Source organism: Sarcophilus harrisii, chromosome 4, assembly GCF_902635505.1.
Source record: "Sarcophilus harrisii chromosome 4, mSarHar1.11, whole genome shotgun sequence".
In the NCBI taxonomy this organism is placed as follows: Eukaryota; Metazoa; Chordata; class Mammalia; order Dasyuromorphia; family Dasyuridae; genus Sarcophilus; species Sarcophilus harrisii.
This window is the reverse complement of record NC_045429.1, coordinates 328429060-328501148: the sequence shown is the minus strand read 5'-3', so window position 1 is coordinate 328501148 and position 72089 is coordinate 328429060. Positions and strand designations below refer to the sequence as shown.

Below are 72089 nucleotides of genomic sequence, written 5' to 3'. Positions count from 1 at the left end.
GAAGGTGGCTGCTCAAAACCCGAAGTAGTGACCTCAATGACAAGAGCTCATCAAGGAGCAAGTTTAGTGGACTTACTCATCTACCAGAAGTAGATATTTTATATATATATATATGTATGTATACAGCATTATATTGCATATATATATATATATATGCACACACACACACATACATACACAACTTGGGAAACAGGTTGGGGAAAAAATGGACTTTAATCTGAAAGGCAATGAACAGTATCTAAGGACACCAATTAAATGTAAAGTGGGACAGGAGACTTGATAGCCAAAAAAAAAAAAAAATCTCTCTGAGGATGAGATCCATGATTTCAGCAGAGGTAAGTAATGAAATGAAGGGCATATGTAGCAAATGAAATTCCTAAAACAGATTAATTCAGACAAAATATTCGCTTTATTTTGCATCATTAAACATATGCTTTGCACAAAAAAATCACCTGGTCAGATTCAGAATCAAGATAGCTTTTCTGATTTCTGAGTCCTGGAGGCTTCTCAGTAAATTGGGTTTACACTGCAGGATGATTGTGCTGAGATCTGAGAATCAATGTGCTTGTTCTCATATCACCGTACCTTATATTCCTAGTGGAGGCAAGGGTGTCAGCAAAACAAAGAAAATAGTAATTACTTTGGGTAACCAATGATATTCTTAAACTCTATTTCATGGCATTAATTGGTTAGATAACTTGAACCTGAGTTAGAGTGAGCAGGAACAGAGAAAAAAGAAGCAAAATGAATGTTTAACTATTCTATAAGGCTACAGTCTTTACCCATGTAATGAAGTAAAGGATTAAGCAATGTAAGTCCCTAGTCCTTATAAGCATGTAGCCAAATTGTACACTATTTCAAAGTCCGACTATTTTTATACAGCAAAATAACTGTTTGGACATGTGTACATATATTGTATTTAACTTCTACTTTAACATATTTAACATGTATTGGTCAACCTGACATCTGGGGGAAGGAGAGTGGGGAAGGAGGGAAAAAGTTGGAACAAAAGGATTTGCAACTGTCAAAGCTGAAAAATTACCTATGCATATATCTTGTAAATAAAAAGCTATAAAAAGAGAAAGAAAAATAAATAATGTCTTGTGTGTGTGTATATAAAAAGAAAATTGTAATTCAATAAAAATGAATGTAAAAATTAAAAAAAAAATAAGCATGTAGCCAACCCAGACATAGTTCCTTTGTTGACTTGAGCATGACTATGTTTCCAGTCAGATTACCACTAGCTGGGAAAAAAGGAAGCTTTTGATTGGCCACAGACCCAGACCTTAGCATTAATATAAAAGATTTTAAATGACCAGAGTGATTAACCCTCTCTATGCTCTCCCATTCTCAAAATATGGTATGTACTCTAGCTTCCAGACCTTTGGTGGCTGGCTCTCTGACTTTTTGAAGTTCATAAGGTCATATATAGTCTAGTCTTTATTCTATCTAAGAACAGAATGGAATAGATACAATAAAGACAGGAATATGTGCTCTTCCTCGAAATGGCAGCTGCACAGGTAAGGAAATATGAGCTCAAGTCCTCTCCACATGAAGGCTAGCAGAATTCCTTAGTTAATCATAGCCAATAGGGAAAGATTAATTGCCTTGGCCAGTTAGCACCTTGTAAATGTAAATGGCCAGTTCCAATGATCTTGTGATGAAGAGAGTCATCTGCACCCAGAGAGAAGACTGTGGGAACTGAGTGTGGATCACAACATAGCATTTTCATTCTTTTTGTTGTTGTTTGCTTGCATTTTATTTTCTTTCTCTTTTTTTATTTGGTTTTTCTTATGCAGCAAGATGATTATGTATGCATATATTAGATTTAACATATATTTTTATCATGTTTAACATATATTGGATTACTTGCCATCTAGGGGAAGTGGGGGAGAAGGGGAAAATTGAAACATAAGGTTTTGCAAGGATTAATGTTGAAAAATTATCCATGCATATGTTTTGAAAAGCTTTTTAATTTTCAAAACATATGCATGGATAATTTTAAATTAAATTAAAGCTTTTTAATAAAAAAAATAAATGTGTGCCTGGTTCAACAGCCATTTAAAAACCTCCTCTTCTTCATGTGAAAAGATGGCTGGAAATAATATCTGTACATGCTCCAGGTCACATAAAGACTGGGTCAGAAAGATCACAATATTCATGTTCATAAGAACTAGACTTGCATCATCCAGTCACAGTCACTCCCATGAAACTCATTTTAGGGGAGCAATTATGCATTTTGTACTATCACAGCCTGGGAATGGATTCTGGAACCTATTACTGATAGAGTAGTTTTGGTGAGTCAGTTTAGTGCTATGTAACCAAAAAGTTCTTGGGACACAGTAACGGCTGCCACAGTGAAGATTCTAAAGAGTGACATTTGTTTCTACAATGGTGCATCAGTTTGGTAATTTTGTTTCCCTAAGATAAAACTGCTAAGAAGTCGAACTATCTGAAGGGAAGCATTGGTTAGATTTTTATAGGTTTAATTTTTTGGCAGTCTGGAGGTGCTCCAGGTTTTTATGGTCTGCATTTACCACTTTGGGATTACCTTTATAGTGACTCTGAACCTAAATTGAGTGTGATTTCTATAGCAAATAGCTTCTTCTCTAAAATTACATAGCCCCATTAGGCCAAGGAAAATTTGTGGGTGAGATATGTACAAAGCCAAAGAATGTTGAGAACTGTCTTGGTTTCCAAGAGAATCACTTCTACTACTGTGTTTGTTGCATTGTTCTCAACCACAAAAGGCTTGTGGTGGTGTGGGTACATGACCATTGCTGCTTAAGTTCACCAAAAATCATCTCTTCCATAGGCTTCTGGAGAACTATAAGAGCTAACAAGCAAGGGATAAATAGTAGCAGTACCTGTAAACATTTTAGAACCTTTTGACATCTTTGAATAAAGTCCCTCATTGAAGTATTCTGTGTGACTCTAACTGCACTCTCTTCTAAACAGATTTGTGAATCTTCCTGCCCAAACTGGCATTTTTCCCAAGATGACAAAGAGGTAGTGCTGGTACAAGTGCTAAAGCACAGTCTGGACGTAGCTTATGTATTGCTGGGGTCTTGGAGGAAATAGGATTAGCAACCAAATAAAATACCACTCCACAGTCCAGTGAAACCTGGGAAATGATGCTCATGGGACTGTTACATAATCAATTAATTAGCATCATTAAGCACCTACTATGTGTTGGGCTGGGTGAGAAGGATAAAAGAAAAATTTTAAAAGTCCTTCCTTTCAAGTAGCTTCCCATTCTACCATAACACAAATGACACAACCTAGTAATTAAACTGCCAATAGCATGTTTGGAGAATCATCTACTTATTACTGTCTTAGACATATATTATGTTGTAAGACCCCCTTGCATGGTAAAAATCACTTTTTTGATCTAACAGACCCGGGATTACTGGCAAGGGATCCCAGTCTTGAATAGTCACATCATTGAGTTCTTAGAAACCCCATTTTTTGGCCCACAAGTTCTCTTGAACTTCATTCCCATAATACCAACTGCCTTCTGAGCCTAGAAGTCCCATGGGTATGTCAAACTTGGCATGTGAAAAACAGAAGTCATTATATTTGCCCCCAAACTCATCCCTCTTCCAGATTTCCCTATCTCAGTTGATGGCAAATCCATCTTTCCAGTCACCCATGTACAACCTTGGAGTCATTTTTGACTCTTCCTCAATTGCTTACCAATATCAAATTACTGCCAGCTTTTGTCTATTTTACCTCTAACATATCTCTCACATAGATCTCCTTTCTACCCATACATTTTCTATTCCAGTTTTGACTCCTATCAGCTTTGACCTGAACCTTTACAATTGCTTCTCCCCTTCCAATCCATTTTCCAGGTTAATAGCCAAGTCGATATTCTTAAAACATAGTTATGACTCTTATGCAAATATTTTTAGTGGTTAACTGATGTTTCTAAGATTAAATACAAAATCCTCAACTTGGTCTTTAAGCCCTCAACATTATGACTCTCATTTACCTCATGCTGTTCATGCTGGTCTCTAGTTAAACTAACATGCTGGCTCTGTTCTATACACAGCATCCATCTCCCATTTCTTTGCCTTAGTGACCAAGTGGTCACTCATGTTGAATCCATTCCCTTTTCATCTCCATCTTATAGAATCCCTGGCTTCCTTCAAGTTGCTCCTTTCAAAGTGACTTTCCCTTTAGTTGTTAAACTTTCTCTTGAAATTACTTTGTATAGTGTTTGTATTTTTTTTTTTTTTTTTTTTTTTTGTGGATAGGTTGTATCTCCTCAGTAAGCATCTTGAGGGCAGGGAATATTTTTTTTTGATCATGTATCCCCATACCCAGATATCAAGCCTAGCATATAGGGTCCTTAAATGTTTGTTGATTTCAATCAAATTTGAAATATGATTTTTAAAACAACAAAGAACTCTATAAGATTTATTGTTTCACATGTGATCTTAGCTTGGAGGAATGTTAATATTTGTTAAGTTAGTAATCATAAAAAAGGAAAATAAAATTGAATGTTGCTTTGCCAAATACTCAACATATATAAACTATATAGAACCAAAAAATCCCCTTAAAATAAAGAGATCTAGATGAGGAGATTAAAATCATGAGGGAACAGGAGAAGGCATACAGTATCCCTGTTATACTGTCTGCCACTAGAACTATCTGAGGATGTTTCTAGTAAGCCAGCAAAGAATGAATTTACCTCCCAATAATTTTAACTAACTGCAAAGAATAATTATTTAATCCACTTATGTAATAATCTATAGAACATCAGTATAAAATGAAAATAACAACATGGTATCTTGTTCTTAGATCATTTCTATTTGAGTTCTGTTGAAAAAGATGAGGTAATAACATTATAGAGTACATTCAGATTCTCTACTATTTTCTGAAAGTAATTGGAATACTTTCTGTCTTCATTTTTGCCCTCTGGCTTTCCTCGCTTCTTTCAAGTCCCAGTAAAAATGTATTTTCCTGGGAAGTTTTTTCTAATTCCCCTTAATTCAAGTACTGATGAGGTCTAGATATGGGGTACCTAAATGAAATTAGGGTTTAATTGAGGTCTAGTGGCAGGTTCAGGGTGCAGGGAGTCAAATAGAGCTCCCCTGCAACTTCTTTGGATTCAGTGCAAGGATACAGAGTTAAATGAGGTCTAGTAGTGGCACAAGAGTCCCTTGTAAAGGAATTTACAGACCCGAAAACCTAGATTGATAAAAGAAGTTTATTATGGGGTTTGGAAGTAAGGTTAAAGTATAGTTAAGGAAATAAGTGAGGATAAAGAGAGGAGGGCACTGGAAATAGGGTTCTAGTGGACAGAGATCCCTGGTATGCCAGGCGTAAGGCTGGCATGTTTGGAACTTCTGCAAAGAGAGGACTCCAGCTTGGCTCTTTTATAATGATAAATTTAGCTAAAGGGGCCTGTGGGTGGAGTCCCAAGTTGGCTCCTCACTGGGTTTCAGTGAGGCTAGAGTTTGCTTGATGGGGATTGGGAAACCTGAGCAGATCATTAGAATGGGGGCTAGGACAGCCCAAGTTGTCTCAGATCCTGGTGGGGGCTGGGGCAGGCCCGGATCTTTTATTGGATTTGAAAGAAATGCTTTTGACCAGGATTTTTGTATCAAAGGTCCTAGCTTCCTGAATTGATAAATCAATCTAAAGGACTAGTTTCTTAAAGGGACCACAACCCTCATCATTACCTTCCCTTGTTGCTTATTTCCTATTTATCCTGTACATAGATTGTTTGGACATAGCTATTTTCATGTAGTCTCTTTCATTAGGTTGTGAACTCTTTAGAGCAAGGACTTTTACCTTTCTTTGTATCCTCTCTGCTTAGTACAATGCATATATTAGATGCTTAATAAGTGTTTATTGACTAATTCACTGAGTATCTTCTTGTTGGGTTGGTGAGACAGAAGTATTAATTGGGGCAGTGAAACAGCCTGGATTTCTCTCCTAAGATGCAGAAGATACATTATCTTCTAAGGAATAATGGGACTTTCCAACTACTTTGTAGTTGAAACTTCCTATATATTTGTCTTCCTCATTAGAATATGAACCCCTTGAGAACAGGATTTGTCCTGGGTCCTGTTCGTGGGAGCTAGATGGCACAGTGAATGAAGTTCCAGCCCTGAAGGCAGAAGAACCTCAGTTCAAATCTGACCTCAAACATTTAACACTTCCTAACTGTGTGTCCCTGGGCAAGTCACTTAACCCCAATTGCCTCAGGGGGAAAAAAAGAGTAAAAAAGAGAACAGAGTCTGTCTTTCTTTTGTATTTGTGTCTGACAGCATACAATAAGTACTTAAAATGCTTTTTCATTCTGTAAGATATGGGGTGGGTGGGAGCTATTTTGTTTTTGCTTATGTGGATATCATATATCTCATGGCTCAGGTTCAAGGGCAAGTCTAAAAATATGTAGTCTCCTCCCCACCTTTCTTGTCTAAGGAAAACTGATTCTTGTCAACTGGAAAAACAAGAGGTTGGAGTCAAAAGTTGGACACTGCTCTCTTCAGAAAGAGGGAGTACTAGGCTACAGTTATGTCTATTTGCTGTCTTAATATTGTTAGTCATGGGAAAGTAAGTTTTAGATTCAAGATGTATTCCTGATCACATTTCTTTTACAAAAAAGGAGGGCCCTAAATTATATATCCATAGCTTGTTTTTCTTCCCATCAAATTCCAGTTCCAAAATGAATACATACTGCAAATAGCAAATGAACCCATAAATCCGAATTAATAGCAAAATAGAAATCAGAAAAAGTAGATTGATATTGTTTAATTAACTCAGTCATGTCTGACTCTTTGTGACCCCATTTGAATTTTCTTGGCAGAAATACTGGAGTAATTTGCCATTTCCTTCTCCAGTTCACTTTATAGATGAGAAAACTAAGGCAAACAGGGTTAAATGACTTGCTTAGGGTCACACATATAGTAAGTGTCTGAGACCCAATTTGAACTCAGGAAGAGGAGTCTTCCTGCCTCCACGCCTGGCACTCTATTCAGTATCACCTTGCTGCCCAAAGAACAGATACTATACTTGATCTTAGTTCATTCCCTTAGTTGATGCAATAGACTGGTTGTATTTGATTCTCTCCTCACTGGTAGAGATGGATTATTTAATGCCTTTGCCTGGGGCAAACAGAGTCAGTGTGAGTTGAAGGGAGAGTGAGAAGCAGAAAAACATTCAGAGACAGAGAGAAAGAAGGAGGGAAAGAGAAATCTTTCAAAAATCAACAAGGGAAAGTATACATAGAAGAATATATTAGACAATACATACTGAAGGAGCTCTCTCATTAGGAGTGAGATAATTCAATTCAATCAAAAGAAAGAGTTTCAGAACACCCTCAATAGGAAATTCTCCTAAATCTAGTGTAGCAAATTGAGGATAGGGACATGATTGAGATTACCAACTCCTCTATGTTTCTTCCCAGAGTCTTTTTCTTACTTCAGAGATCTGAATAGAGGCTAGAATGATGCATCTTTTCTCTCAAAGCTGTAAACCAGAAAAGCCTGGCTTTTCCTCCCTTTCTCTTTCCCTCTTTCTTTCTCTCTGTCTCTGTCTAAAAAATAGAAAAATTGCTCAATGTATTCAAGTTACAAAAGCAAATGGACAAAGTAGTGTAGTGTTCAATGGTTTGGTCAACAGTCATTCTTCATTGGTTTGTGTTTTCCTCTTTATTATTTTTGTTATTGCCTTTTGTTTCCCCAATATTGAACTAATACCTATTCTAGGTATAAACTCTACCTGGTCAGCATTTATAATCTTTTAAATATGTTGTTGTATTCTCTTTGCTAGTATTTTATGCATTATTTTTTTTGCAATAATATTCATTAGATATTGTGTTCTATGCTTTTCTTTTTCTGCTTTGTCTTTTTCTGATTTAAGTATCAGGACCTTTATTTGCCTCATAGAAGGGTTTTATAGGAATCTTGCCTTTCTCTATTTTTCCAAAGAATTTATGTAATAATTGAATTAATTGTACTTTGAATGTTTGATAGAATTTACTTTGCTGGTTTGAGAAGTTTTCCCTTTTTGGGAAGCAATATGACATAGGATTGCTCAGTTTCTTTTTATAATATTGAGTTATTTAAACTTTCTTCTCATTCTATTAATGTATTTTAATGTTTATGTAAGTAGGTGTCTGTTTCATGTAAGTTATCAGGGTTTTGGGAAGAGATTGTTATATACTTGGAAAACCAATCAACAAACATTTATTTAGTGCTAAGTGATGTGAATTCAATGAAAATACATATGAAAGAGATTCATTATAAAAAAATAACATATATAAATCATAAAATACAAAATCAACATAGTTTTAGTGATTTCATTTATTTCCCCTTAATTTATTAATTTTTAAAATATTCATATTTTTATATTGGCAATTTGGTTTTCCTCTCTCTTTTTTAAACTAGATAAAATAAAATATTTATTTTGTTCATTCCTTCTACTTTCTCACCCCCATCAAAAAATACAAGAACAAAAAACAGCTCCTTGTTTTGTTTGTTAATTCAATGTTTATTTAAATTTTCATTTTTATCTTTGATTTTTCAAAAATTTTCTTTTTGTATTTAGTTTTTAAAACTTTGTTGCTTTTCTATATATTTTAGTTGCATATCTAGTTCCTGGATCTGTTATTTTCCTCTTTTGTTCTTAGAATTATGAATTTTACCCTAAGAAACTGCTTTGGCTGGTTACCAAAAGTTTTGCTATGATATCTCATTTTTGTAATTTTCTTCTGTGGTGTTAACTATTGTTTCTATGGTTTCTTTTTTGGCCCAGAAATTCTTTAGGATTAAATAATTTAGCTTCCATTTAAGTTTGAATTCTTTAACCAAATATCTTTATTGATTCTAATTTTATTGCATTGTAATTCAATCATTAATTATATATTTAACATTTTTGGTTTTTTGCATTTATTGATGTTTGTATGCCCTAGCATATGACACATTTTTGCATAGGTGCTATGAAAAGCTGAAAAATATGGATATACCTTTTTGTTCTCATTCTGGAATTGCTAAAGGTCTATATTATATAACTTTTAAAAATTTTTATTCAGGTATTTAATATCTTCCTTGTTTACCTTTCTGTTAAATATTTTTATAATTAAAAAATTTCAATTGTCAAACATGTACCTCTCACATTCTTTCCCATCCACAAATTGAGCAAAAAAGAAAAAACAGAGCCCATTTTACATACATGTATAGTTAAATCAAACAAATTCTTACATGGACCATATTTTTAAAATATTCTCTTCATTCTGAGATCTTCATCTCTTTAAGAGAAGGTGAGAATATCTTCATCATGAATCCTCTGAAATCATCATTATGCTGACCAGAGTTTCTAAGTCTTTCAAAATTGTTTGCCTTCATAATGCTGTCATCATTTAAATTGTTCTACTGATTTTGCTTATTTCACTTTACACTAATTCATACAAGTCTTTCAAGGTCCTTTTGTGAATAATTTTTACAAAACAGGGAAGAAGAAAGAGAAGGGAATAATATATACAGCCAGGCAATGTGCTAAGCACTTTTTTACAAATATTTTCTCATTTGATATTCACAACCCTGAGAGGTAGATGCTGTTATTAACTCCATGTTACAGTTGAGAAAACTGAAGCAAGCAGAGGTAAAATAGTTTTCCTAAGGTCACATATGTGAGTAAATAAATGAGGCCAAAAAGAATAGTATTTTACAACACAACAGCAGTTTATCATACACACACATATACATACAGAAATACACATTCATATATATTCACACCCCATAATTTGTTTAGCAATTCTCCAATTGAAGGGCACCCCTCAGTTTCCAATTCTTTACTAGTGCAAAAAGAATAGCTGTAATGTTTTTATACAGTCTTAATTAGATTTCATTTTCTTAGGACCAATCCCTCTCTTATTCTTCCTTCTATCTTCTTCCTTTTTCTCCCCTTTCTTCGTCAGTTGAATTTTGATTCCCAATTATGTGTGTAAAATCTTCATTTCATTTGACTAGTTCAGCTATCAGTGAGATTTGGGTATTATCTATTCCCCTCTACACTTTCCTCCTCATTATATATCCCTCTTCTTGTACACCCTGATTATATATTTTTGCTATCCTCTTCATATTAGTGCTAATGAGCTTCATTTTGTTAAATTTTTTATAGTCTATGAATGTCTCATCTGGTTCTAATCCTACCCCACTTAATTGATCCAGGTCTTGCCTAGAACAATATGATGTGGAAAAAGGATTCTGAGGAACATTGGAAAGAAATGAAATGAATTGAATTGAAGTCATCTAATCAATTATGATTCTTATTATGCTCTTAAGAGCTATTTTAGACCTTCTGTGGTTCCATTAAATCTGCTCCACTGATGGGGGGAAAAAACTCCTGCTAAAGGTTAAAATCTGCAAAAATCTCATTTGCTTCTTTATTTTTTTTTAGCCTAAGTAGAACAACAAGAAGGAAAGTCTGCTTAAAGTTTTGGTAGCCCTAGAGTGAGGAGATTTGGGTTCTTATTTCTTCTTATGCTCTGCTCTGGACCTCAATTTACACAGATGATAAATACAAAATTAAGTAGAAAAGAAACTAATATCTTAGCTTATCAAGAAAACTTTTTGGAAGAAGTAGCTTGAAGCAAGCTGATTCTTGAAGTAAGCTAAGGATTATAAGAAGCAAATGTGAAAAGGAAGTGCATTATAGACCTGGGGAAGAGCGTGTGCAAAGATACAGAGCTGGGAAATGAAATGCTGAGTTTGGAGAGTAGCAAATAGGCCAGTTTGACTCACTGTAAAGTGAGTGGAGGGGAACATAGTGAAATAAATCTAGAATAGTAAGCTGGAAGCAAATTTTGAAGGCCTTTAAAAGCCAAGTTCAGGAATTTATATTATATCTTAAGGTCAATAGGAAATCATTGAAAGATAACTTTGATAGGTATGTGAAAGATGGGTTAAAAGCAGGGAGAACAATTGCAATGGTCCAGGTGAGATGTCAGGAGGGCCTAGCCAAGGATGTCAGTGATGTTAGTGGGGAAAAAAGGGGCACGATGTGAGGGATGTTACAGAGGTAGATTGGAGAAGACTTAGCAACTAACTGGAAGTGAGGGAGGAAGGAGAGGAAAGAATGAATGAATTTGCAGAGCAACATGTTCTCCACTAACCTCCTTTTAACCAAAAACTCAGTCATTCTTACCATCAGGGGTCTCCCAGCAAGACCACTTGAATCAAAGCTAAAGAAATAAAAGCACAGCTAGAAAGAACAAAGAAGAAAGGGGCAAGGAACACATCTGCATATTTCTAGAAATAGGACTCTAAACTGGTACCAACCTGTTAGGGAAGGGTGTAGTTTTAGAGCTGAAAAACATAACGCAGCCAAGTATAGCTGTTATCAATTAAGATTCTGGAAACCTCAGCAATACTTGGGAAGCCCATAAAAGGACAAGAACATAAAGATTCATTGTGACAACAAGGCCATGGTTATACATCAAGGCCAATGGAGGAAAACAAGGATGAGGAGGGATCTGACATCTGTTCCATGGGGATGGAAAAACTGTCATAACAATTTCCACATACATCTGGCAAGACAATGTGCAGAGAAAGCCAACTGAATGAAGGCAGGCAAAGTTAAACCCAGAAGTGGGAGTCGCAATACAAGAGTACAACAAAGCCAACCAAATACTATCAGGCTCACCTTCAACTTAATGTTAAAACTTTTAGGGAAGTTTATTTGAGATGAAATAAATTGTTGTGTTTCTCTCACTATTTTCTTCCCCTGTAGCTAGTGATTCGTCAAGGAGTCCTAGAAAAAAGGAAGGACCAAGGAACTAATATTGTCTACCTTTCTGAAGCCTCAAATAAAATAGTCAAATGCTGTTTTGAAATGTCATTCACAAAAAATAAAATAAAATGCCATTCAGACTACAATCCAATCTTTATGTTATGTCATGGAAATGGTGAATGAAGACTTAAAACTATTAAGTGAAGAACTGGAAATTAAAGGCAAAGTTTGGGAATGCTGGGTGGGAACAAAGTTGGGATCCACAGATTACAGGGAAATATAAATCAAGACAGAATAATGGGTCAAAAGTCAATAGTCAGAATAGCAAAAACAGACACAATATTTGAGAGCAAGAGAACCTTGGAAAAGAAAAACCGCCTGAGAGACAAAACTTTTCTTATTATTTCTCTTCCAATAGAAAGCAATAACTGGCTTTCCAGAGCAAAACAAAGTCTTACAATTTAAAGGCTACTGGAGTTAATGAAACAACTCTTTCAAAACCCTGAGAGGTCCTGATAAAGATTTTAAATTCTCCAGTCAAGTTATTTAATATGAGGGTTTTTCATCACAACTAATGAATTGAAAAACATGGGGATGCCCATCTATTGGGGAATGGATGAACAAGTTGTAGTATATGATTATGATGGAATATTATGACATCATTTAAAAAATAAAATGGATGATTTCAGAAAAACTTGGGAAGAATTATATGAGCTGATGCAAAGTGAAGTGAGAAGAATTAGGGGAACATTCTACACATTAACAGGAATATTGTATCAATTGTGAAAGATTTAGCTACTCTGATAAATACAATGATCCATGACAATTTCAAAGGACTCAAAATTAAAAATACTGTCCTAACTCCAGAGGCAGATGAACTGATGAACTTGAAGCATGTTTTCTTTCATTTTCTGTATTTTTCTTGCTTTTTTCTTTTACAACATGGCTAATGTGGAAACATGTTTTATATAACTTCATATATGCAATGGATATCATAAATTAAAATTAAATTAAAAAAAGAATAAATGGAAAGTGACATTATATATACTATAAAGTGACATTATATATACACATATAATAGTACTTATTATATGATTAATAATGTAAATGGAAGCTATTGATGTCAATGTAATCTGAATAATATAGTTCTTATATCCAGAGATGTTACCATGGAGACTGGGATAGCAAAATGATTAGAGAAAGAATGTCTACAACATTGGTGAGTACTGCAATAGCCACATCTCAGATTGCTTGTGAACCTGGATAGAGACTTAATAATTAAATAAGTTAAGCAGTAGAGAGGTTGGTGTGTTTTGTTCAAATAATTACACATCTTACACATACAATTCCCATCCATCCTCCATCCCATAGCTAAAGGAGTATAAATTTTATTATTATTTTAGATCAGACCAATTATTTCATTACTACAGAGAACTTTTGATGAGAAAAGTGCTTCTGTCAACAGGTAAATCAACACCTACTCTGTAATTTATACTCAAAGAACTGCCTAAGGCACTGAGAAGTTATTGACTTATAGAGTCACATTATCAGTAAATCAGATGCAGGACTTGAACCCAGGTCTTCCTGACTCTTTAAGGTCAGCTCTCTACTAGACCATGTCACCTCTCTTTGTAATAATTATGAAGGAGGTGGAAGAGGAGGAGAAAAAGGAAAAGGAGGAGGAAGAGGATGAGAAGGAGGAAAAGGAAGAGGAGGAAGAAAAGGAGGAGAAGAAGGAAGAAGAAGAGGAAGAGGAGAAGGAAGAGGAAGAAGAGAAATAGGAGGAGGAATAAGAGGAGGAGGAGGAAGATGATGAGAAGGAGGAAGAAGAGGAAAAGAAAGAGGAGGAGGAAAAAGAGGAGAAGAAGGAGGAAGAAGAGGAAGAGGAGAAGGATAAGAGAAGAAGGAGGAAGAGGAAGAAAAGAAGGAGGAATAGAAAGAGAAGGAGGAGGAGGAGGAGAAAGAGAAAGAGAAGAAGGAAAAGGAGGAAGAAAAGGAGGAGGAGGAGGAAGAAGGAGGAGCGGGAAGAAGAGGAGGAGGAGGAGAAGAAAGAGGAGGAAGAGGAAAAAGAGAAGAAGGACAAGAAGGAAGAGGAGGAAGAATAAGAGAAGGAGGAGGAAGAGAAAGAGGAAGAGGAGGAAGAGAGAGAGGAGGAAGAGGAGAAGGAGGAGGAGGAAGAGAAAAAGGAGGAGGAGGGGGGAAGAGGAAGAGGAAGAGAAACTTTTATTTATGAGAACTTTAAGGTTTACCAAGTACTCTGCAAGCATTGTACACAGTAACAAGGTTATGCAATGGTCAACTATGAAAGATTTGGTTCTTCTCAGGGATTTGGTGATCAAAAGCAATCCCAATAAACTTTGGATAGAAAATGCCATCAGCCTCCAGAGAGAGAAGTATGGAGACTGAATGTAAATCAAAAACATGTTATGTTCACTTTATTTTCTTCTGGTTTTTTTTTTTATTTCTTGGTTTTTCCCTTTTGTTCTGATTTTTTCTCTCCCAACATGATTCATAAAGAAATTTGTTTTTTTTTTTTAAAAATGAATGTACATGTATAACCAGAAAAAAAATAAAACAATTAAAAAAACAATAACAACCTCCCCCCCAAGTACTCTGGATATATTATCCAAAGACAGTGGAATAAGAAAAAATTGAATAGGATTGTTCCAATTTCCATTGCTTCTAGATAGAGCAAGGGAATAGCTCTTTCTTGTGATTGGGTTAGGGAAAGGGGCATACCTATTTTAGAGAACTTGGGAAATAGTTATACCAATATCTAGTCAATAAATCCACTTAGAAAACATTTAGGAAAGAATATCAATCCTAAATTGATTATCAATCAACTAAATATCAATCAACAAGATTTTATTAGATGCCTGTTTTCAAATGGTGCTTTTCTAGATCCTCTGGCTGCTTTGAATATGTAGGAAACAGAAATCCAACTCTGGAAGGCAGAGGCATAAAGAAATTTTCATTTTTACCATGAAAGGCCCAGATAAGTTCATTTGAAGGTCAGAATCACCTTATTTTTTAAAATTAATTTTAATGATACCTTTTTATATCATCTATGTTTCTTAATGCATCTCTCCCCATTCCCCATCCAGGAGAATAATCCTTACATCAAAGAATAGACAATGAAGAAAACAGCAATTCACTAAACATAATCAACATAACAGAAAAGTTAACATTCTATCCCTTGTTCCACACCCACGATCTACCACCTCTTGTACTTTTCATGTCCCTTCTTTGACAGCAAGATTGAAAATTCTTTTTCTTATTTCTTTTAAAAATTTTAATATTTTATTTTTCCAAGTACATGAAAAGATAGTTTTCAACAAACACAACCTTTGCAAAAACTTATGTTCCTTTTTCTCCTTTTCTCCCTCCTATCCCTCTCCCCCCTATCCCCTTGCTACAGATAGCAAGCAATCCAGTATAGGTTAAATATGTGCAATTCTTCTAAACATATTTCCATATTCATCATGCTGCATAAGAAAAATCATATCAAAAGGTGAAAGAAAAAACACAAGGAAAAAAAGAGCAAACAACAACAAAAATAAGGTGAAAATACTATGCTTTGATCCATATTCAGTCTCCATAGTTCTCTCTCTGGATACAGATGGCTCTTTCCATCACAAGTCTATTGGAATTGCCTAAATCACATCATTGTTAAAAAGAGCCAAGTCTATTACAATTGATCATCACACAATCTTGTTGTTGATGTGTACAATATTCTCTTGGTTCTCTCACCTCACTTGACATCAATTCATGTAACTATCTCCAGGCTTTCAAAAGAGCTGCTATAAATATTTTTGTTACTATGATTTCTTTTATTATGATTATTATGATTTCTTTCTATTATGACTCTTTGGGATACTCAGTACAGATACTGCTGGATCAAAGAATATGCATAGTTTGATAGCCCTTTGGACATCGTTCCAAATTGCTCTCCAGAATGATTGGATCAATACACAATTCCACTAGCAATGCATTAGTGTTTCCAGTTTTTCCACATCCCTCCACCATTTATCATTTTTTTCTGTCATCTTAGCCAATCTAAGAGGTGTGATGTGGTACTTAAGAGTTGTCTTAATTTTCATTTCTCTAATCAATAGTGATTTAGAGCATTTTTTCAAATGATGAGAAATGACTTTAATTTCTTCATCTGAAAACTGTCTATTCATATCCTTTGGCCATTTATCAATTGGGGAATGGCTTGTATTCTTATGAAGTTGAGTCAGTTCTCTATATATTTTAGAAATGAGGTCTTTATCAGAAACACTGGATGTAAAAATTTTTTCCAGCTTTCTGCTTCTCTTCTAATCACTGATTTTAATTTACAAAAACTTTTTGATTTAATGTAATCAAAATTATCCATTTTTCATTTCATACTGTTCACTAGTTCTTCTTTGGCTATAAATCCTTCCTTCTCCACAGATCTGAGAAATAGACTATCCTTTGTTCTCCTAATTTATTTATAATATAACCCTTTATATCTAAATCATGAATTAATTTTGACCTTATCTTGGCATAGGGTGTTAGATGTTGACCAAAGCCTAGTTTGTTTCATAAAATTTTCTAGGGTTTTTTTGGTCAAAGAGTGAGTTCTTATCCCAGAAGCTGAAATCTTTGAGGCTATCAAACACTAAATTTCTATAGTCATTGACTATTGTGTCTTGTGAACTAAGCTTATTCTACTGATCCACTATTCTATTTCTTAGCCAGTACCATATGGTTTTGATAATTGCTGCTTTATAATATAGTTTTAGGTGTGGTACAGCTAGGTCACCATTATTTGATTTTTTTCCCACTAATTCCCTTGAAATTCTTGACCTTTTGTTCTTTCAGATGAATTTTGTTATTATTTTTTCTAGCCCTATAAAATATTTCTTGGTATTAAGGTATGGCATTGAGTAAGTAGATTAATTTAGATAGAATTTTAATTTTTATTATATTAGTTTGGCCTACGCATGAACTTCTTTGATATTCTTCCAATAGTCTAGATCTAGCTTTATTTGTTTGAAAAATGTTTTGTAATTGTGTTCACATAATTCCTGGCTGTTTCTTGACAGGTAGACTCCCAGATATTTTATATTATCTACAGTAATTTTAAACGGAACTTCTCTTTTTATCTTTTCCTTTTGGACTTTGTTGGTAACATATAGAAATGCTAATGATTTATGTGGGTTTATTTTATATCCTGCAACTTTGCTAAAGTGGTTAATTATTTTTAGTAGTTTTTTAGTTGATTCTTTAGGATTCTCTAAGTATACCATCATATCATCTGCAAAGAGTGATAATTTTGTTTCCTCATTATCATATCTATCTATCTATTGCTTCATTTTCTTTTTCTTCTCATTGCTAGAGCTAACATTTCTAGTATATGATTGCATAGTAGTGGTGATCAGAATCACTTTAAACATCAAATCAGCTTTCTCTATTATCATTTCCACCCATGAAATAAGCAAGATCTGTAAGAAAAAAATATTTTTAAAAATAATAAAAGAATGTTCATTTGCTTGTTTTTTCTTTTCAGGAGTCTGGATTAGGGGAGACATGGTGTATAAAATTATAAAATTTTGCAGCATTCCCCTGGAAGAGATGTTATTAAAACTATCTTTGAAAAAAGCTAACTAAAACAGTGAGATCTTTTTTCCAGATGGAAACAGATTACTCAGCAAGTGTCAAAGCACAAATCCTGTAGAACCCAATTCAGTGCTAAAGTGCAATTTAAAAATTCCTTGGAGCATATTTAAAAAAAAAATTCTAGACAGCCAAGAAAACACTAATTTGAAGATTCAGAAGGAGAGATGGAGTTTGCCAATGGCATTAATAAGGAACATTCATTCTGTAAGACTTCCAACAGATTCTTAAAATTTGGGACTCTAAATAACCCTCGTTAATTTCAGTTTACAATTAAACAAATTTAGTTCTTCGAAGTTGGAGAAGTACATGAAGAATGTAGATTTGGGCTGAAAATTGTTTCCAGGATATTTAAATGGACCACAAGCCCATTAGCAAGCTAGAAAAAGAATTAACTTTATGAAGTTTTCCCCCCCAAAAATTCTTTTTTGAAATGATTTAATTACATAATGCCTTGGACTGACATGATTACCTAGAGGATTTATTTAAATGCCTTTTAGAAGTTCATTCTCAATCTTCCATAAATGAGATGACATTTAGATTATATCCACAAGCACACATGAATTTTCAAAATTGTTTTATTTGATCTCAAAAAGTTTTACTTGGGAGGGTTTTCATATCCTACATAGACTTTCTCTTTTCAAAACATTTCCATTGGCCAGAGTAAGAAATATTTTTAAATGGGACCATCATTTATTTTTTGTTTTAGAAGAAACTATTTGTTTTGGACATTCGCAAATATATAAAATGAGTCTTATTAAAAGATCTGGAGGACACTGTATTACTCAATATCATCTAATATTTCATAAAAGAGTTGATTTTGTAGTATGTTTGGGGAAAGTAACTCTGTATTCTATACTTAATTTCTAGAATGAAGTAGTATAAAGTTCTTTAGTTATAAAGTGAGTAATATCCCTAGAGGTATGAACAAGAGATTCTTGGTTTCCTACCTTGTAGGCTCTTTAGATATTTGTTTTTGACAAATTCAGATTAGCATGTATCCCATCTACATTAAAACAATTCAATTTGCCCCTGTGATCATCATTGTCAAGATAGTTGATGGTTATAAATAATAAAAGTCAATTAATTTGATTAATATACAGGGTTTTTCCCCTATTGGACCTATGCTGGGACCATATTTAGTATTCATAAAGATGGCTATCTCTTTCAATCCCCAATTCAAATTAAAAATTATATTCTATTTTTCTCTTCTTAATTTTTTTCTTAAAGCACTTAGCACAATATCTAGCACATAGCAGGTGCTATAGGAATTCTAGTATTAATACTAAAATTACTTGTTATAATAAATGGCTATCTTGGAGGTAGGGGAGATATACAAGGGAAAATCTTGGGAATGTTAAAACGCCTCAAGAAAAGTCTATTTTTAAAAAAGAATTAAACTCAGGAGAGTTGAATAATTCTTTGGGTATTTATAATGCTCTCCCTCAATTATCTCCTGAGATTTGGGTTTAATGTTAGGAATAAGCATTTAGTCATGTGTAACTCTTCATTATCTCATTTGGGATTTTCTAGGCAGAGATCTTGGAGTAGTTTATCCTGGTCAGTGACTCTGGATTACTTGAGACCATGTCAAGGAACACAAGTTCCACCAGATGCTACCACACTGGAAAGGCTTAGAGCTGTAGGGAAAAAGAAAAAAAAAAAAAGAATGATTTGTCTCCCATTTTAGGTTTATACCTAACTTTGGGCCAGGCTGCAGCAGCTTGTTTCAGTGTGTAGATCACCCGGTGTACAGAAAAAACCATAAATGCTGGAATTTATTTTAAAACATGCTCTATAGAATAAGATAGTCTTTTCCCTTTTCCTTATACTTTAATGAGCATGTTTCTTACTTTCTCACTCACAGCATATTAATAAAAAAATTAGCAATTATTTTATCTACCTCAGCAAAGGAATGACACCTATAGCATACAATGGTAAAGCAATGTCAACAGAAATTGGAGCTATTTGGCCATCTTTCTGAAGTCAAAGCCAAATGGCACACTGAATAGCTAGCTAGCATTTACATACTTTGCAAAACTCTTTACAGATATTCATTTATTTTATGTCATAAACCATGCTGAGATGTGGCTATTTATCCCTATTTTACAGATGAGGAAATTGAGGCAGACAGCAATTAAGTGATTTGCGCAGGGTCACCCATCTAGCAAGGGTCTGAGGCCAAATTTGAAGGTAGGTCTTCCTGATTCCAGGTTCAATGCTCTACCCCCTGCAGCATCTGGAGAGAACAAGGAAGCTTCACTTTTCATAGAGGGACGGGACTTAAGTCAAAGTGTATCTCCCTGAGAAAAACAGCAATCCAAGTTCTTTGCCAGACTACATTGGCTGGTTCCACGCGTATCATGGGCACTGTCTGCATTACTGATGCTAACAGGTTTGGAACCTTCTGGGCCACATGAACCTCGAGGTTAGCTAGCCCAGGTTGTAGACCCAATCCGACCAAACCACCCCCGAATGCCGGGGTTGGAGCCTGCCTGGCCCAAAGCCCTCCATCATAGGCTGGCTACCCAGAATTCTCTGATTCCACTGAGAAGAATTCTGGGAACTGTTTCCACGTGCGGACCAAGGGGAGCATGTTGGGTATTAACTCAGGGAAGTTGGGTGGGGCAGGCTTAATGACCTCATGGCTCAAGCAAATGTGAGCCTAAGCCCCACCCAAACTCCACACTCCTTCAACTGTTGCTAACGTAGAAGCCCTTGGGTACCAGGCTCTAGTGTCGCCCTTCCACAGCCCCTCCTCTTTCTCTTCCCCCATCTCAGCCTACTCTAGCCAATCATCACGGCTCCCCTGCCCCGCTTCAGCCAATCCCGAGCCTTCCTGTTTTGAGCGGGAAAAGCCGAAGCTACGGGAAAGGCAGGAGCATGCTAACTGCCCCTTCTTTGCCCTGTCTCTGGGGGAAACAGGTTCTTGGCAGGTGATGCCCATTGGCTCCCACAGGGACCAATCAGATATGGGGGAGAGGAAAGAGGACCTGAGAGGGAGGGGGGAGGGGGTAGGCAGGAGGGGGCGGGGACGGGCCGGTGCCAGGTCGCGTGCCGGGTCGCGAGCCCTTGGGTATGAAATGTAACGGCCTCTCCCCCCCTCCCCGGCCCCTCCCTCCCCCGCCGGCCTCCCCCCCCTCCCCACAGACGGGCCTCAGGCGGCGCCGGGGGCGGAGGCTACGGCGGGAGCGGCGGGGTGCGGGCTGAGGGGAGCAGCGGCCCGACGCCCCCCCTCACCCCCGACCCCGGGAGCCGAGCCTAACCGCGGAGGGGCTGGGGGGGCCCCAGATGGAGGTGAGAGGCGGAGGCGGCCCGCCCGGCCCCACCCCGCACCCAGCTGAGCCCGAGGGGCAGGACAGGGGGATCGGGGTGGAGGAATGGGGGTGGGGGACCCGGAGGGACACGGGCGCGGGCGAGGCGCCGCGGAGGACCGGGAGGAGGGAGGGGAAAACGGCCCAGCCTGGGCCCGACGGGACCAACCCTCCCTGCCGCCCTGTCAGATAACCGACCGGGACGGGGGGCAGGTTGCTGGGCTGCAGCAGTGGCAGGGACCTTCAGAGGAAGACGGAGCCCCGGAGGGCCGAGGCCTGGGGAGGGAGGAACTGGGCCGGGGTAAGGGAGCGGCGCCCTACGACGGAACTGACAGGACCAAGATCAGGACCCGAGGGCAGGGGAGGGAGCTCCTGAGGAGGTTTTGAGGCCCTTGTGAGGGAAGGACCGAGAGATCACAGAGGTGTGAGGAGAAGGTGACGAGATGTGGGGGCCCAATTTGAAGACTAAGGAGGTGACGAGATGTGGGGGGCCGTGAGGGGAAGGCTAAGAAGGTGACGGGATGTGGGGGGCCGTCTGAGAGGAACGCTGAAGTAATGACGATTGCGGGGGGGAGCTGTGAATGATGAGGAGGTGACGGAATAGGGAGGAGGCCGTGTGAGGGAAGAGGAGATGACCGGGTGTGGAGGGGACCGTGTGAGGGAAGAGCTTGGGTGAAGCTTGGGTGTCCCGTAGAGGGGGGGGTTGAGGGGTGACTGGTGGAGAAAGGTGGGTGACGAGGGAGGGCTGTGAGGAGAGGGTGAGGGAGGGAGGGGGGGGGAGGGGTGAGGGGAGGGCAGAAGTGGTGACGGGATGTGGTGTGCCGTGTGAGGGAGAGGGGGGAGGGACAATGGGGGGAAGCGGAGGGGAGGGGTAAGGAGGATGTGAGGGCGGGGAGAGGGAGAGGGAGGAGGGAGGGGGCCTGTGAGGGGGAGGGCTGAGGAACTGAGGTGACTGACAGGGTGCAGAGATCTTATGAAAGGAGGGCTGAGGAGGTGACTTGGTGCTGTGGGACCCTGCACGGGAGTCACTGAGGAGACAGCAGGGTGTGGGAGGGAGAAGCGCCGAGGATGAGGGCTCTGGAGGAAAGAGCATGGGGGTGGAGAGCCAGCAGGTCCATCATCAAGGGGAGTTTGGAGGCGATAGGGTGTGGGAAAGTGAACGAGGAGGACTGGAAGCCAGGGTCAGGCCTCCTAGCGAGAAAGAGGCTTGGGAGGATCCTGGAGTAAGCATACTGAACTAAGGAAAGGGCGTGGGGAGGAAGGATGGACAGAGACCACCGCACTTAAAGTAGCGGCAGCACCTTGCTCCATATAGTAGGAGCTTAATAAATAATCATGGGAATTGACATCGGTCTTTTGAAGAAAATGGCTTGTTGAGGAACTGGGGTCAGGAGATGACACGACATGTAGACCTGAGGGGACCGGGAAGGTCGAAGCTGACAGATTCTGAGTCCTCATACGGGAAAGGGGGCCTGTGTGAGTGGCTGGAGGGAGAGCTGAGAGAGTTAGAGGTCTCTAGGTGAGGGGTGGGGGCGGGAGAGGGAGAGAAGAAAAGCTCTTGGGAGGGACTAGAGAGTAGATCTCGGAGGAAGCTATCAAAAGAAATTTGCGTTACCGGGAAGTTGAGAAGTTAGCTAAATAGTCCGGTACTTCTACCTTCCCTTTCCCTTCCCATCCCTACTGAGAAGTCCATGGGATCTCAGTACACGGATTCCGAGGAGGAATTTGCTGGGAGGAGCGACCTCTCGTTACGCTGACTTGCAAATATGGGTTTCCCTCGGGATCAGAAGAGACTAGAGCGGGCCTCGGGAGGATAGAGAAAAATCCTTTGATGGGATCCTGCCTATCCGGCCTCTTTGAATGGATACCAATTGTTTGGCCTGTGTAATCTTAATTTTTAGGGATTTACTCGTTAAGGAGCAGAAATCGGAATCCTTTTACAGAAAAATTGTCAAATCAGTCTTTGAGACATAGTTCATTCTGTACATTTCCCTTTATTCATGCTTTCCTCCTTTTTGATTCCTGTTGTCCGCAGCCCAAAGTCGCTTTCCGTGGAGGTGCGAATCGCTGCTGGAACATTAATGCAGATACCAGCAGCCGATTAACTGATGTGTTCAACAGTGTGATGTTGACTGGCTCCACTTCCTTCTATGATTGCTACAAATCACAGGTTCATTAATAAACTTTAATTCCATATTAAAGAGTTAAGAACTGTCAAGCATACCAAATTATTACAAACAAATTCATCTTCATAGACTATCTTAACTCATAGTGTTGATGAATCTCTGGTTAAAAGAGGAAAGAACTGAGAATTTGCAAAATGCTTATCTTTGAAAAACTGTTCTGTGGAATACTTAACATTTTTCATTAAACCTTTTTATCCTGTGTTCAGCTTGATGTGATCCAAGATACATTAAGGAAACTTTTTCATTAATTTCTTAATTTTTGGGAACACTTTTAAAAAGCTTTTATAGGTGTATATGAATCTAAATAGTAGGTAATTTAAGGGGAAAAGTTTTATTAGCTTCTTGCTCTTTTTTGATGTGTGCTACTATATACTATCCACCTTTTCTCTCTTAGAAACTTATTTTCAAAAAATAAGTTAACAAAAGTTAACTTCTTGGGGCAGCTAGTTGGTGCAGTGGATAGAGCACCAACCCTAAAGTCAGGAGGACCTGAGTTCAAATTTGACCTCAGATACTTAACACTTACTATCTGTGTGACCCTGGGCAAATCACTTAACTCCAACTGCTTGGGGGTTGGGGGGAAGTTAACTTACTGGTGTAATTTAAATTGCTGTCATTTGAGATTTTCATTTGGTCAAGTCTGAATGCATGGAAATATTCCTCATCATTACAAAAATGCCCATGGTTTAAAAGTCAGTGGAATTCACACTACCACCCACACATACACAATTGTGTATCATCAATATTTTAAATGGAGATAATACTTATCTTTTTCATATACAGAGTTTAAAAGAAAAGTGCTATATACCTTGTAATAATAATAATTCATATTTAGAGGTTGGTAGCTATCCAAGACTATTTGGTTTTGTACACACTTGGGCATCTGTATATTACATTTGTATACATATTTTAGCTGGAGGATACAGATGTTTCATGTATTTATATATAAATCTCTACCACACTAATTCAGTGTTAAAATACTTACTGGCAGGCCTAAGCTTAAAATTGAACTTTAAAATAAATTAATTTTTTTCCAAGTCTGAATAAAAATTCATTTAAAATGCAGATTACAGTTGAAATGAAAGAATATCCTCAAAATATATTTAGGTCTAAGCAGGAGGGCTTCATCATTGTAGACATAAAAAGAAAGTGATTAAAAAATTCACTAAAATTGAGTAGTAAAAACCAATAGTTGGACTAAAAAATGAGTAGACTAATTAATGGTAAGTCTTTAAGTACAGAATAAAATAAAAAACCTCTATAAGTGAATACCACTGGAATTCTGGAAAGATAAAAATTTTAGTGGAACTTTCAGTAAAGTAATTCTGTACCTCAGTTTACTCAAGAAAGTTCTGAGGTGTAAGTTTTAAATAATCACAATCAAAATAAAATAGCAAATACTACAAAAAAATTTAAGCTTCTGAAGATGGTTTTAAAAAGAACTTTTTCTAAACATATTTGATTGTTGACTGTATTACTAATATTAACTAGCCATCATTAGTCTGTACTTTGAATTACTGATTGTTTTAGTGGCACTGATTAAGGTCTTATTTATAAGAATATTTAATTTAGAAAAACTTAAAAATCAAAGTTGTACAAATTAAGTATTTTAATAGATATTTAATTTAAATCAAGGAAAATTTATCCAAAGTATCCAAAGAAAATAGGCACAATTTAAAAAATATTTGTTTATCCAGTTTCAGATCCCTTTGTTATACTTAAAACATTAAATTATTTTTTATTGTATTTTTATTGTGTTTACTTGTTACTTAGGGTTAAAGCTATATCATTTCCTTGTATTAGGACTGAAAAGAGTGAATCTAAAATTTTGGAGTTCACTTATAAAAGCATTTTCTAGTATGAATAAACTTAAAATTAATTATATGTTTCAGATATTGTTGAAGTATTTATATCAGACTAGGAATTTTGTTCTGTTTATTGGTAACCTGTTAAAATTTTCTTCACAGAAACCTGTGCTGGAACCCTTCAAATAATGAAAAACAGTTATTAAATTTCTTAAAAAATACTTAATATGTGTCATTTCATTCTTAGTTTCCCTAAGAGAGATAAAAGAGTAGAGAGTAAGAGGTAGTGTTGTATAGTAGAAATAACAATAATAAACATAAGTGCACACTGAATGAATCACACTATATGCTGGCTGAGATACAAAGTTTAGATGAGACATTGTGCTTGTCCTCAAGAGACTTTCAATTTAGTAGAGTGCTATAATTTATAACACAATATTTTATGATCATAGTATCAGAAAGTTATAAAACAATGCTTTGGGCTCTGAGAAGGATGTTGTTATTGAAGAGGAAACAGGGAAGACCCATGGAGGAGTTGGCATTTCAGTAATGCACAGGAAAAGAAATTCAACAGATATAAAACTGGAGGAAAGAGAAAAGAGACAACATTATAGGAAGTGGAAACAACTTTAAAATTCCACTATTTGGCAGCACTGGCCATAATCTGAAAATTTAAGATTCTAGTTTTGGTGCTGTTACTCAGTAACATAATATGTTGGGCAAGTCATTTTACCTCTAAAAGACTTGTCCTTATTACTAAAATATAGATAATACTATCTCTGGTAGTTGTTTTGAAAAACAAATGAGATTTGAGATATGACAATATACAAATGTAAAGTGTTACTTTTTACATACTTTTTTTTTCCGGTAAGGTAGAGTATTTCAGTTATATAATTTGTGCAAAGTTACACTAAGTCTATATGCTATCTATATGAAAAATGAAAAATTGAGCCACTGTACATACTCTGCTATAGACAGCAAGAGTCCCTTAAGCTCTGATTTAAGATTATTCTCTCAAATTCTGTTCTTGTGTTTTTTCCACTTGTATTTCTCATCACCTTAACTAGTACTCTGTCAATAGAAGAAAATAAATGTATTAATGATTAAAATGTTTGTTCTAAATTTCAGAGTGAAGACAATGTAGATTTACGGCAGACATACACTCCACTTTCTTCATCCACAGAATATTCAAGTTCTGTTGATTCTTCCCTTTTCTATGCACCATGGTCAACATATGGAGATGATATCAAGCAACCTACTAATTCTCAAATCAATGTAAAGAACAGGTAAGTTAATGAATAAGACATCTAAAATTAAATTAGCTTTTAAGTTGAATAAAACCATTTGCAAATTATGAGGGTGGAAAAATTAGGATAAAAAAAATTCAATTACTGTGTTGACCAGCTTGATTTAACTATATGGGGCATGTAACTACATAAGCCCATTTTTTACATTACTTTAAAAAATGAATTACAATATCATCAGAAACCATCTAGTTTTGAGACATATTAACTTAGTATTTGCTGTTCTAAATTGCATAAAAATGAAACCTTTGTGTAGAGAAGCTTCATATAATACTAATTTGATTATACAATGAATCGTAGATCCTTAGAACTTTATATACATATATATACACTTTTCTCTTAAAATACAGAAATCCTCACCCATTATTTCAGCCTTGTCAGGATTGTGATTGGTTGGCATTAGTTTTATTTATTCATCAAGTTTTTAAAATAACTTGAAGAGGCTACCTTAGGTAAAGTTAATTAATTTAATAGCAATTGGTATTTTTTCTTTTAATAAGATTTGAGAGTTCCCATTTACAAAGTTATCTTTTTTGTTAAGTTAAAGAGAATAGTCTCCTTACTACTGTTCCATCTCTGTAGATTTTCCTTCATAAGTTTTTAATAGTTAGCCCATTCACAGATATATCAAAAGTATGATAATCAGGAAAAAAAAAACATTTTTACTTAACTTTGACTCTTAATAAACAAGAGGCAGTGTTATATACTTTTAAAACTGTGATCCTTATTCATTGAAAAATATTGGACCTTTAAAAAATTAATTCAAAGTAAAACCCCCAAAGATGCTAGTCTTTACTGAAAATGATGTCAAACAAGATAATTTACATGAAATAATTTTCAAATGTGTACAGTTAAACAAATAATACATATATCTAAAATAATAGTAAAAATGTTAAAGGAGAACTTTTTTATAGTGAAGAAGAGACTCTTTAGGGGAAAATAATACTGTTCAGAACATAGCTTCTGTTAAACTCCTGCATTCCAGGTACTGTGCTAATCATTCGTGGATACAAAGACAAAAATGAAAGTCTTTCCTCTCAAGAAGGACAACAACCATAATTTATCTAGTCCATGAGTTTTGGTTTGCCCCTCACTCCAGGTTTATTGGAAAAGTTCTACATTTCAGAAAAGTCAGGAACAATAGATAACACATAAATTTTATGATTGCTTAGGAAAATAATATAGTGAAAAATCACTATAAAACTAGTTTTAGGGAATCTGATTTTTCTGGTAAGCATAACTTACGATTCTCAATTTCAGCAGTGTGGTACAAGGAAAAAATCATTGACTTAGAGCAAGCTTCTTAAACTTTTTCTATTTGCAACCCCCATTTGCCTGAAAAATTTTTATGTACCTTGGGTATATAGGTATGTAAAGTAGGTAATCAAAACAAATATTTACTGTTAATAAATCTTAATTTTATAACCGCCACATTCAATTACAAAACCCCAAATGGGGTCAGGAACCACAGTTTAAGAAGCTGGTACTTAAGAGCACCTGGGTTCAGATCTGCTAATAGTATGTTTGACCCTATTAGGCAAATCCCTTAACCTCCCTAATGCCTGATTTTCATTGTTTTTGAAAAGAGGTTGGACTAAATGTTTGTCCTCAGAGGTCCTTTGTGATTCATGATCCAGTGATGAATCATTCAGATAATACATAAGTTCCCACTCAACTTGAACATTCTGTAATTTTATGATATATAAAATTAAAGTATCTCTGCTATTTAATTCAAAAGCTCTGTTTTGGGGATCAAATGACATTTATGTGAAAACATTTTCAAAAGTATATAGTTATACAAATAGATTATCTAAAATGTCATAACACTAAAAAAATTTGAGGAAAAGGATAAAAAGTGGTGCAGATTTTTATCAAACAATAAATTATAATTTAATGAAGCATTTAGTAATCATTCATGGTCTAGGCATTATGGTAACCATTTGGGGATAGATTCAAAAAACTGAAATATTTCCTGTTCTCAAGAAAAATGGGATTTTTATAACTTTTTTAATGTCACAGACCCCTTTGGCAAATTGGTAATGCCTATAGGTCTTCTCATTATGTTTTTAAATATAAGAAATTGTTAAACTTCAGTTAGAAGCCAGTAAAAATAAAGATGTAAAAATTTCCAATTCTCAACAGACCTCCTGAAATCTATACTTGGACCTTTAATTAATGGTTAATGGATCTCAGATTAAGAACTTGATCTAATCTCTGAAGAGGATAAAATGCTATCCTTCAAATTGTCATTATATGTTTATAGATTATGCCAACTCACTGGCTAAGACATTACTTAACTAATTGGAAACTATAGCTTCCATTACAGTTGATACCTGATTATATCAAATTTTAGGCCTTAGTGTCCATTCTTATCATTTTATAAACCCCCAAAGCATAATGATTTGCCCAAACAACAAGTAGTAACAGAGCAAACTTTGACACTGAAAATAAGAAAATGTAGACTTTTCTATGGAAAGGAAAGAAAACTGGATTTTGAATCGGAGAACTTTGATCCAAATCCCAGTTCTGCCCCTTGCTACTACCCAGTGACCTTGGCAAATCAACATCTTGAGGCCTATGTTCCTTTCTATAAAATGAGAACACTGCATTTGATGATCTATGTATGAGGTCTTTTCTAACTCTTAAATTGGTGATCCTCAGATTTGCTACTCTTTCTATTGTTAACAATTTTTAATCTGAGGTCCATGAACTTGTTTTTAAGACTTATTTTGATAACTGCATTTCCACAGAATGTTTCTTTTTGAATCCTGTATTTTTTGCATTTAAAAATATTATTTTTGAGAAAGGTGTCCATTTGCTTACTTGATTGTTAGAGGGGGGTCCATGATACAAGAAGAAGTTAAGAACCCCTGAACTAGGGAAGCTCTTTATTTTACAAATAATTGAAACCTAAAGAAGTTAATTTGGAGCCTAAGGTCACACAATTACTTATCCTTTCTTATTAGTAGCAAATTGGGTCTAGAAACTTAGATCTCTTAACTAATACTCTATCTACATTAAGCCCTTTAAAATCTTGAGTTACTGGAGGGAACATTACAGTATTACTCTGGATATACTTTACTTTCATAAACAAAATTTTGGGGACAGTACTGACTAAAGAATCACATTTAAATATTTTACGAAGAAACTAGGTGTTGATGGAATAATAAGTTATAGGATTAGATAGGGACATAGATGGAATAATAGGTAATAGGTGTTGATGGAATAAGTTATAAGTATTGATGGAATAATAGGTTATAGGATTAGATAAGGACATAGAACAGAACATTTTATCTCCTTTAGTCAAAGTGTACAGTACTTGGTGTATAGAGAAATGGCTAGGAAATTATTAATCCGCTATATGGTTTGAAATAAAACGGAAACAGAACTGTCCTGCAGGTAGACAGACTTCATGCCAAAGTGAAAAAAAAATTTAGTTACAATACTACTTGAAATGCAAATACAAATTCAATCCAAATGTTAAGTATTAAAATAATGTAAGACTAGAAAAAGACATTTGTGAGGATCAAAAGAGATAACTGTAATTAGCACAAATAGCACAATTGCCTGGCACATAGTAAATATTACTCTATAAATGTTAGTTATTATTATTATATATTATAGATAAGCAATTTACAAGTGGTATTCAGTTTTCACCAACTATGATTTGTTTTTAGGATTCAGACTGAAAGAAATGACTATGGCAGTGAAACAGACTTATATGGACTTGTGTCTAACATTTTGGAAGAACAAGATAAGTCACAGCCATATTTTGCTGAGGGGTTAGTATATTATATATGACCTTTTAAGCTTGCATATACTATCTGCACCTCATCCTTAGCCTTCTTTTAGTGAATAGAGGATCACTTGGCAGTCAGATTTAAATCATATTCACTTTTAAGCTTAACTTCATTGACATTAAATCAATATGACCCTATTACTCAAATTTTCATTCTGTTTTCATTTTTTCAATTGCTGTTAACTTTTATTAGGAAAATTGTTCTTATCATATTCAAAACATTTTGGCACATGGGCTAAAAGCTTGGCATTAGAAATATATAAATTTCAGGCAGTTATTATACATTGACTCCAAAGAATAAAACTTTGTGATTTCTATCCAGAAAAACACATGTATTTTATTTACAAAGTAAAATTAATTGTTAAAAAAGACACCTTGTTTTATTTGGGTATGGAAAAAACTAACCCAAAAGCTCTGGATTTTGAATATTTCCTAAATAGAAATCATGCAGTATATATATAGCCATTAAAATATTCTAATTTCAAATACATCTGCATCAAAACACATCTATTTTCATTATGAAAGAATAGACTCTCCAGAACTTTATTTTTCTTTAAGTTAATTGTGTCTGTTAACAGTAAAGGTAAGCTAATCAAAAGAAAAAAAATCTTTTATTCTCTTACTTTATATAGTTAATGAGACTCTATAGTGGGATTTTATTCATTGGGTTGAGTGGTCCATAGGAAAAAATACAATGAAGAGAGTGAAGTTAAGAAGGTATTTTGTGTATATGTATTTCCAGCAGGAAATAGCTACCATTATTTAAAATTTTCTGTGATAAAAAAGGTTGAAAATGTCCTATGGATAATTGGAGAAGAGCTGAGTGGGACAAAAGACATTTCTTTGACCTCCTTTCTCACATTCTTTACTGGGGAAAAGTCTTAAAAGTCCAAGTTGTAATTAAACATATTTATTTGTTCTAGGACCTGCTCCTCCAACTTAAAGTCAGTCTGGCCCGTGAATACAAGCAGATTTGCAGATCACCATGACCTCTTGTCAGAAACTAAAAGGCCAGTAGATACAGCCATCTCTCAACAAGCTTTTTATGGTGGTGAATCTGTCTCAGCAGTGGAAAAGCAGTACCTGCACAGTAGTAATCTCACACCACAACAGAAAATAGATGAACTTTATCATGGATTTACTAGCTTAGACCTTGAAGAGCAATGGATGTACCCCTCACGAAGTGATCATTCCAACTGTTACAATATTCAGACAAATGATACCGCTAAGACAACATTCCAAGAATATCCATTTATCAAAAACTGTTTTACACCACAAGCTGGCCTATCTGATATCATGAAAGAATCTGGGGTTGATACTTACCCTTATGGAAGAGAGAAAATGTGTGCCAAAGGGCTTGAGGCACCATTACAGCAAAAAAGGGCAGAGATATTTCTTTCTCAATTCAATAGATACAATGAAAATGCCGATTATTGTAGATATCCAGAATATTCTCATCCCAATAAAGCTAAGCTAAATAAATGTTCAAATTTTAGTGTTCAAGATAACAAAAAATTAGCCAATGGAACACCTGAGACACCAGCTGTAGAAACAGACACGTACACTAAATTATTTCAAGTTAAACCAACAAATCAGAAAAAAATGGAGGAGACTATACAAGATCAACAGAATTTTACATTTTCAAAGACTACACCACATTTAACAGAAAAGCAGTTTGCAAAGGAAGCAGCATTCACTGCTGATTTTGGGTTAAAATCGGAATATGGACTGAAATCTCACACAGCTTGCCCAGGTAATAATGATTTTGCTAGTGTCTCAGAAAAAGCACAGTTTTCTAAACCTGAGCCCCAGAATTCTGAATATTTTAAATCAGTGAATTTATTATCAAACTCAGCAACATCTTCCGGAGGTATCAACATAAGTAGGCCAACCTGGATGAATGTTCAAACAAAAAACAGCACTCCTGTGCCATATCGAAATCAAGGTAACTTGATGAAACTGAATAGCCATTTAAGTGCAGCTTCAAAAGGTGGTAACCATTCTTCAGATTTTCCCCAACTATCATCTACAAATTTAACCCAAAATAGTAATTTGTTTCAGAAATATTGCCAAGAAAATCCTTCAGCATTTTCTAGTTTTGATTTCAGTTACAATGGTACAGAAAGAATTCAGTCTGTCAATCATATGGAAGGACTGACTAAGACTGGTGAAGAAAGTCTCTTTGAATCAGTTACAGATAAAAAAATAAAGCAGCCAAATGGATTTTGTGATAACTATTCAGCTCAGCAGTATGGGATCATTGAAAATGTGAACAAACATAATTTTCAAGCTAAGCCCCAAAGTGGACATTATGATCCTGAGGAAGGACAGAAGCATTTAGATGGTTTATCTCAAAATACTTATCAAGATCTGTTGGAATCACAAGGTCACTATAATAGCCACAGACAGGGAAGTGGAGACAACAATATTGTTAATAACCGTGTGAATCGTACGCAAGCCTCATGCTTTTCTAATAATTACATGATGGGAGACTTAAGGCATAATCAGAGTTTTCAGCAACTTGGTTCAAATGGATTTCCCTTGCGATCTACTCATCCATTTGGCCATTCTGTTGTTCCACTATTGGATTCCTACGATTTGTTTTCTTATGACGATTTAAGTCACTTATATCCTTATTTCAATGACATGATGTATGGTGATAATTCCTTTTCTGGTTTTGTGCCAACGTTTGGATTTCAAAGGCCAATTAAAACCCGAAGTGGACCAGCAAGTGAACTTCATATTCGTCTGGAAGAGTGCTATGAACAATGGAGAGCATTAGAAAAAGAGAGAAAAAAGGTAATATAAAAATAGTTATTTAGGAGTAAATCAATTATTAGTGGGATACCAGTATTATCATCATGTTAGTTCAAGAATAGCCTGTCTTGCTGATGAAGCTGAAATCTTTATTTTGCAGTATTAAAAACTGTTAAGGTGTTTTTACATGCAGAGGGACTAGATAATAAGAAAAATTGTCTCAGAAATAAACAAGACAAAAACATTTAACAATTGAATTTGTGTCCATCTCATCAATGTTGAAATCATTACAAATAATTTTAAGAAAATAGTAACATATTTAATAATGCTTTGTTTAGCAAAGTACCTGTAGACTGCTATATAAAATAGCTAGAAGTAAACATTTTGAATATAACTATATGATTTAGAGACCACACCAAGTTATCTTTCATAAATAAACATTTAATGACTTAATTGCTAATTTTGAAGGAAATAAAATCTTCATATATAGAGGCTATTAGATTTAATATTAGATTAAATACATTTAATATTTAAATCCTTGCCAACCTCAGCAAATTCAAACTTCCTTTGGTATTTGACTTGTTTGGGCAAGATTTAAGCCATAGAATGGTAAAGAGTTGTCTTAAATGGGATGATCCATACATGTATGTGTATATGAAAACTTATTCATTGTCTAATGTTGTGAAAAAATGAGATGTCTAAACTTTTGCAATTTTTCTTAGACTGAATTGGCTCTTGCCAAGAACTATCCAGGGAAGAAAGTTTCCAGTACTAATAACACTCCAATTCCAAGGCTGACCTCTAACCCATCAAGAGTTGATCGTCTAATTGTGGATGAACTACGAGAACAAGCCAGAGTAAGCTGTTTAAAAAAAAAAAAAAAATGTATATTTAAATTGGTTTGTGTATTTTTAAGCAAGACTTTGAAGTATTTTAAAAACCTCATTTGAATTAGATTTTTAAAAATAATATCCATGTTCTTAGCATGAAGATAAATGTTTTAAAAGCTATTTTGAAAGAGGACCTTTATAAATCAAAAATTTCTTTACCAACATCTTAAAAGGTACTACTTTCAGACATAAATTGGAAACCTAACAAGATTTTTATAGAAAAGTTTTTAAATATTTAAGAAACTCTTCCCAAATATTGACACCAAAAATTTCCCCACATTTCTTAACTTAAGGTATCTTTATAGCTTAAGTTAGTCTATTTGTAGTGTGCACCTTGTGAAACATAGGATTATAATTCTTAATTTTCCTAGCTATGCATCATTGATTTATTTCATTTATCAATTTATGTGCCTAACTTCATAAAGTAGTATAGTTATGTTCTTGGAAAGTTATGTAATGGTATCATATTTTTAAAATGGAGGGAACTGTGCTGAAATCTTGAGATAAATCTGTTACTGGGATTAATGAAACCCCACAAAAATTTAGTAATTTTGGATTTTGGAATGACAGTTTGCAAATAATTGCATATATTCTTTAAAATCTTATTTAAAAGTTAACACTTTCTAAGTAGAACTTTTTTAAAAATGTCTTTTAAAACTTAAATGTTCAAAAAAAAATCAGGTTATAATCTGTGACTTAACAGAAGCTTTATGAATCAAGAATATAGTAGAATAGATTTATTTTCTAATTGTATCCTTTAAGCTGTTATAAACAATTAGTGACCTTTCCTAGAAGTAGGCCTGTTTTTTTTTTTTTTTTTCATTTCTTATAGACTACTGAACCTGTTTATATCCAATCACTTAAAATTTTTGAGAAAAATGTCTTTTTAATCCAAGGGAAATGTTTATGCTGAGAAAAATGTCTAGCAAGTTAAAAATAAACTAGAAATGTCATGAATTTGCATGTAAATATCATGTTAATTTATAATTTAAAAACTAGTTTGTTTTTTATAAAAATAATTTCTGGTTAAAAACCCTTTAGCACTATAAGTAATATATAATATATATAATAGTCACAAGAGAGGATCTAAAAACTAACAATGTTCCTTCTAGTTATTAACTTGGAGATTTTGGTACATAGGTTATAATAATTTTATTTGACTTAAATACCATTGTTATTCAGAAATATTCAGATGTTGAACCTTTTTTGGCTGTCCTAACTTTTGTAGGTTTCCATAGTGTTTTTACTTTGTGGAATTTTTCAGAAATCTGTTAAAAAAATTAAGTCCACTAAAAGCTACATAAAACTTTTTAATCATATTTTTTTCCCTTAACCTTTAAGTAACTTTGCTTTTTTTAATTAATAATAATACTTAGTTATAGGTTTGTGCTTTTAGTGTAGTATTTTGTTTTCTAGGGGTATAAGATGGAGTAACGTATTTTACTCTGTCCTATAAACCTGTTTTTCTTGAGAGAATCTATGGGGCTGATATGACATAGTTTCAATCCATAAAGACAAATTTTGATGGGACAAGGAAGCAGTGATAAAGCTACTCAAAGGTTTTTTGGAACTGTGCTCTATGGTATATGATTAGAATCAGAATCAGCTAGCTTCTGGAGATAATTACTGTATTGATTTATTCTGTGAAATTCTGTCAGAGAAAACTACTCACCATTTAAGAACTTGAAGTAAGCCATATGACAGTCACAACTAGGTGGCTTGAACCCCTTATTGTTCCAAGAGTTCATGTCTACTGAAATGAAATTGACACTATAGAAACTAATTTTTTAGCATAGTAGTCAATAGGAATAAACTGGTTTTTCTCCAAAATTTTTTTTGGGGGAATGTTTATAGCTGAGGAATTTTTTTAACAGTCACAAAAAATATCCTGGATTTTCCCAAATTCTGAATTCTTTAAACCAATCAATAATGGGTTTCTTTTTAGAGCAGTTCTCAGCTTCCCACTCATCACTATCTGCATTCTCTCCTTTAAACTCATTTGAGTGGATTAAAATGAGGTTATCACTGAAAGCACAGCTGAAGTATTGTTGGAGAATGTAGTTAAAAATTGAATGGACCATATGGAAACCAAATAGCAGGAAAAAATGATGGGTTCTCTGCTTTTTTTCCCCTCCTTCCTTATCCCCAGTGGATAGGAATTCTTAATAAATGTTGAATTGGATGTTACTTCCAAAGTAAATTTTTAGTAACCATCTCATTCTATCTTCACATCTCTAAGGAGGGGAGGGGACAGGTTTTATTTCAATTTTTTTTTTGCACATGAGGAAACAAAATCAAAATTAATCAATCTGAAATTTAATGACTTTTATTAAATCTTCTTCCTCAAAGATATCCCCCAAATGCTAAAAAATGATATACCTTGTTCTATATCTGCCTATTATTTATTAAAATATTTAACTTTTTCAGTGTTGGTAAGTTCTTGAAGTCAGATACTTAAACTTTTGAAATGAGCTTTTAATGGCAGATAAGTGATTTTAATATTCTTCTTGAAATACACATTTATTTTTGCTGAAGTTTGAGGCAAGGCAGTGTGGTTATATGCCTTACCTAACTTTTAAAATACTTCCTACAGGTTGTAACTTTACTTGGCAAAATGGAACGTCTTCGCAGCTCTCCCCTTCATGCCAATATTTCTACTGCTCTTGATAGACACTTGGAGTCTATTCACATTGTACAGTCACGTAGAAAGGATGAAATTGTAAATGCTTCAAATCGGCAAAGGCAAGGAGTTCCTAGATGCCAAGATGACAGAGGTACCAATCAATATTCCTTCTTTGGTAAGGTGATGCTAAATCTAAAGAGTTATTATAAGAGAACAGAGTAGTATGTTAATTTTATATTTGATAAGAGGATCAATAAACATTTTTCCCCCCAAGGAAAACTTTTAGCTTACAGTAGAACTTAAGTATTTAGGCAAACATGACTTAGATTTTAAAAACTCAGGAGAAAATGCAATTCCTGATAACTTTTTTATGTCCTTCAAAATTAAAAAGTGTTTCTTTTTAGCTTTTCTTTGGCAGCCTTTTGATTTCTGTCTGTGCAATTGAGACAAAAATCTGTACCCCAGATAAAACATGTTATTTTTTTCCCCAGTAATCAAACACACACTCTTCCCCTCTAAATACCCTCCATACACACACACACACACACACACACACCCTTCATATATCCCAACAGAATATTGTTAGCTCAAGAAATAGCCATCCTTCTTAAATAAGAGTGATATTACTTTATTTTGGAGGCTATAATGCCAGGTGGTTTTTTGTTTGTTTTATTTTTAGACTTCAAGAATTTTTTAGGTGATATCTAACATGAACTATATATATATATTTTTTAGATGTGTTTGCCCTTGCCTCAGCCATCAAAGAGATGTGTGTGGCTACTCGGAAAGCACGCACTACCCTGTGGTGTGCACTGCAGATGACCTTGCCCAAAACAGCCAGTACTGCTGGCCAAGTGGATGTGGAGAAGGCTTTACAGGATATAGTAAACTGTGAAGATAAAGTCCATGAAAGTATAAATAGCAGCAATCCTATGAACCAGAGAGGTGAAACAAACAAACATTAAGGAAATGCCAGCAGAACATGAAGAATAAAAGCTGTTAAGTAAATGTATCAAGACATTCTAAAGTAATTTTAATGAACTTTTCAAGCTCGAGAATTTCAGTACATTAATTTTCTTCCAGATTTAAAGTTAATACCTTAATGAAGTTCGACTTCTATTTTTTTTTAAAAAAAATCTAGAATACTATTTCTAATGGATCAGATATAGTTAAAAGTGAACTCTCAAAGGTAAAGTTGACTACTCTAGGAGTTCTAGCTAGTCAAAGATAACAGGTTAGTTTAAGTAAACTGAATATTTCCTAACAACTAAAGTATTACTTAAACCTATTCTGCAGTGCAGGTAAACGCAAATGTGAAATTCTTCTAGGTGATAAGTTTCATTTAGGTTTGCCTTAGTAAGTAATAATTCCAAATAATGAATCTAAGTGACTGTAACCCAACTAGGACTACAGTCTTGTAACCAAGACAAGTTTTGATTGTGATGTAAAAGCGTTTTCCTTGCAAAACTGGATAATACCTGGGAACCAAAGGAAAACAAGGCTATACCCAATATTCATGTAAAAATTTAATATTTAAAATACTACCATATTTATAAATTTGAAATCTTAGCGCCTAAATTTATGGAGGGAAATGCATCTGATTCTCCTAAATTAGTGATAAAAGTGCCAGTGTAAAAACCATGCAAGTTACTGAATATAAAACCTGTTCAAATCATTTGTGTATATTCTTTAAAATTTAATTATAATATCAATTATTAAATGTTGCCAATTTTAAAGTATTTAAATTGAATCAAAACATAACATTTCCATTATCTGAATCTTTTAGAAAGACTTGCTGCACAGCAACTGAAATAATGACTATAGTTCTAATACCCTTGGTTTTGCTGCTTTTAAGAGGGTATCACGAGGTTCTAAAATGTATTTTTTTAAAGTTACTCTTTAGCTAGTTTGGTTTACAATTGGTTAGTGTATATTTCGTGTAGTTGTGTTCATTAGTTTGCTTCTGTATTTTTTTTTGAGAGCTCTTGAAAGCTTGGCTTTTTCTGTTTCTCATCACTTAATATCTTTGTATTGAACGTGAATAATTTATTCATTAATATGAAATGTTGTATTATGTGGCTCAGAAGACCTTGGGTTTTAACAATTCTAGCATGAGTTAAACTATAATATAATGTACTGATGAAATTTAATTGAACTACCCTTGACTAGAAATACTGATGTTTTAAATATCAGTGTTCTTCCTAGTTTTAGAAATCCTGGTATGCAAAAGGAGTGTAATCACACCACATAAATTTTCTTTAGATGATGTGCGGAAGAAACTGATTGAGAATGCAGGAGAAACTGTAGTGAAACCATTTTGATCATTGATATGCCTTAAGAGAACTGCCCAAATGAATTACATTGAGGGTAGCCAAATAAAATAGATCACCCCACCACAGTCACTGCACAGAAACTGGTTAAGTTTGACATAAGACATGTTGGATGTTATGAAAACAAATATTGTACTGAATTTAGACTGTCAGGTAAGAAATAAATTAGCATTTGTTGAAAATGTCTGATATCATTATTCAACATTTACATCCCTGATACAGCTAGCAGACTTAAGAGTTGGTTCACTCACTATGCTCATTAGGAAACCATGTAACTAAATTTACATAAAATTGGTGAGTATTGCTGCTAAGTAATTTTGAATGAATATTTATGTTGTATTTGGGTTACAGCTGAATATACTAGTTGCTAAAATGCTACTACCTAAAATTGAAGTTTTGTTCCTTGTACTGATCCAAGAATTTCAGGATGTTTCGAAAATCTGTAGAGGCTTTTATAGTATAATCAAAATAAGTTAGGTATAGATTGTATGTTAAGAATATATATATATATATATATATTTACACTAAAGAAACCATGTTAGAAATCCTTTCCTAATAATAACCCCACTTCCAGTTATTAACTGATCCTGACCTGGTTATCTTTAAATAAAAGATGTTGACCTTTAGGTGATTTGAATCAATATACATTGTCTTTTTATGGCATAATTTTTAGAAATTTCTATATATTTCAATTTATTATTCCCTTATATCATTTTAAGTAAAAATCTGAACAAGCTATTGGGAAATAGCCAACAGCTAGCTTCTCCAGTGAATATGTAGTGTATTTCTACCATTCTTGTTCTTTTTTAAAAAAATCTGGTCAAACCTAAGAAAATTAAACTCTCTACCAAAAGTGGTTGAAAAGCTACTTTGAAAAATATTGTCATCCTAGAAGAGCCTGGAAATTCAGTGCTTTGGGGTTGATCTCCTTGAGATGTTCTAGAATGTTACAGCAAAACCTAAAATTTTAGCTAGTTAGTATTAAATGAGGAGATAGGAAAAGGAGGAATTTAAACAGCCTCATCCCCAAACTGACATCCCTTAAGACCCATATTCATTTAGGACTTCAGATATCTGGATGACATACTTAGGCTGTTAATGAACAAATCTATTCCTTTTTCTCTAAAATTTTGCTGAATATTTTTGTCATTTTGGATTTTAGTTGTAACATATACAGTCTCAAAATCATATATTTAATGATTACAGTATTAGGTAGGTTGAAGCAAGTCATTCAGATTCAGATGTAATTTGTTATTTTAATAATAAAGACTTGATTCCTTTCAACTTTTAAAAAATCTTAACTTAAACTGGATAATTAATTTAGCAACCAAAAAAAAAAAAAGACTTCTATGATGTCTTTTCCAGCATGAAAGCTGAGGTGTCTGAAATCCAAAATATAAATGGATGTTTGTTACAAATAACTGAGGACTTTCAAACATGAAAGTTATAAAGATATAGTAGCTTTCATGGAGAAGTTAAAGCACATATGGGTTTTTCTGTACTTGAATTATTCTCTTTGGTCCAAGAAATGACCATGTTAAAATGCTGTAGGGTATGACTAGACTCCAGTTGTCCTAAAAGATTTAGCCAACATATCAGAACTCTAATAATAGACAGCATGAAGTCAAAATTCGTACACTTCTAAGTGAATAGTTTTATATATTTAGAAGAAGATGGAATTTCAGAGGTCCTCTAGTCCAAACCTCTCATTTTGCAGAAGAAAATAAGGCAAAAAAAGTTGAATGACTTGCTCAAAGTCACATTGGTAGTAACTTTACAAGAAGTTAACAGAGATGAGATTTAAACAAGTTTCCTCTTACCTCCAAAACAAGCAATCTTTTCTGCTTTATCATACTCTGAACTTCTTTTCCCATGGTTAAAGATAGTTGAAGAGAAAACCAGAAGAAATCAGAAAATGGTGATTTAAATATCAGAAGTTTATTTGAAAAAAAAGTGGAAAATGTGAACATTTACATTTATGAAATGCTATGGCTCAGGAATATTTGAAAGAGAGAGAAAAACCTTTCCTTAGCCAAGCATCATTGTAATAATCTGCACACAAGTTAAAATGGTCTGTTACTCCCATGTAATCATATGAAACTGATATACCTTCAGTGTGTTATTCAGTGAAAGTGCCTTCTCTGGGTTATTTTTACAGTCAGTAGTTGTTTACAATCAAAGAGAAGTTACTTGCAACCTAAATCTAGGCACTGAAGCAAGCAAAGATGGAGAGCTTCTGCTGGCATCTGGCCCATCCAAATGGACTTAACAATAATGCAGGCATCAATATCTTCCCAGAATCCAAATTTGGATGAATAGCCAGTAGCTTCCTTCTCCCCAGTGCTACTTTTGAAGATTGAGAAGGTGGACCAGGAGAGGCTGACCTTATTGTTGGATACCCAGTGTTGCTAGAGATTCCTAGTGTTGCTTTTTTCTTTAGGGAGATGACCTCTCTATCCACTCCACTATTCTACCCTTATTCTTTTAAACTAGGAACCATTAGAAGTTTTTATTTATATTTAGATGTGTTAAGGTATAGGGATGGTACTAAACTGTCTACTGTCACATTGGGAAAATCATGGTTACAGCTATAAAATCATAGCTACGTATTTAGCCTTGCACTGATGTGATAGTCATACTATTTTTTTTGTTTGTTTTTTAAACATCCATAACTACCTCCACTTCCCTAGGTTTTAGCAGCTTCTGCTCCTATAATTAAAAAAATAAAATCTGGATTTAGCTTCCTATATTATCTGATAGAAATAAAGACCACCACATTTTAGAACTAACTGCTATCTCAAAATACAATTCCACTCTACATTCTGTCAGGGAGAGTAGTATCCATTCCAATCCTACATACTCCAGGTTTAAAAGTTACAAAGCTAGTTTTCTGCCAAGAAGAGGAAGACCAACATTTTTAAGTGATTTAATAAAAGGATCACAAGAATTGATTTGCTAAAAATAAGTCACGCCTTCTCTGATCTTTGGTACAGAATTGGCTACATCAATCCATTACCCACACCACAAATCACATGGCACATTTTGTAATTAAACATTTGTGATTTTTCTTTTGGCTGTGTAAACAAGAGAGGAAATGCATTAGGGAAACCATCAGGACTTATTTCTCCAAAATACACACCATATGCAAGACCCAGTTTCTTCCTTTGATCAAGTCCTTGGGGAGGAAGAGAGGATCCAGACGTTACCGTTTGCGTTCCCCTTTCTGTGTCCTTTTCTTTTCCTTCTCCTTTCGTTCCTGTTTGGCCAGCTTGTCTTTCTCCCTTTGTAATTTGTCTTGTTCCTTCTTCCTCTGAGACTCATCCCGTAGTGAATCTCTCTCCAATTTTCGAGCATTCAGGACATCTTCTACATTGGTGTTTCGGAAGAGAGCTGCTGTTGAGTTAAGGGTTAGTAGCACAGACCCATCTGCTAGCACTAGCACCACCTTATTCCTCAAATTTTTGTTTGCCTTCTCCCTCTTTAATGAGTTCTTGTGTTTTATCTGTTTCTAGATCATCTTGAGTTTCTATATACAGCCTTCTCGAGAGTAAAGATCATTCAGCCATTCAGTCTTAATTTAGATGCCTGATATAGTAGACAGGAAGCAAAATAGTCTGAACAGGTAAAAAGTCTGAAAGAGCATTGTACACAAAATAGTCTTATTTCTGTATACACAGTTAGATTTTTGTGGTCCAGACATTGCACTTTCATTATATTCCCCTGAAGTGTCTGAACCAATGCAGATGAGTAAGTTTATGGTTTTAAAGGCCTTGGGACATGGAAAAAAGGTTAAAGGTTAAAGACTTACTCAGGTTCACGAAGCCAGCATGTATTAGACAAAACTCAAACCCAGTTTTTCTAACACGGAGCCAGCCTTCAATTCACCAAGCTCAGATTACACCAACTAAACATTAAAGAGATATTCTATCTGGGATATAATGCAGTTTAAAAAAAAACAACTGATTTTAGAATGAAGAAATCCTTGATTTCCTACCTTTGCCATTTCTTCATCTGTGAGCTTAGACAAGACACTTAATCCCTCTAAACCTATTTATGTGTAAAATGAGAGGATTAGACTAAATCAGGTGTCCTTAAGTTAGGATCCATGAAGATTTTTTTTTTCTTATTTTAATGACTTAACATTGGCTGCAACACTTAAATTATTTTCACTTAAAAACTAATTCTGAGAAGTTCATAGGCTTCACCAGATTGTCAAATATGAGTACCCTTTCAGCTCTAATAATATATTTGCTTTTCGAACATGAAAAGCATAAGAATAAGAGTATATTGCTAATAACTGGTATAAATGATGTTATCAAAAATGTCTGGAAAAGGAAATAGGCTACTTATAAGTGAAGGATAACTAGTGGACAAGCTGTCTAATGAAAAGCAATGTTAAGCAGAGAAAATTCACAACACATAATGTAATACCTCCGCCTACCCTGTATGAAGGATTTAATGACACATGAAGTTTTGTTCTGCCCTAGTAGAGGGAATATCTGCATCAGGCTTATGCATATAAGCCCAATGAAGTTAAAAATATTTTAACATATATATATATATATATATATATATATATATATATATATACACACACATATATATAACTATATATCTACACAAACACACGTAAAATTTGTAGATATTTTAAGTTCTACAAAACTAGAATATTGTAGGTAGATGCTGCTCAAGTATTTGAAATGTTTTCCTGGTTAAACATTATACTTTTAATAATTTGCTTAATTTAATACTGTGCTTTTTTCAGATAGTACCAAGATAAAAGTCCACTTAGTCTTGGTTCCAATTATCACAGAATCTGAACATTAGTAGAATCTAAATAAGTTTTAGCAGTTAGAAAAATATAACCTGGATGAACTACTTCGAAATTTGAGGAATTAATCACAAACTTTGGCTGTCTGTACTAGCCAAGTATTCTTTACCCCTTAAACCAAATTGTTTCTGTCTTGCTATCTTTGCATTTGCCTTTCTCTACTCCTCCCAATCTATTACCCTCCTCATTCAGACACCTCCAAATTTACAACCTCCAGGAATCCTTCCATGATCAGATTTCACCTGATTTCTCAATACCTTCCCCGAAACACATTTACATGTTTAATTTCAAATTTATCTTTTTTACTTGAATCTGTAATAACATTATTTTATTAGAATATGCTACCTTGCTAGCTAATGTAGAAGGGACCTTAGATTTAAGAGACATTTCTTCAAAGTTTCTTTTATATTCCCCCCAAGACAGGCACAATATTCAAGAAACAGTTTTTGGAATCCCCATGAAATTTATTCTTCCCCACTACTTCCCAATAACACAAGGTAGTATGAAAATCATTATTCTTAGGAAAGACTGAGGAAGTATTTGGGGAAGAGACACCAGAGAAGGATACATTTTTCGGTTCCAATGTTCATTGTTGTAGCAACTGAACCATCCTTCTCATCTGCTTCAGTAAAGAGAGTTAAGGAATGGACAGGAAATGGGGGTGGTTAATTCCAAACCAAACTATTCCATAGATTCATCTCTGCTTAGGTTTATTAAACACCCAAGTAGAAAGGATAATTTGTAGGAAGAAGGATTTGCATGGTAATTTAAGGAATTATAAATTATTTGCTTCAACCTTGTTGCCTTAATATGAGACCCTGGGAAAAGACCTTCCCTACAAACTTCATTTGGTCTGGTTTGGCCAACCTTTTGTTAAGTGAAGCGATGAATGACATTCAGTTTAACAAACTTAAGTGCAAGATAGATACTATGCTTATAAACATGACCTCTGGAGGTTTCTTTCCAACCCAAGGAATAGAAATTTTTATCAAAAATATTAATCTGCTCAAGAGTCTTGGGGACAAAAAGAATTGACCTGAAAATACAATTTCTCCCTAAATTAGAGCCTAGCAGCCAGCTATCTGGTGAATGATCAAGTATTTGCCAGACAAACTAGGGGTAAGTGTTTAAAGCTGCAAGTAAATTCCTAAAAATGAAAACAGTGCCTAAACCCTGTTCTAGTCAACTGACTTGTGCTGGGTACACAAGAAGCCTTTCCCAATCACTTTTAATTCTAGTACTTTCATTTCCTATTTATCTTGCCTATAGTTTTTTTGTATATAGTTATGTCTCCTTCATTAGACTGTGAGCTCTTTGAGGGCTACAATTGTCTTTTGCTTGTCTTTTGCTCTCTTTTGTCCCCAGTGTTTAGCAAAGTGGCTGGCATATAGCAGGCATTTAATGTTTACTGATTCTCACTTCACCCAGCCAGTGGTACATAACCCTCTGTATGCTCCCCTGGGTCAAAATCAAGAGTCCTGAGAACCCAGGACTCTTTCAACAATAGATACTAAGAAAATACAATCCAAACAAGGCCATTCTGGGTTTAGTTAGTGTAATTCATGAAAAGAAACCAGCTCTGCTACTAAATACATCATATAATTAAAAGAAACCAGCTCTGCCACTAAATACACGTATATATAGGTCTAAGCATGAATAGCACTGGGGTGAAGGATATTGGGCCCTCTGTTTGCAAATGCATAAGGACACCCAAAACCTATGAATGGCAGGGAGAGAGGGAAGTCATTTCACCTACTAGGGCCTTGGTTTTTCCATCTTAGAATATGGAAAGAATAATTCTTACAAATGTAAAATAACACAAGATAATAATGCTTTGGGGGGGGAAAAAAGTGGTTAACACAATGTTCACCAGACTGCAAGTTGTTTCCCTACTACATTAAAAATAGTTTACTTTATGCAATCAACATGTTCCTAAAATGTGTAAGAAGTAAAGCATACCTTACTCAAAAGTCACCTGGTAGTGTGGAAAGAACATTAGGCTGGGAATTGGGAGACCTAGATCTAGGCTCTAACCCTTACTAGCTGTGATCATGGAAAGGTCACATAACCTTTAGCCCCAGTTTCCTCATTTGTAAAATGAGAACACTTGCATTTAAAAAACTGAAACTACAGAGTCCTAGATTATTTCAGGATTTACATTAGTTCTGTACAATGCTTTCTTGAAGTTATTCCCATTTTAGAAAGTGAAACTGAGGCAAGCATGGAAAGAAAGTATTTGTAGGCTTCCCAAAGTTACAGTCTGGACTGGCAATAACTGGGGACATCTTAGATCTTCAAGAACTTTAGTGATAAAATCTCCAGGGTTCCAGAAAGGATATTCTTCCTCATCTGTCACATTAGCATACTGGGCCAATAGGGCAGCTTTCCGTTGCTTCTCCTCCTCTGACACCATCTTGGGCTTCACCACAATCTGTGCCTGCTTCTCAATAAGGGTGGCAATGGCTTGTACCTCATCTGGTATAGAATTTGGGGAGAGAGAAGTAATGATAAGGTTGTATATGACAGAGGTCAATTCTGATCAACAAGGTCAGGGCTGAGTCTGATGATACTAGTGCCTGTTCACTCATCTCTATAGCTGCTGGGGTTCATATTTTCATTTTCCTAAACCAGAGAGGGTTCATTCTCAAGACTTGCTTACTCCAACTTCCCTCTCAAGAAACCTAATAAAACAAGGATCAACTTACCTTGGGCTCTTTCATGCTTTTAGTGATGTTGGATTCCTGGATGATTATGCTAGTTTAAAATACAGTCCATTTTCAACAATGAACACCAGCAGAAAAAAATAGTGCAGATTGTTCGAAATTGATTCAATTTGGTACTAACATTTGCTATAAGTTGACTTTTCCCCCCAACTCCCAGATTAATGACCAATTAGGCCAATTAATCTGTCATGCCAAATTAATTTGCTTTTCAAAACATTTAATAGAAGGTAAGGTAAAGGAAGCCTTTACCTTCCTCTGGAAGGAAAGAGTCAGCCCTAAATATTTCATATAATCTACAGCATCATACACAATTAATTGTAAAAAGAGAGGCAACATTGAAGGAAGGGATATTGGCCCCTTTGCAAATCCATAAGGAGAATCAAAAATTAGAATGACTTGGGGAGAGGATAGGATCAACGTGCTATCACTGAAGCAAAATGGGGAAAGGAAACTGACAACTATAAGAAATTTGACACTGATATGATTTATATAAAGAACAAGCACTTTTCCTATGAGCTTCACAGAGCTATTGGAGAAGCTTTCAAGAAATAGAGCCAACTCGTACTACCTTCTTTTTTCTCTTTGGTGACAACATTCTGGGTTTCCGACCACCGCTCAACAATCTCCTTGCAGATATCGAGGAGTGAGTCTTCTTCCTAGTCAGAGAAGTAGACCAGGTAATTCCAAGAATGCCAAAAAAAAACTTCAGGTGACCTCAATTAAGAAATCTGAGAGGCTCAATGCACAAGACAAGGCTGATTCCAGCCAAAGCTGGAAAGGGACCCAGATGTTTTGGAAGACAAAACATGCATATTATTTCACTCTTAGGACTTCTAAAACATCCCCAAATGGAAAAAGACAGAGTACCCCAGCAGTGATTTTCTAGTCTCATCACTATCCTAGAATTCATACTTGCTAGGTCAATCCCACCTACCTCCATATGAGCCAAACTCCAGGGAAAAAGAATCTCCTTGTCAACAGAATCAGCTTCACTGATACCTTTGAGATAAACATGCCTTTCAGGCACATCACTCATCAGGGACTATGGTTGTGGAACACTGCAAATACTGTTGTGCTTGGTGGACACGTTGTATAGTTTTGCTGAACTGTTCCCTTATCTGCCTTTTAAAAAATTCTGTCCCAAAGAATGGATATTTTTTTTTTTTTTAATTAAAAGCTTTTTATTTTCAAGACCTATTCATGGACAGTTTTTCAACATTAATCCTTACAAAACCTTGTGTTCCAATTTTCCCCTTCCTTCCCCCACTCCCTCCCCTAAATGACAAATAATCCAATATGTTAAATATGGTAGAAATATATATTAAATCCAATATATGCATATATATTTATACAATTATCTTGCTACACAAGAAAAATCAAACAGGAAAAAATGAGAAAGAAAAGAAAATGCAAGCAAACAACAAAAAGAGTGAAAATGCTATGTTGTGATCCACATTCAATTCCCACAATCCTCTCTCTGGGTATAGATGGCTCTCTTCATCACAAGATCACTGGAACTAGTCTGAATCATCTCATTGAAGAGAGCCCCGTCTAGAATGGTTCTCTTAGAACAGGGAGGAAAATATTGGGAAATGAAGGTGAATTTTTTAAAGAATTTAAGAGCTTGCCTCTTGGAGAACCTACTAATCACACTTTAGTGAAATCACTCTTCTCCTTGGATTTGTCAAATATTTAATGGAGATCAGATTTCTAAACTTACTGGATTACAACAAGGAAGGTACAGAGAGAAGAGAGATGTATCCTATTGGTACATCTATCCATCTATCCACACACACACATTTACATATATAGACATATACACTGTACCAGTTATACTTTTTTTTTTAATACAATTACTATGTCTTCATTCCTTCCTGTCAAAAGCTAGCAAAAGAGAAAAAAAAACCACGTCACTGAGATATGCCAAGAATGCTTACAATGCATCCAAATGGAAGAACGATACAATACTCAGCAGGGGTACCAGAGGCTAACACGTTTTAAACGTTGAATGTTAGTGGTTAATATGTACCACTGGCATGCCTGAAGTATGAACAGGGATCAAAGAAATGGGGAGACAGAGAAAATAAAGGGCACTGGGGAGTAGAAAAAAGGGTGATATAGATAGCATGGGCCTTTGACCCAGATTCATCCCTTATGTTACTGCCTTGGTCTCCCTAGAACAGCTATGGGTTTCCTGCCTGACTCGTGACTGGCCCATGCAACAGACAAAAAAGTGAAGAGTCTGGAGAGGCCAATCTTTCTAGTCCTAAAGAAACCTTTATCACCAAACCCTGCCTCCAAATGTGCCTTAAAAAAAAATCACTTCTAGTTATTGGACCCAGGCCTGATCTAGAGATTGATCTCATTAGAAAACTTTGGTTTTCCTGGAAGGGGATCCGGCAGTTTGTCAGGGAATTGTAAAATCATACTCCAGCATCAGATTTGTATGGGAAAGAAAGCCATATACATGATGGAGAGTGGTGGGAGTGCCAACAAGATGCCCTTAGGTATTTGGAATGTACTGTATATTTTTTGGAAACCCTCCATAAGTCTCTTTATTTGAGAGCCAATGTGAAACAGCAAAAAAAAAAACAAAAAAACAAATTGGGAGTCAAAGAGTCGTAGGTCTGAGAAACCTGGCTTTGCCATTTATGGTGTGACTGGGCAAAAATCATTTCATATTTCTTGCCTCAGTTTTCCCATGTATTTGTCTGGGACAATTTATAAAGCTAACAGTACCTACCTTAGAGGCTTAAAGTGAGTAGGCAGGCATGAGATATTAACTTAATGGATGGATCTCCTTTCCCCAGTTAAATTGAAAAAGTTTCCAAGGACAGGAATATTTTCTACTTCTCCAAGATTCCTCTCACTACAAACATACCTCACTTCAAGGCCCTGCAGACTGGTATTACTCAGTTGATACTGTTGTCATACTGATGTCATATCCAATTTCCTGGAAGTTTAATATGTGGTAGGGGAAATTAAGAGAAACTGGAACATAACGGACCAAAAAAACACTTAAGACATTAGCTTGATTCCTGAAGAACTAATCTTTTCTACTAGAAAAAGAAAGTAAGCTGGGTAAATTCATGCAGGAAGTCTCAAAAATCTTAATGAGGATTTAAGGTATTAGAGCTAAGATTTTTGGGATACCTTGTATTTGGTTTTGTGAGCAGATGAATGGTTCCAAATAAGGACAACCTATAAACAGGTGGTCATGGCAGATGGCACTATAGCTTCCGTCTAAGAGTTTTTAGAGATTTTCCAGATAGGATCAAAAGAATCTTAATCAATCAGCTTCTAATTCCCAGCCACCCATTCTTGGTAGCAGGGAGAAAATAACCTCCATCATGAGGTTCTAAACTGGGCTAATCCACGTTTCTAGAGCCTCAACTAAAGATTTTAGGAGAACCCTAAGAAACCTCCTCCTTTTGTCCAACTTTGCTCTGTGACCCAATTAATGCCACTAGCTGAGTCACTGGTAATAACAAGCCTGGCCAGGAGACAGCTGCCCCTGTGTCAAGTTACTGCTACATCTCCCCAGTGATGAAATATACTTCTGTTGGCTTGCACAGATCTCCTAAAGGAAAAATGTGATTGGCATGAGGAAAGGAAAGATTAAGGGGCTCTAATGTATTTGGAAAACTTAACTCTCTACCCTCCAAAAGGTCATGATTCTGGATAGGTCCTACCCATTCCCTAATATAGCTATTTCCCATCCCATAATTAGCTAGCCAGGGCTCCCAGATCTCAATACCAGGTATAACAAAACTTCTCCCTCACTCTAACATTAGTTCACTGATCCTGAGCAAGTCACTTAATCTGAGACAATGTTTTGGCATCAATTTGTCACAGTATCATACTGAAAGCAACTTATAAATCTTTATAAACTCACATAAACTACTGTAGATGTGAGCAATCCTTAGGACTGACTTACAGGCAGCAACAAATGTTTTGATCTGTACTTAGCTCAGTCTCCAGTTTACTAGACCCACAAGCTGCTGCCATCTTTCAAAAGTTCCTACCATCAGCATCTATCAATCTTCTCCAGCTGCTTTTACTCTCTGAGGTGTAGTAAATATAGAATGGGAACAAGCAAATTCACAGATGTTCAAAGAATACAAGAAATCAAGTACTATACAACTATGTATCCACCGACCAGCTGGGCAGTTCTCCATTTTCCTGGCTCTACAACAGTGCTTCCAAGTCTGGTTCATTTGGTCTGGCCTGATATCCTCAAGGCCATTGAAATTACCTAACGGGGATCCCATTTCTTTATCATTTCCCTCCTTTGCTACAGTCAAAGTAGTGTCTCCTGATCTCTTCATCTCAGGTCACTGGAAGCTGCTGGTCTCAGTCCTTTCCAGCTTCTAATTTTCCCAATCCATCCATTGGTAGGGTAATGAAAAAGTGTCACTCTCATTGATTTTGTAAAGAATGCCATAGGACTGCCAGGGTGTGCTATTAACAACTATACACTTTGGTCTTCTGCAGCCCCTTCAAGACAGATTTAACTTTGGCCTTAGTCATTTTCTGTTGCCTAAAGAATGACTCTGGGCCTCACTCCTTAGATATAAAAATTTAATTGCCACAGAGGATATAGCTAACTTAGTCAAATTATCTAGCTAGAATATATTATAAAGGGAACCAAGAAAGAAATATAAATTGTCTTACAAATATTATCTCGTTTGGTCCTCACCACCACCCTGGGAGGTAGGTGTCACTACAATCCATTTTACAGATGAAGAAACTGAGGCAGGGGGAGGTTGAGTCTTTTCCAAGGTCACAACCAGAAAGTGTCCGAGGGTGAATTTGAATTCAGGTTCTGCCTGACTTCCACATTCATTTGTTCATACTACCCCACTACGGGAGACTCAGATCAAACAACGTCAAAAGAATTTGCAAAGGTTCGCACAACTATTTCTGTACAAGATGTTATCTGAGTCGTACAAAAAACCCTGTGAGGTTTTGGCTTGTTTGTCCTGAACTGTTTGCCTGTAATCGTGTCCCCTCCCCCGCTCCCCACTAACAGCTCCTTAGGGTCAAAGGTTTTTTCTTTCCCTGACACTGGATATGGCCCCTAGTGGGGACTTAATAAATGTTTACTAACCTTTATATAAACGAGGAAACTGAGGCTCGGAAGGGTAAGGGGCTTATGACTACGTCATCCATCTACCTAAGTATCAGAGCGGAGATTTAAACCTGCCGCTCCAAAACCCAACCCTCTGCCGGACGGACTCTCGGCTGACCTCAGCATGCACACCCGTAGGAGCGTGTGCATTCTTCCTCCATTAGAGGAGAAATCAAAAGGATTTGAATGAAGGGGGGAAAGGGAGTTGGGGGGGGGGGGAGAGGAAACCCAGTTTTCCCCAAGATTTATCCCCAAAAAGGGATCTCCCCGAAACAATCTCTCGAGCAGGAAGGGTGACACGAGGCTGCCTTTAGTTACACAAGAGGAAGCTGAGGCTCAGCGAATTCACCCGCCTAAAAGTGAGGAGCGAAGAGGAACCTCACATCCAGAATCACCGGTACCCCGCCACCCGAGCCCCCATTCCCTGGGGCTGCTGAGAGGACGAAGCGCTCCGCCGCCTCCCGCCGCCCCCCGCCGCCCCCCGCCGCCTCCGGCCCGGGTAGGACTACTGACATCCCCCCGCGCCCGCCTTCCTCACCCCTGGCCGCAGGCTCCTCCCCCTTACCCCCCACCCCCACCCCGACCTCCTCCAGGGGCGGGCCTCGGCGGCTCCACGCGGGGGCGCCGGAGCCAGGGCGGGGCGGATGCCCAGGCTCCTCACCAGGAAGGCGGCCAGGATGCCCTGTAGCGCGTCCAGCCTCTCCTCCTCGTCGTCCTCCTGCAGGACGCCCCGGATGTAGGCGCCGTACACGGCCCAATCCACCCCCAGCGCCTCCAGCCGTCCATCCAGCCACGGCCCGAAGCCGCCGTCGCCTTCACCCGAGGCCGTGGCTCCGCTGGGCGCCGCCATCTTAGGGCCGGGGTCCTCCCCGCCGCCGGGCCGCCTCATGCATTGCCTGATGAGGACGGCCCGCCAGGCTTATTGCGCATGCTCCCGTAGGGCGCCGGCTTGATCTGGAGCGAACTTGGAAAGAGCCGAAGACGGAGTCAGATTAAAGAGACCGCCCCTCGGGAGGGAAAGAGAAGTGATTGGTCGTCTGGTGTCTGGCAGGCAGAGGAGCCGCCCTCTTTAGACCTGTCACTTCCCACTGTGTTTCAGCGGTACTTAGACTCGCGGTGACGTGTCCCTGCTTAATTGTCCCCGAGTTCTTGGATCGTACTCCATTGTCCTCACCTCAGTCATCAATATATTAATCATTAATAAGTACATTAATAATAGCTGGCATTTACATAATGCTGTTAAGATTTGCAAATCGCTCTACAAAAAGCATGACCCCCCCCCCTTTCCTTCTCAGGTAAGGAGGTGCTATTATGATGCCCATTTTTCCAGATGAGAAAACTAACAGAGGTTATGCGGCTTGTCCAAGATAGAACATGTTTGAAATCGGATTTGAATTCAGGTCTGCCTGACTCCAACATTCATTTGTTCAGTGTGCTCTGTCAGCCAGCATTTATCCCCTCAGCCCTGGACTTACTGCAATAGCTTGCTGGGGAAGGTCGGGGAGAGGGAAGGGGCTCGACCAGGCTCGAATCTCCTGTAAAATATGCCTACTGACCTCCCTAGCTTCCTTTACGTCCCAATTAAAATGTCAGCTTCTCCAAGAAGTCTTCCCTAACCCCTCCTAATTCCAGTATCTTCCTTCTGTTAATTGTTTTCTATTTATCCTATATATCACTTTCTTTGTGTATATTTGTTTGCGTGTTGTCTCCGCAATTCGATTGTAAGCTCCTTGAAGGCAGGGGCTGTCTTTTGCTCTTTTTGTATCTCTTGCTCCCTCCCTCTTTCCCTTCCCTTCCCTTCTTTCTCCTACCCTCCCTCTGTCGACATAGAGGATCATACCCTCACCTGCAGATGCTCTCAAAAACTTTGTTTCTTTTTTAGATCATTGAACCCTGGTAAGATATCTTGGGGTTCAGTGACTGGATTTCTTAAGGACCATGCCTTAAACCCAAAGCACTCTCACTCATTGATTGCTCAACAATAGGTTCCCAAGCCAAGTTCCAATTGGTCTTGTTTGGGTCCTGACTTAGAGTGAAGTAAATAGCAGTCATTTTTGTCTCTGAGATTATCTTATTTATTTACTTACATACATGCATGCATACATATAAACACATATGTATACACATATAAATGTAATTTTTTGACTAGGTGAAAGAGGCCATTTTTTGCCTCATTTGTTACCTAGCTTAAATCACCCAATGGATGTGGCCTCAAATCAAACTGACACCTGTTGAAGATCTTAGCTTTAACTAAGACCAAAGTCTCTCACTGTATCCAGGACCATCTGTAGTCATCCTGATCTATTTCTGACCACTAGACCCAGATGGCTCTCCCACTCATTTCCTATTTTCTATTCCTGGTGTCTATTATATCCCTTCATTTTTTTCTGTATGCTCTTCCCTAAATAAATCTTTTGTCAAAGAAAATGGCCAGTGATAATTCCTCACATGACCGAATCCCAAATTTTGATGTCTACCATCATCTGGTGTCATTTTGGTGCCAGACCAACCCATCACTTACTTTGTGCCAGGCACTCTTGCTAAGTGCTGAGGGTACAACATCCAGTCAACAAGCATTTATTAATCACTTACTGTATGTCACTTACTGTGCTAAGTACTGAAATATGGTCTCTGACCTTCAGGATCTTACATTCTAAAGAAAGGGATAACATGTAAATAATTAGGCATCTACAATATACAGGTCCTTCCATCCTCCACTCTCTCTGGGGGTCTGTCTGAGCTTCTGGGACACTATCTATCCATCTTATTCTCTGCTTTCCCTCTTTCCTTTTGTCTTGTCTTTCCCAGCATCAGGGTTTTTCTCAATGTGATCAAAGTATTTATATGTTTTTCCAATGAATAGTCTGAATGTAAGTATTAGACCTCTTTGCTGTCCACAGGACTCTCAGAAGTCTTCCCCAGCACCACAGTTTTATTCTTTGGGGCACTCAGCTTTCCTAAAGAGTTTTAAATGCCCCACCCAGAAGTCTAGAAGAAAAAGAACTTTGTGTCTGAAACCTTCTGCAGTCTTATAACTCATAAAAATGGCATCATTACCCTCCCTGTAGGGCATTACAGTTTACAAGCACTTTTACAGAAATCATCTCACTTGTAGAAGTTAGAGTCAAAAGGAACTTTAGAGATCTGAGGAAGATACAAACCCAGAAAAGGGATGTACCCAACACGACAGCATATAAGGCATAAACCCAAGTTTTAATCCATATTTCTCTGGGTTTATTCTGGTTCTCTTCCTAATATACCACAATGGTTCATTTGAATTCCACAATAAAAGTCACTGCTTTTGTTATTATGCTTATCTTATAGATTTAGGAATAAGACTCAGAGAGCTGATAACTTTCTCATCATCCTAAAATTAGGAAGTGGGTGGAGCTGGGAATAAAACCCAAGTTTTCTCTTTCCAATTCCACAATTCTCTTTCTCAAGGGCTTTCACGCTATACCATACCTAGAGGCTTCTCTCTCTTGACTTCTGTTATGAAGAGTAAGTTACACCATATGGGAATATGTTTTATGATGTATAAAATGAAAGAGTTGGTTTTGGGTAATTAATAATTTTATAATTATGCTAGTGGATAATTAATAAAAGGAGTCAATGGCACTCCAGTGCCATTCATATGTTTATATATGCTTTTGGAAGAATAGGTGTTCCTGAGGGTTGAAATCAACTCTGGTTGGTTCATAATTAGAAGAATGAATATTATAATGAGAGGTGGACTTATTCTGATGGGGGTCTGGAAAGACATAACTTTGATCATTCTCACTCCCAGCCTCAGGCAAACTAGACAAGAATTTATCACCAAGTACACCATTGCCATTAAAGCTCAAGAAGAATACAATGGATTTCCCAACTTGGATAGGGTCTGAACTAAGTGTCCAAAATTAATCTAATCTCAGTATCTGCAATGCTCTTTAATCTCAGTATCTGCAATGCTCTTCGAATGCTGATTTGACCCAAAGGAGAATGTGGAGGTAGGAAGGGAAAACACTTTGCATTTCCTCAACAATTGGTTATTTAGTAATCATTCCTCTGTTTTTCATGATTATACATGTATAACCTGTATCAAATTGTTACTATCTCAGGGAGGGAAAAGGGAAGAAAGGAGATGATTTGGAATTCAAAATATTTTAACATTTTTCTTCTCAATTACATGTAAAGACAATTTTTAGAATTCAATCTTACAAAATTTGGATAAATTCACATTTATAAAAAAGTTAAAATTGTTTTTACATGTAATTTTATATGTAAAAAAATATTCCTTTAAAAATAAATAAATAAAATAAATTATGACTATCATAGATGGGGGGAGGGTAGGAGAGTGATTTATGCCTAAGAACAAGTTTTACTTGGTTTGCAGGCTTTCACCAAAATGAAAGTTTCGATTTAGATTTCTTTTCCTAAAGAGTAAATTTCGTGCAGATGTTTTTGTACACACATACACACACGTGAAAATGTCACTTTAGAATACTTTACAACTAGGAAATGTAGAGAGTAGGAATGGGGTACCTTCAAGGAAAGAAAACATTAAACAAGTTGTAGCTGTCTGCATCACAGAACGGTTTCATATTCTTGTAATCAGCTAGGTCTTGCTTAGTTAGAACAAAGAGCCTCTCCGGAGGCCTAGTAATTTCTCCTCAAAGTAAAGCTTCCTACCTAATTCAGAATTAGGATTTTTTGCATTATTATCACCACTTACTATCTTTCAAGTATGTATTGTAAATCGACCAGTACAGAAGATTTATGGCTCAATCAATCAATCAAGTTTATGAGGTAAGGAACTTTGGGGCCTCCTTCTAACCCTGTGTGGCTTGAGGTTAAAGGGCTTTCACTTTGAGAATTAGAGGCCCCTTACTGGCTACAGAGCCCTAAGGGCTGATGATTCAGTGGATAGGGGTTTAGGCAGTCTTTTCACTATTCTCTACCTCCAGCTGCACATCACCTCAGGACTCTTTGAGCTATTTCTCCAGAAGAGGAATGGGAGAAGGACAGTTTGCCCCCACCCAGCACCTCAATCTCCATGCAGCCGTGAGCACATGGTGAGCACAAGTCCTGGACCTACAAGCATAAAGCGTGTTTTAGGCTGCCTCTTTTCTGTTCGTTCCTTTCTGGTCTTAGGCTAATGAGTACCTACTCTAAGATGTTAATCTCATATTTTCAAAATTAAAGGGTACCCTCCACCTTTCTGATCATATAAAGTATGTTACATCAACATAAGGTCTTGATCAAAGGAGTCCCGCAATCAGCTTAATAGATTATAGATAAAAAAAACCAAAAAGTCTTTATTGGAGATGGTTTCTGCCACAGAAGATGCCGACATACCTATTTGGTTCATTAACTACTCAAAAGTCACTAAATTAGGGATGAATTGTTGCCTAAAACTGTTGGTTGAAATAAGTGGATTGTTGTGGCTCCAAAACTGGAATAATGGCTAAGAAGCTAAGCTAAAATACAGGAAAGATACAATCTAGATTTTTTCTTCCAGTGTTACCATGAGGTATTCAGACAACATAGGCAAATAGTGTCACCACTCTAATAACATTAAGTGTATATTCCTTACATAAGAGAAAGGGGCGTGGAGAGAAGAGAAAGAGTTAAAACTCTCTGGAAAATGGGACTTGTCAAAATGTCAGGAGTTGCCCCTCTCATAACTCTTAATTCATTTTCCTTCTAAGGCTGACTATATTAAATCTGAGGTGGTGGTTTAGAGCTCTGGGAAAATGAATATCTAGCCTGAGGAGAATTATATGGATTATTTTGAGATATGCTGAGGGAACCTTTGCTTTCTGCAAAGTTATGAGTGATGGGTCTTTTGTTTCATTTTCTGTAGGATGAAATAAAGGTTGCCCTGTACCCAGTGTATTTGTTATTTATATTTATAATTACAATATAATAATAATATTAATAATTATAATTACAATACTTATATAAAACTCTTTTACACTCATTGGTGGGTTGGTGGAGACATGAGCCCTATTCAGAAAGCTTCCAGGATCAGTTAGAGATAGGGGCAAAGTGTGCAAAAATAAGATGATGAAAAGGGCTTTACCTGGTTTCAACTTACTGGAGAATGGTTATACTAAAAACAAACAGTCTGATTGTTATAGGAAATATACTTTATGAGATTGGTAGGGTCATTTCAAAACAAAAGCTGATTTTTTTTTTTACAAAGGAAAATATTAGATCAATTATTATATAATGACTAAAAAAAGTGAGAGTAATAGTTCACATATTGGACAACAGAGTTAGAATCCAAAGAAATCTTGACTATCTAGAGCAAAGCTTCTTAAATTCTGGATTTCTATCCCATATGGGGACTGTTAAACTTAGTTCTCAGTTTGAAGAGGCAGCCAACCCCCTATCCACTTCCCCAAAAGCATGAAAACTGAGTTATGTTAAGAGTCTTTCCATGTCCAGGGAAGTGGTAATTTCAATGTACTCTGTGTCCTGCCTGGCAGAGACCACATCTGAAGGGCTATATTCCATTCCAAAGAACAGAAATTCTTTAGAGAGCATCCAAAGGGAAGAAAACAAGATAATGATGGGTCTAGAATCCATGTCATGTATCTGTACCTATAACTAGTTAAAGGAACTAGAGATATTTAGCCTGGAGGAGAAAAGATCTAGGGAGAGAGGAAGAGAGGAGGGAGGCAAGATAGCTGGCTTCCAAAATTAGAAAGACTGTTATGTCAAAGATGAATGGATCAGGAAAAACTTTATAACCATTAAAATATTCCATGGCTGACATGAGGGGTGGAGAGTTCCCTCCATCAATCAGAGGCTAGATAACCACTTGACTGGCATGTTATAATAAGGATTCCTTTTAGGCATGGATTGCATTTCACAAGTCTGATGAGACATATCTGTTGTTATCCTTTTCTGTTGCTCTGTAAGGGGATTTTTATTTGTTCAAAAGGTACTTCTGTAAGCACTTATAATTACTTTCATTATCTTATTCTTATCTTTTATTGCTTTTGTAATTGAATACAGTGATAAGAAGGTAGCTCATTTTTTGCAGATTATTAAAAGCATTTTCACAGAAATTCTAGGAGCATACAAGATGATGGGAATGATGGTAAATTCTACAAACCTGCAATTTCCATCATTTTATTGCATGATTTGCATCAATCATTAAGCTTCAGGTCCTTAAGAATAATCCTTTTCTATAATTTATAGTGGTAATTATTTAATTCTAAAAAAAAAAAAAAAGCGCCCTTCCATTTCTGTAAACAAATCCTTATGATTTACTTATTCATTTGTTTCACACTTTGTCAATATATTGTTGGTTGAGTTCATTCGAATGTTTGACCATGATGGGTCTTTTGATTCTATGACATTCAATAGTTTCCTATCTTATTAGGTTACACTTAAATGTACCTGTTCTCAGCCTTTACTATTGCTTTATGAAGTGAACTTTTTTTTTCCCAAAAAATATTTCTGCTTGTTTGTAATGTGCTCTGAGAAGATCTCTCGATTCATTTCTTCCTTTTTAAGGAAGACGTAGTCATTTTTCTGTTGCTGCCTCGGCGTGATGAGCATTGTATTGTGTTAACAATGTTTTGATTTTTGGAGGGCCCTCTCTATTATTATCTTTTTATCTTATTCCAAAGAGTTCAAATTACTATTAGGCTATTATTCTTTTATATTTAGAGTTCTATGGACCACTGCACAGTGAATGAATGAATGCAAAAACATTAACTGCTACAAGTGTACCAAGAATTGTGCTAAATTCTAGGAATTATTGAAGAAACATACCACATACTCTGTCATAGGCACCCATCTGTCAAAAATGATTTTTACTAATTTAGGTTATTCTATATCTTACCAAATTGATAGTATCCACATGCCCTTGAACAGTTCCCTAACTCCCAAGTCATTATGAAGTATATTTCACATGTAATCAAAAGACTGCTTTAGGCTTATAGTCTCAAGAGGCAGATTTAAAAAGCTCTAGGTTCTTTATGATTCCGTCTTTGTTCCCAATTAGAGTGAAATCTCTAACAAGTAACTTTGAGATTGGGATCCCAGAACTGCATTAGGTGGGGTCATTCTCTCTTCTGTGGTTTCTAGAACTCCCACACATAGTCATGTACAAATATTTTTGAAAAATAAGATTAAATCAGTCTGAAGCAGTATTCAGTAGAATTAAAGATCGTACTTAGACACAGGTGCCAGTCCCACTCATCTTAGTAAAGCAAACAAAGAAGAGACAAGTTCCTTCTTATATGTGTGTGAGGGTTCTAGCATTAAAGATTAAAAACAAAACCACAGCCATATACCTTACCATTTCAGTCTCCTGGGAGGACAGGAAGTCACCAGGATGTGGTGGAAAGTCTCATCTTCTCTGAGTGTTCACTCTCACTTTTTAAGAAATCCTTAAAACTCCTATAGTAGGGGAAACTTCTATAATGCCGGAGAAACTGAGGCAGGATAGAGATTAGAGAGTATTTAATAATTTGTTAAATGGGAGAGATTTACTGGGACCAAATGGATCCATGGTTTGGTCCCAGGGCTGAATGAGACTATCATCTCCAAGAATCCAGTAAACAATGAGAGTTCTCAATGACCTATAAGGCTCATGACTCAGGGGGTAGACTGAGGCAGGGGCAGAGTCAGGGTGCTGAGAGCCTGGAACGGGACTCAGACAGGGTGGGGCGAGCCTCTGGAGATGAGAGGCTGGGGAGGTGGGGAGGCACCCTGGACATGGGGATATCTGACATTCTGATAGCTTGGGATGGGGAGAGGTATTCTGATATTCTAAAACATAAGATCTTTTATCCTTATCAAATATTATGATAAAGAGGGAGGGGAGGTTTTGCAGAACTGAGCTTTGAGGAGCGAGTCAGGACTGGGTCAGGATAATTATGGAAACTGAGAACTGTGGCAAAACATTTCCACCTACAATCTTTCTTTAGTTTCTTCTTTTCCTAAACTAGAAGGAAATGACAGAAAGATTGGTACACATATTCAGCTAACTAGCATTTAGTAAGCTTCTACTTTTGTGCCAGGCACTATATTAAACCCTGCAGACACAAAGAAAGGTAAAATCGAGGCAAGGTTCACAAAAAGTTTAGGAAACAGTTTAAGTAATAATTTACTTCATCAAAAAGAATAATATTCAGTTCTAGGTACACAACCTCGGAGAATCATTTTCCTAAAACCATTCAATTCCTCTTATAGAGTACTTAAGATTTTCTCACTTCCAGGTGCTGTCTTACTTTCTTTTCACTGTTTTCTCTGCAGAGAAAGTGGGCTGATGACTTTTCCAGTCCTGCCTCATTTAAATCCAATTCACTTGCAAATCAAGACATCCTCCTCTTGAAGTCATTGGTCCTCTTTAAGAATAAAGGACCAACAGTAACAACAACCTAAATTACATTAACTGAAGTAATCCAAGAATTGTCTTCCTCCTTCCTCCTTATTACTTTCATTGCTTTTGGGAATAGGAAGTGATCTTTATGTATCACTTCTGGGTTTGGGAAAAGGCAATAATAACCTTAATTAGTTCTGAGGTTTTCCTATTCAAAAGTCTAGTTAACATAAATCTGGTAACTGTTTCTATTTCTTTCTCTTTTTCCTTCTTATTTTTTCCAATGGTATTTTATTTTTCCAAATACATGTAAAGATATTTTCAACATTCATTTTTGTAAAATATTTGTATTCTGAATTTTTCTTCCGCTCTTTCTAATCTTCCCCTTCTCCAAGGCAGCAAGCAATCTGATGTAGGTTAAATATGTGCAATCCTTTTAGATCCTTTTTATATTTTCATATTTGTCATGTTGTACAAGAAAAAATTATGCTAAAAGGGAAAAAAGACCACAAGAAAGAAAGAATTAAACAAAAAAGTAAAAATATATGCTTCGATCCACAGTCAGTCTCCTTAGTTCTCTCTTTGGATGTGCTTGGCATTTTCCATCCCAAGTCTATTGAAATCGCTTTGAATCATAGAACTATTGAGAAGAGCCAAGTCTATCACAGTTAATCATCACATAATCTTTTTTACTATGATTGATGTTCTTCTGATTTTTTCACTTCACTAAACATCAATTCATGTATTTCCAGGCTTTTCTGAAATCAAGCCTGCTCATTATTTCTTAAAGAGCATTAATATTCCATTACTTTTATTTACTCATAACTTATTCAGTCATTCCACAACTGATGGGCATCCATTCAATTTCCAATTCCTCGTCACTATAAAAAGGGCTGCTACAAACATTTTTTTGCACATATGGATCCTTTCCCCCTTTTTTACTATTTCTTTGGGATATAGACTCAGTAGTGACACTGCTGGATGAAAGGGATGTAAACAATTTTATAGCCTTTTGGGCATAATTCCAAATTACTCTCCAGAATGATTGGATCATTTCACAACTCCACCAACAATGTGCTGGTGTTCCAGTTTTCCCACATCCCCTCCAACATTTATCATTATCTTTTCTTATCATCTTAACCAATCTGAAAGATGTGAGGTAATGTTGCAGAATTGTCTTAATTTGCATTTCTCTAATCAATAGTGATATAGAGCATTTTTTTCATATGACTAGAAATGGCTTTAATTTATTCATCTGAAAATTGTTAATATCCTTTGACCATTTATCAATTGAGGAATGAATGACATATTCATATAAATTTGACTCAGTTCTCTATAATTTTAGAAATGAGGCCTTTATCATAAACACTGACCATAAATATTTTTTATTAGCTTTCTGTTTCCCTTCTAATCTTTGGCTGCATTGGCTTTGTGCAAAAACTTCTTAATTTAATATAATCAGAATTATCCATTTGGGATGGAGAATTTCAAGGGAATTAATGAAAGAAAAAAATCAAATGAAGGTTTTAGACCTTCTATTATAAAGCAGCAGTCACCAAAACCATTTGGTATTGACTAAGAAATAGATTAGTTGATCAGTGGAATAGGTTACGTTCACAGGACAAAATAGTCAATAATTATAGCAATCTAGTGTTTGACAAACCCAAAGATCCCAACTTTTGGGATAGGAATTCATTATTTGACAAAAACTGCTGGGAAAACTGGAAATTAGTATGGCAGAAATTAGGCATGGACCCACATTTCCTAAACTAGAAGGAAATTACAGCAAGATTGGTACACATATTCAGCTAAATAGCATTTAGTAAGCTGCTACTTTTGTGCCAGGCATTATATTAAACCATGCAGACACAAAGAAAGGTGTGCACCAAGATAAGATCAAAATGAGTTCATGATTTAGACATAAAGAACGAGATTATAAATAAATTAGAGGAACATAGGATAGTTTACCTCTCAGACTTGTGGAGGAGGAAGGAATTTGTGACCAAAGAAGAACTAGAGATCATTATTGATCACAAAATAAAAAATTTTGATTATATCAAATTAAAAAGCCTTTGTACAAACAAAACAAATGCAAATAAGAAAACAAATGCAAATAAGATTAGAAGGGAAGCAACAAACTGGGAAAACATTTTTACAGTTAAAGGTTCTGATAAAGGCCTCATTTTCAAAATATATAGAGAATTGACTCTAATTTATAAGAAATGAAGTCATTCTCCAAAGAAAATTTTCAGATGATGAAACTGAAACTATTTCCATTAGTGTTCCAAATCACTATTGATCAGAGAAATGCAAATTAAGACAACTCTGAGATACAAACCTGTCAGATTGGCTAAGATGACAGGAAAAAATAATGATGAATATTGGAGGGGATGCGAGAAAACTGGGACACTGATGCATTATTGGTGGAGTTGTGAACCAATCCAACCATTCTGGAGAGCAATCTGGAATTATGCCCAAAAAGTTATCAAACTGTGCATACCCTTTGATCCAGCAGTGCTACTACTGGGCTTATATCCCAAAGAGATTCTAAAGAAAGGAAAGGGACCTGTATATGCCAAAATGTTTGTGGCAGCCCTTTTTGTAGTGGCTAGAAACTGGAAACTGAGTGGATGCCCATCAATTGGAGAATGGTTGGGTAAATTATGATATATGAATGTTATGGAATATTATTGCTGTAAGAAACGACCAGCAGGAGTGAAATGAGCAGGACCAAGAGATCATTATATACTTCAACAACAATACTATATGATGACCAGTTCTGATGGACCAGGCCATCCTCAGCAACGAGATCAACCAAATCATTTTCAATGGAGCAGTAATGAACTGAACCAGCTATGCCCAGAAAAAGAACTCTGGGAGATGACTAAAAACCATTACATTGAATTCCCAATCCCTATATTTATGCACACCTGCATTTTTGATTTTCTTCACAAGCTAATTGTACAATATTTCAGAGTCTGATTCTTTTTGTACAGCAAAATAATGTTTTGGTCATGTATACTTATTGTGTATCTAATTTATATTTTAATATATTTAACATCTACTGGTCATCCTGCCATCTAGGGGAGGGGGGGGGGGGGGGGTAAGAGGTGAAAAATTGGAACAAGAGGTTTGGCAATTGTTAATGCTGTAAAGTTACCCATGCATATATCCTGTAAATAAAAGGCTATTAAATAAAAAAAAAAAATTAAGGTAAATAAAATAAAAATCTAGCTGTAAATATTAAAAAAAGAAAAAAGAAAAAAAGAAAAGAAACGACCAGCAGGATGAATACAGAGAGGCTTGAAAAGACTTACTGATGCTGAGTGAAATGAGCAGAACCAGGAGATCATTATACACTTCAACAACAATCCTGTATGAGGATGTATTCTGATAGAAATGGATATCTTCGACAAAGAAGATCCAATTCAGTTCCAATAGATCAATGATGGACAGAATCAGCTACACCCAGAGAAGGAACACTGGTAAATGAGTGTGAACTGTTTGCATTTTTGTTTTTCTTTCCAAGTTATTTTTACCTTCTGAATCCAATTCTTCCTGTGCAACAAGAGAAGTGTTAGGTTCTGCACACATATATTGTATCTAAGATGTACTATAACATATTTAACATGTATAAGACTGCCTGCCATCTAGGGGAGGGGGTGGAGGGAGGGAAGGGAAAAGTTGGAACAGAAGTGAATGCAAGAGATAATGTTGTAAAAAATTACCCATGTATATGTACTGTCAATAAAAAGTTATAATTAAAAAAAGGAATTACCCATTTTGTATTTCATAATGTTCTCTCATTCTTTGACCATAAATTCAGTGGGAGGTTGAGATCCCCCACTAATATAATATAGTCTGTTTCTTCTTGCAACGCACTTAACTTCTCCTCTAGGAATTTGGATGGTATACTACTTGGTGCATATATGTTTTAGTGTTGCTATTACTTTATTATATATGGTATCCTTTAGCAAGGTATAGTTTCCTTCCTTATCTCTTTTAACTGAATCTATTTTTGCTTTTACTTGGTCTGAGAAGAGAATTGCTAGCCATTTTTTGTTGTTGTTTTTTTTTTTTTTTTTACTTTAACTGAAGCATAATATACTCTACTTCAGCCTTTTATTTTAACTCCATATATATATATATATATACACATACATATATGTTTCAAATGTGGTTTTTGTAAACAACATATTTATAGGATTCTGGCTTTTAATCTACTCTGCTATCTACTTCCATTTTATGGGAGAGTTCATCCTATTCACATTCACAATTAAGATTACTACCTTTGTATTTCCTGCCATCTTATTTTCTCTCATATATACTTTTCTCACTCCCTTTCACTCTTCCCTACTCACCAGTGTTTTGCTTCTGATTCCCTCCTCCCTCAATCTGGCCTCACCTTTATCAGTCTTTCCCTTTCTTATGCCTTTCCCCTTTTTACTTCTACCCTCCCTTTTATTAGCCTTTCCTTTTTCTTTCCCTTTCCTCCCTACTGCTTCTCCACAGAGTAAGACAAATTCCATATCAAACTAAATATGTATATCATTCCCTCTTTGAGCCAAATCCAATGAGATTAAGATTCAAACAATGTTCATGCTCTTCCCTTATTTCTCTCTACTGTAATAGGTCTTTGTTTCTTCATGTGATGTAATTTGCCCCATTTTATCTCCCCTTTTTTTCTTTTCTCAGTATAATCCTATTTTTACTACTTAATTTCTTTTTTATGTCATCATATTAAAGTCAACTTATACTTACATCCTTTTTTTTTTTTTTAATAGCCTTTTATTTACAGGTTATATGCATGGATAACTTTACAGCGTTAACAATTGCCAAACCTCTTGTTCCAATTTTTCACCTCTTACCCCCCACCCCCTCCCCTAGATGGCAGGATGACCAGTAGATGTTAAATACATTAAAATATAAATTAGATACACGATAAGTATACATGACCAAAACATTATTTTGCTGTATAAAAAGAATCAGACTCTGAAATATTGTACAATTAGCTTGTGAAGGAAATAAAAAATGAAGGTGAGCATAAATATAGGGATTGGGAATTCAATGTAATGGTTTTTAGTTATGTCCCAAAGTTCTTTCTCTGGGCATAGTTGGTTCAGTTCATTACTGCTCCACTGGAAATGATTTGGTTTATCTCGTAGCTGAGGATGGCCTGGTCCATCAGAACTGGTCATCATATAGTATTGTTGTTGAAGTATATAATGATCTCTTGGTCCTGCTCATTTCACTCAGCATCAGTTCGTGTAAGTCTCTCCAGGCCTTTCTGAAATCATCCTGTTGGTCATTTCTTACAGAACATATACTTACATCCTATGTCTGTGTCTTACATCCTATGTTTTACCCCTTTTAACTGTCCTGACAAAGATATAGCTTTCAAGAGTTACAAGTATCATTTTCCCATGTAGGAATGTAAACATTTTAACCTTTAAAAAACATAGTTGGTTTTTTTTTTATTCTTTCCTATTTACCTTTTTATGCTTCTCTTGAGACTTGATCAAATTTTCTGTTCAATTCTGGTCTTTTCATCAGAAATTACTGAAAATCCCATATTTCATTGAATATCCATTTTTTTCCCTGAAAAATAATGCTCAATTTTGATTATTAATCTAAGCTCCTCTTCCTTCTGGAATATTATACTCCATGCCCTCCAATCCTTTACTGTGAAAGTCGTTAGACCCTGGATAATATTGTTTTTGGCTCCTTGATATTTGAATTGTTTCTTTCTTGCTATATTTTCTCCTTGATCTGATAATTCTGAAATTTAGCTCTAATATTCCTTGGAGTTTTCATTTTTCATTCTTTCAGAAGGTGATCAGTGAATAATTTCAATGTCAATTATTTTATCTTCTGGTCCTAAGATATTAGGGCAATTTTCTTTGATTTCTTGAAAGATGATGGCCAGATTCCTTTTTGATCATGACTATCTAAAAGCCAAATAATTCTTATATTAACTGTAATGTCTGTCTAGCTTTCTGGAAGGCCTTGGTACCAGCCCTGGTTTCAGTAGAATAATCACCACGTGAATAGTCAGGAATAAAATCCAAAGTCTTTATTATCTCTTTCACAGTCTGTCTCCTTCATCTGGGACCAGGCTAGCTTTCTGAGGGCCTTCAGACAGGCCTTGGTCTCAGTGATGGAATGCAGAAAGCAGGAGAGCCACCAGGATGGTGGGAGATGGAATGACTCTCTTCCAATCCTTGTTGGCTCTTGTATACCTAATTGCAATTACATCATTACAGCATACTGATTATGTGTGAACTTAGAGAACCATTATATCACCATGCTAAGTACTAAGTATATGTAAACTAGATAACCACTGTCTTATCAATTCCTCTTAGTTAACACCTTGTTTCAAGTATACTTCTCCAGAGTTCTGGCTCTCTACAATTAACTCTCCTGGATCTATTTTCCAAGTCAGTTGCTTTTTCCAAGGAGAAATTTTATATTTTCTTCTATTTTTTTCATTTTTGATTTTGTTTGACTGATTTTTGATGTCTCATCAAGTCATTTATTTCTATTTATGCAATTCTAATTTTTAATTAATTATTTTCTTCAGTTAGTTTTTTGACCTCTCTTTGCCAGTTGTACTTTTAAAGGAGTTGGTTTATTTAGTGGATTTTTTTTTTCCATTTTGCCAAATCAATTTTTAAGGAGTTGTTTTCTTTTTCCATTTTGTCAATTCTATTTTTTAAGAGTTGTAGTCTTTAGTATATATATATATATTTTTTTTTCCATTTTGCCAAATACATTTTTAAAGGAGTTGCTTTCTTCAGATAATTTCTGTGCTTCCTTTTTCAAGCTATTAGCTTTTCTCCCCAAATTTTCATAATTCTCCTACATAGCTCTCATTTCTTTTCTGCATTTTTTCCTATCTCTCTTTTAAGATCTTTTTTGAGCTCTTCCAAAAGAGCCCTTTAAGCTCTCTTGGAAGTGAGAGTTCATGTCCCACTTCAAGGTTTCACCTAGAGGCATTTTGCCATTGGTGTCCTCTTCTGGATTTTTGTTCTGATCTTCCTTGTCTCCATAATAACTCTCTTTGGTCAGGGCTCTTTTTGTACTTTTGCTCATTTTTAAAAGTTGAGTTCTGCTCCTAGAAGAGACCTTAGCTTCCTATCTAATGTACTTTCCTATTAAGTTAGACTTTAAAATAGAATATGGGAGTTAATGGCAGTTTTGTTTCCCCAAGATAAAAATGAAACATTCCTTACTCTCCTGGAGCTCACACTGTACTCAGGGGAGACAACACATAAAAAGAATTCAATTGTAGGGTATTATTGTTCTGTAAGAAATGACCAAGAGGATGATTTCAGAGAGGCCTGGAGAGACTTACATGAACTGATGCTAAGTGAAATGAGTAGGACCAGGAGATCATTATATATGGCAACAACAAAATTATATGATGATCAACTCTGATGGATGTGACTCTTTTCAACAATGAAATGATTCAAACCAGTTCTAATTGTTCAGTAATGAAGAAAATCAGCTACACCCAGAGAGAGAACTAAGGGAAACAAGTGTGGACCACAACATAGCATTTCCACTCTTTCTGTTATTGTTTGCTTGCATTTTTGTTTTCCTTCTCAGTTTTTTTTTCTTTTCTTTCTGGATCTGATTTTTCTTGTGCAGTAAAATAAATGTATAAATATGTATACATATATTTTGTTTAACATATACCTTAACATATTTAACATGTATTGGACAACTGTCATCTGGAGGAGGGGAGGAGGGGAAAAGTTGGAACAGAAGGTTTTTGCAAAGGTCAATGCTGAAAAATTAACCATGCTTATGTTTTGTAAATAAAAAGGTATAATAATTTTTAAAAATAAAGTTAAAGCAATTTACATATTTTAAAAAAAGAATTCAATTCAAAAGGGAAAGAAAGGATCTGGAGCTTCTAAGGTGGATAAGTGGGTGACATCAGAAGGCCTGAGGGTCTGGTCAGATAACACTACTTATATGTCTTTGGGGGGTATAGCTGCAGGGCATATGGGAAAGGACTTTCAGAGTCAGGATCAGGGCAAAAAGTAAGGTTTAGTGTTCTTCCAATGTATCAGAAAGCTTGCTGTTGGTGCCTCCCAACTGAACCAAGTGATGTAAACAATCATACAGTCTTCCTTTCATCTTCCTTGTCCTGCTAAGCCATAGGGTCTGGACCATCCTGTAGCATCAGAACAGCCCCTAGGGTGGTTAGGGGGAGAGCAGAAGAAAGGCTTGGTGAGAAAGATGCTGGATCAAGTCTGAATAAAATAATTACTTTTTGTAGATGAACAAAAGTATTGGAAGTAAATTCATTTTCTGTTGTTCCGAAAGGATATTGTTGCTTCCTAGTTCAACTATAGTACCAAACTGAATGATGGTGATGGTATGATTATTGAAGTCATGTATCTGAATGACTTTTATTTCTTCTGCTAAGTCGTTATGTTTTAAAAACTGCTGATTCAAATGCCAATATGGAAGATGTGAGAAGTCTAATTCTCTGGATAGGGCTCAAGAAAGATTAATGATAAAGAACCAATTAAGTTTCTCCAGCGAATCTAGAATGGTACAAAAAAGATGGGATGAAGGAGTGAGAAGAAGCCCCATGCTAGAGACACTGCCAGATATGGGCATTCTATCTCTGTCTTCCCTCCTCTCCCAGAGACAGTAAGCAATCAGATAAGATATTTTTCACTTGTTCTATCACGTTATGAAAGAATGTGTTTGTTCATGATGATTATGGCATTTTTCATCTTTAAAAAAAAAGAAATTAACCTGTTTTTATATAATTGATGTACTAGTTGGGAAATCATGCCATCAGATTACAAAAGTTCTTTTTGAAATTCCATTTCCCATTGAAAGATAGGTATTATATTTATCATTCATTTTGTTATTAGATATAATGGCTGTTGCTTACATTCAGTGAAGATTTTCCATGAATTCAGCTTTTTGCTCTTCAGATTTAAAGCTCAAAAACTTAATATCTCATTTTGTTTAGATTTAGAGATAAAGTTGAGTTTTATATTTGCTATATAGTGGTCAACAATGCATTGTTGTGCAGGTTGGAACTGAAATTACCAATAACAAAATGCATCGTGAAGCCCTTATGTATAGCAGATAAGATTTGTTTCCAATTTTGTCATGGAAGGAAGGAATCAAACATTTGTTAAGCACCTACTATATACCTAGCACTTTGCTAATAACGCTTTACAAATATTATCTCACCAGATCCTCACAACAGTATTGAGAGATAGGTACTATTATTATCCATATTTTTTTTTAACAGTTAAAGAAACTAAGATAGAGGTTAAGTAACTTGCCCATGATTTAATACAGCTAGTAACTATCTAGGCCAGGTGTAATTTGCCAACCTTTCAGAGTTCCTGCTTTGACAGCTACTATAGCTCCACAAATTCTATTACTTTGCTGTTGGCCCATTTCCTACTCTCCCTCCTCACACACATAACACAATGGCTGAGTTGTTGAATTTGAATATTGTCATTATTATTGTTATTACATATTGAAAATGTTAATGCAAATCCCATTTTGGGAGATTGCTTTTTTAAGTAGAAGAAACATTTGTTTTATATATGATTTAATTCTTTTTTTACATGCATATTAAGAGTTAGTAGTATTCTTTTTTTTCTTTCTAAGTCATAAACTATTTTTTTTTGTCTTTGTTACATTTTAAAATATATTCTATTTCAGAGCAGCTAGGTGGTGGAGTGGATAGAGCACCAGTCCTAAAGTCAGGAGGATCTGAGTTCAAATTTGGCCTCAGACACTTAACACTTCCTAGCTGTGTGATAACCCTAGGCAAATCACTTAACCCCAATTGCTTCAGCAAAATATATATATTCTATTCCCCCCACAATTGCATGTTTTTTTCTTTGTTTATATATTTATTTTATCTTTCCAGTTATGTGTAAAACAATTTTTTATGTTTGTTTTTAAAACTTTGAGTTCCAAGTTCTCATCCTTCTCCCCCTCCCCCTCACATCGAGAAGGGACATGTGAAGTTATGCAAAATATTTCCATAAAAGTCGTGCTGAGAAAGAAAATATAAATCTTTATCACCCCCCCAAAAAAAAACTTGAGAAAAATAAAGTGTTTTTTTGTTTGTTTGTTTTCTTAAGTATGCTTCAATCTATATACAGACACAAGCAATTCTTTTTCATCATAAGTTCTTCAGAGTAGTCATGGTTCATTGTATTGCTGAGAGTATCTTGTTCATCAATTCTTATAGAACAATACTATTCCATCATAATCACATACCATAGTTTATTCAACCATTCCCCAATTGATAAGAATACCTTCAATTTCTAATTCTTTGCCTTGAGAAGAGAAGGCAAAAAAAAATATTTTTGAACATATTGGTCCTTTTTCTTTTAAAAAAAAAATCTCTTTTGGAATTCATGCCTAGTAGTAATATTGTTAGATCAAAGGATATGCATGATTTTATAGCCCTTTGGGCACACTAAATATGTTTTGATCATTTATCAATTGGGGAATGGCTCTTATTTTTTTTTATAAATTTGACTCAGTTTCCTATATAGTTGAGAAAAGAGGCCTTTATCAAAAAAAACTTGCTTTAAAATTCTTTTCATAATTACTGTTACTAACAGTATTCACCCTAAACTGTTTATTGTATTCTCTCTCTCCTTTCACTCTGCCTTCCTCAAAGTGTTTTGCTTCTGACTACCCCCTTCCCAAATATGCCCTCCTTTCTATCACCCTCCCCCTTCTCATATCCACTTCCCCTTCTTCCCCTGAAGGGTAAGATAGATTTCTATACCCATGTTGAATTTGTAAGTTATTTCCTCTTTGACTCAATTCTGATGAGAGTAAAGTTCACTTATTCTCTCTCCTCCACTCCCTTTTTCTTTTTCCATTGTAAAAACTTTTTCTTACATTTGTGTGTCCTGGCTAACCTTGAAAAGATTGTCCACAGGTTTCAGGCCCATTCACCCTGACTAGTTAGTTTCTTAAAGTTTCAAGAACACATGAAAAGCAGGGCTTCACTGATGAAGGTATTATGTGAAATAAAGCCTTTTATTTCAATCCAGCCTCAAACTGCATTGCTGCAGAAGACTCAGCCCACAACCCCAGAGATCACAGATATTTATATCAATATGGAGATGTCTGGTAGAGAAACAGAAATTCTACAGATCTAGAGGATTATGCCCTCATCTGGAATTTTCTAAGGAGTCTTTGGAAGCTTCTCTACTAGTTCTCCTCACTTTTGTGACTCACTGTTCACCCCAGAAACTCCTGTTTCTTGTCTCCTTGAAAAACTCCTCTCTTTGGGAAAGAGTCCCACATGTCCAAAAATGTTTGTGGCAGGCTTTTTTGTAATGGCAAGAAACTGGAAACTGAGTGGATGCCCATCAGTTGGGGAATGGCTGAATAAGTTGTGGTATATGAATATTATGGAATATTATTGTTCTATAAGAAACAATCAGCAGGATGATTTCAGGAGGCCTGGAGAGACTTACAGAAACTCATGCTAAGTGAAATGAACAGAACCAGGAGATCATTATACATGGCAACAACAAGATTATATGATGATCAATTCTGATGGATGGTGGCTCTCTTCAACAATGAGATGATTCAGACTAATCCATTGATTTTGTGATGATGAGATTTATACCCAGAGAAAGAACTGTGGCAACTAAGGGTG

General features: G+C 35.9%; 2 protein-coding genes across 5 annotated transcripts; one reads left to right on the top strand and one right to left on the bottom strand.

The window, feature by feature from the left end:
* The first annotated feature begins 20422 nt into the window (after positions 1–20422).
* On the top strand, positions 20423–38581 carry MEIOC (meiosis specific with coiled-coil domain). 3 transcript variants are annotated; one of them, XM_031966003.1, is made up of 8 exons: positions 20424–20688; positions 22741–22875; positions 25825–25982; positions 29678–29782; positions 30723–32598; positions 33279–33413; positions 36040–36220; positions 36805–38581. In XM_031966003.1, exons 1-8 carry the CDS (start codon positions 20683–20685, stop codon positions 37032–37034), a joined length of 2826 nt encoding a protein of 941 aa, XP_031821863.1. In that variant the 5' UTR covers positions 20424–20682; the 3' UTR covers positions 37035–38581. The 3 variants fall into 3 exon arrangements, with proteins under 3 accessions (XP_031821865.1, XP_031821863.1, XP_031821862.1); XM_031966002.1 differs by having other exon boundaries at positions 20429–20688; positions 36040–36244; XM_031966005.1 differs by lacking the exons at positions 36040–36220; positions 36805–38581 and having other exon boundaries at positions 20423–20688; positions 30723–32597; positions 33277–33355.
* A 1734-nt stretch (positions 38582–40315) lies between these two features.
* On the bottom strand, positions 40316–51980 carry CCDC43 (coiled-coil domain containing 43). Of its 2 annotated transcripts, XM_003768422.4 has the most exons (5): positions 51746–51978; positions 46522–46609; positions 45570–45705; positions 43799–43857; positions 40316–41789 (listed from the first exon to the last, which is right to left on the bottom strand). In XM_003768422.4, exons 1-5 carry the CDS (start codon positions 51971–51973, stop codon positions 41602–41604), a joined length of 699 nt encoding a protein of 232 aa, XP_003768470.3. In that variant the 5' UTR covers positions 51974–51978; the 3' UTR covers positions 40316–41601. The 2 variants fall into 2 exon arrangements, with proteins under 2 accessions (XP_003768470.3, XP_031821866.1); XM_031966006.1 differs by lacking the exon at positions 43799–43857 and having other exon boundaries at positions 51746–51980.
* Positions 51981–72089: the final 20109 nt, after the last annotated feature.

Bases quoted from the DNA above. Each gene is read 5' to 3' on its own strand.
- MEIOC (XM_031966002.1), top strand. The intron at 25,983-29,677 runs GTAAGTTAATGA...ATTTGTTTTTAG, and splicing joins CAAATCAATGTAAAGAACAG to GATTCAGACTGAAAGAAATG. The intron at 36,245-36,804 runs GTAAGGTGATGC...TATATTTTTTAG, and splicing joins CAATCAATATTCCTTCTTTG to ATGTGTTTGCCCTTGCCTCA.
- CCDC43 (XM_003768422.4), bottom strand. From the start codon at position 51,973: ATGAGGCGGCCCGGCGGCGGGGAGGACCCCGGCCCTAAGATGGCGGCG. The intron at 43,858-45,569 runs ATATCCTTTCTG...AACTCTCTTTAC, and splicing joins AATGTGACAGATGAGGAAGA to TGAAGCAGATGAGAAGGATG. The intron at 41,790-43,798 runs GTATCCTTCTCT...ACTCAACAGCAG, and splicing joins GAACATTGGAACCGAAAAAT to CTCTCTTCCGAAACACCAAT.